Source organism: Lissotriton helveticus, chromosome 9 (assembly GCF_964261635.1).
Source record: "Lissotriton helveticus chromosome 9, aLisHel1.1, whole genome shotgun sequence".
In the NCBI taxonomy this organism is placed as follows: domain Eukaryota; kingdom Metazoa; phylum Chordata; class Amphibia; order Caudata; family Salamandridae; genus Lissotriton; species Lissotriton helveticus.
Window position 1 is genome coordinate 695903357 of NC_136070.1, and position 72089 is coordinate 695975445.

Sequence of the window (72089 nt, forward strand, 5' to 3'; positions counted from 1 at the left end):
TTAGTGGGTGGTGGGAGTTTCCCCTGAATGATGCATCAGGCTGTGCTCTGCCACCACAATGCTGGCTCCGCCCTCCTGGGGAGCGACTGATGACTCAGCCTGCACCTGGTCCAGGAAGGACCGAAGCTTGTCAACAAAGTGCTCAGGCTACTCCTGTCCTCACAATGCCGGCTCCGCCCCCCTGGGGAGCGGCTGATGTGCCTGCCCTCACACTGAATACAGAAGCCAGAAGTACCCACAACAAGTACTCAGAGACTGGAGCAGTTATGCAGAGGCCCCCCTGGCTTGCTAGAACAAAAGAAACTGGGTATAAAAGTAGGAGCCCTGCTCCTTGTAAATTAGATCCTGTTTGTGCTACAGAAGAAACTCTGCCCGAAGAGAAGGACCTGGAAGGACAAGGAGGAGTGCTGTCTCTGGCCTGTGTCTGGTGCCTTGCTGCCAAAGGAGAGGAAAGAAAAGACTACCAAAGACTTTTGCTTATTGGAACTTTGTGCCAAACTCTGCTGAAAGATCTCCAAGGGCTTGCCTGTGAACTTGCCCCCTGACCAGCGCCCCAGGAACAGTGGGCGCTACCCTTCTGAAGAAAAGCTGCTGCTGGCGTGTGCTGTGTGTCTCTACCGCGCCAAGGAAAGGAGAGTTGAGAGCGCTGTGCCTGCCGCCACGCTCTCTGACAATTTGTGCAGCTGTGCCCCTTCCCCGACCACCGTGACTGTGGGCTGTTCGTGTGCCAGCCGCAAAGTAAGGATCAGCCCCGCGCTGGTTCGAGCGCCGTGACTGTCCGCGCTGAGCCGCCCTTGCAACGGAAAGGGAGGACCTGCCCGGTCCAAGCATCGCCGCCTGTGTGACCCCCGAGGTACAGGCTGCTCCGCAAAGACCGGCACTGCCAAGATTGTGCCCCTCGTGACTTGGGCGCTGAGACCCCCTGGCCCCCGCAGCTGGAAGTGACTCGCTGCTGAGCCGTGCCTGAATTGTGCCCCGCGCTCCGTGGAGTGCACCCCCCTCAGCCCCGCCTGCCTGCAGCTTCCCCCTTCAGTGCGAGTGAACCGGACTCCGGAGAATCCTGCCCCGCATCTGCACCGTCAGCCCGGGTGCCCTGTGACCTGCGCTGAGACTCGCAGGCCGCCGCACCCTCCAGGAAGACAACGCGACGTGGGACAGATCCACGGACAGCCGTCCGCTCCCAGACCTACAAGAAAACCAAGGTACTGTGTTCTTTGTCCTTGCGGTGCGAGCGTCCTACGTCCTGAGCTCGCACCGCGCTACCTGCTTCCCAGCGTGAGCCGCCCCTGAAACCGAGGCTCGCACTGTGCCGGGTCCGCGAGGCCCACGCGGGAAGCGTGAGCTTTAGCCGGCCGGGCCCGTTCTCCTCTCTGAAGCGAGCGGAGACAGCGGAACGCGCATTGAGGCGCTACAAGACACTGAACCTTGCTGGAACCTGGGCAGAAGGCCCAAAAGATTGCTTATTGCTAAGAAAGAACTGTGGCAACTTGAAACTAAGTAAACTGGAACCGCTATTGAAAGTTTGACAACTGTATTTACAAGCCTGCTTGAGATTTATATAAAGAACATATATTTTTACAAATACAGTTTGGTGTCATTGTGTGGTGGGTTGGTGGTGATGGTGTAATATTGCAAATGTTTAACCCTACATGCCCCAGAGATTAGCCAAAGACTGCTTAAGCCACACTACCTAGAGGGTAAGCAGAGGTTGTCTTGAAGGTAACCCTCAGCCCTGACGAGGAAGAGAGAGGCCCTGATTGTCGCCAGTGTTGCACTGCGCCAACCAGAGACTCCCCCTTCCTACAGGGTCATTAGACGTGGGCAAGTCCCAAGTGACCCTTACATGCATCGGAACGCCCCTACTGCATACATTATACCTGGCACGGGTATAATGTGACGCATCGGTGGCGCTAAAGTGACGCAAGGGCTCATAAATAAGCCCCTGAGGAATCACGTCCTACACCTCCAGTGTCACAGTGAGTGCCTGGAATACTATTATCTGCTCCTCGTACCCTTTCTTGCCCCCTCACCCCCACCTCCCCCGACCAGCGAACATGGCAATTGTGAATGGACTTGTTCCTAAAACTAAGAATCTGCATACTGAAAAGACCCAGTAATTCCCGGTCTGCACTCTTATAACTACTAATTGTACTGGGAGGGGATGCTACTACAAGCCGGGGGCCTCATTTATGAGGCTGTGCGTCACTTTTACGCCGCCGATGCGTCACTTTTTGTGACGCACCAGTGGCGTAAAAAATGCGCCTTGTTGCGCCATATTTACAAAGTGACGCATCTAGGTAGATGCGTCACTTTGTAAACCCTTGCGCCACAATATACCTGTGCCAGGTATAATGTATGCAAGGGGGGGTATTGACGCAAAAAAGGGTCATAGAAGTGATGCAGTGAAATCTATGAGATTTCACCGCGCCACTTCTAGGACTCAAATGCGTCAAAATCTTACGTCTGCCTCACAGCAGGCGTAAGACTGACGCAGGCCCTTTCACATGGGGCTTGCCCCATGTGAAAGGACACATTGCTGGAGTTGTGTCACTTTTGTGACACACTCCAGCAATGCGTCACTTTTGCGCCTACAGATACGTCAGAAATACTGACGTATCTGTAACTCCTTGCGACACGATGCGTCAAACTGTAAATATGACGCATCATTGGTGTCGCAAGGAGGGCGCAATGAAAAGTGACGCATCGCTGTTTTCACGCAGCGATGCGTCACTTTTCATAAATGAGGCCCCGGATTTGTAATTTGTGACGCAGTAATTCCCCTGCACCGTGACACTCGTAATATGGCCCTTGGTCGCTATGGACATAGGGAGACCACCTCACTACAGGCCAATTTGGACACGAACAGGCTGCACGGCTATTGAGGCTTCGACAAGCATCAGCACGGTAAGACCATAACAATGTCTGCTTATACCTACAAAGTACTTAGCGTTCGCTCTCGCGCCTCATAAACACCTATAACCATCTCGCGAGACCAAAGAAACCATCTTCGCACACGACTTTTTATCCCCCCAACACATTTGATGCCGAAATGCATTTCATAAGTACTTTTGTAACGAGGCATCCCACTCACTCTGAACGAGTTCGGATTTTAAAATAGTGCTGACTCTGCTGCCACCTGCTGGTTCAATGGAATAGTACCATTGACTGTGGAAGAGACGTCTTTCTCCAACAGTGTCTAGGATACAGGAGTCTCCAACTTTTTGTGTAACGAGAGCTACTTATGTTCATCGAAAATCATTGTGAGCAAAATAAAATATATTTTTAAAAAAAAGAAAATCATTGTGAGCTACCAATATTGTTAGTGTTGTAATAGTGACCACATCAGACAGGGTTTAATTAGTAACCACCATGGTCAAGATTACCATCAGTGATTACCTCAGTGCATCAGGAGGGTTGCGATCAGTATTATAAAAAAGCCTTTGTAAATTTGGAAATGTGTATAAGTAGGTAATACCTGCGAGTTACAGTTGCAGTGCCTCTTGCACATAAGTAATCATATTAGTTATGTCTCTGCACATGATTTATCACTCAAAAGCACCTCAAAATATATTTAGGAAATTCAGCCATTTATCTCTAAACTTTCTTGTTTCTAATGTTTCTGGCAACTGCCGCTATTTAACTTTCTTGCTAGAAAACGGCCAGCAAAGGTGAGTAAAATACCAGAATCACTTTAGCATTCTCTAGATTCCAGTCCATAGAAATTGTCTTCCACGAGCACCCGTAGACAACAATATTTTTTTTAAATCTTGTATTTTCAGTACATGAGTTATGAGAATGCAAACATATTTATCTTGTAATACACAATTTTTTCATACATATGTAATTTAACAAGGCAAAACGTTCCAGTCTAGAAGGCTGGGATGCATACAGAAGAGCAATTGAGAAGTAGCTGGTCTAGGAAAATAAGCCCTGGTGTATGAACAGGTATTATTTCACGTGGTTAACTAACATGGCAAGCCATCCGACCTAGTGCTTAATTTACAAATAAAATAATAATAAGTACAAGGGCCTACAGTTTGTCTTAGGATGCCTGCATCACCGCTGCCTAGTCTTGTTTTCATATTAGATCTCTTTCTTCCATCAACGCACACCTCTTGCCTCTTTATCGAACAATCGCAGGTTCTCTTCAATCCCTTTTTCAGGTCGAAGCCTACCAGACAGTGCAAGTGTCTGTTTTGTGAACATCTTGAGGACATTTGGAGAGCTTCCTAGGGAATGCCTTCCGCCCAATGTTTACCATTAGCTTTGGAACTCACATTCACTTGCTTTCTATTTGCTGGCTCTATTTGTTTTAGACTGCCCATCTGGAGTTTGCCCCCTTTCCTTGCACAACCTCTATTAATGTATTCGTCCACCAGTGCTCGATTTCTCTAAATAGGCCTTTAAATCGTGTTGGTATCTTGTCACATTTTCTGTGCATTCAAAGACAGAGGTCAAATATATCAGCCTCTGTCTTCCAGGGAGCATGGTGTTTACTTTTCTTCCTCTGACTTCAAAGTGAGAGGGTTTATGTGACATTCATGCTGGCTCCAGGGGAGTACTTTGGAAAGGCTGTCCGATGTTATTTTATTTCTAGTACACAACAAAATTTAAATGTCTGTAAATGAATGGTGAAGATATTTCTTAATTAGAATAGCCAAATGAAGCAGATTTTTGGTAATTCTGAAGGGTGGTGGAAACAAATATTTAAAAACGATCAAAGCAAATCAATTTACTAAGTGATGACATTTCCACACATTATTGTTTGTGCACTGTATACTTATATCATTTGAACAGGCCACTAATGTTAGTGGCCTGTTCAAATGTAAAGGTGATTTCAATTGAAGATGTGTTGTCTGTAATGGAAGTGTACCATGCATATTTCACTCTACGCCACTCCACTCTACTCTCATCACTCCACACTATGCCACTCCACACCAATTCACAATGCATCAATGCACTATACTCTGCACCACTCTGCTCTATGCCACTGCTCTACGCCTCTCTACTCTACAGCACTCTACTCTATTCCAATGCACTCTAACCCACACTATTCGAATATGCCCCACTGCACTGTTTGCGAATGCACGCTACACTCTGCACCACTCCACTCTGCCACTCCACTTTATGCTGCTCTACTCTGCAACACTGAACCCTATTCCACTGCGGTCTATGTCAATGAACTCTACTCTGTGCCACTCCACTCCAGCCATGGCCCTGTGCAGGTAAGAGTGGTGAGGCTGGGTTGGAGGAGGGGATCCGACAGAAGACCAAAAGGGAAAATTAAATAAATAAAAGTTTTCCCTAGTCGTAGTCTGTCGAAATCCCCCACCTATTCCCTCCGCTCTTACCTGCACGTGCTAGAGCTGTTCCACTCTACACCAGTACACTCTACATCAATCCACTCTACACCACTCTAATCCACTCTGCACCCTACGCCACTGTACTATACAATGCACCACCTCACTTTATTCTGAAACAATCTACTCTACACCACTGCACTCTGTGCCACTCCACTCAAAGCCACTGCGCTTCTCCACTTTGTGCCACTCCATTCTACTTTGTGCCACTGCACTCTACCCTGCAACAATGCACTCTGCTCTTCACCACTGCACTCTGCTCTGCCCACTGCACTCTACGCCAAAGCACTCTACATGCCTTTAATCAAGTCAAGTCAAGTATAACTTTATTCAATTTATGCCAGTAAACCATAAAAGCATCACATCAATACAAAGTAAGATTTAAAAGAAAGAAAAAGAATAAATAAATAATCATCCATATTAGCATCCACTTTAATAAAAAAACAATGTACTCTGCGCCACTGCACTCTATGCCAACTACTCTACACCACTGCACTCTGTTCCACTATACTCTGCTCTGAAACTCTCTATGCCACTGTACTCTTCACTGCAACACTTTATGCCACTGCACTATATATCACTGCACTCTACGCCATTGTACTCTAAGCCACTCTTTTCTACTCTGCACCGTTGTACTGTATGCCACTGCTCTTTTCACTATTCTACTCTGCACCACTCTACGCCACTGCACTCCATGTCAATGCACTCTACACCACTTTACTCTGCACCACTCTACACCACTGCACTCCACACCAATGCACTCTGCGCCACTCTACACCACTGCACTCCACACCAATGCACTCTGCGCCACTCTACTATACACCACTGCACTCTACGACAGTCTACTCTGCAACACTGCACTCTCTGTCACTTCATTCTCCACCAATCTACGTCACTGGACTCTACTGTGCACCACTCTACTCTATGCCACTCAATGCCAATGCACTCTAAGCAACTACACTCTATTCTACTGCACTCTACCCTGTACTGCGCCACTCTTCTCTGTACCCCTACTCTGCATCTCTACTCTGCACCACTTCACACTACAACCCTTCACTCTATGCCACTCTTATTTGTGCCATAGCACTCTGTGCCACTGGACTCTACTCTGCACGACTCTATGCCACTCTATTGCACTCTATGCCAATGCACTATGTTCCACTACACTCTATGCCACTCTACTCTGCACCACTGCACTTTACGACACTGCGCTCTACTCTGAAACAATGTGCTCTACACTCCTGCACTCAATGCCGCTTTATTCCACTCTGTCACATTCCTCTATATGCCACTGCAGTTTACCCTGCGCCACTTCACTCTATGATACTCTATTCTGCGACGCTGCACTCTGTGCCACTGCACTCCATGGCAATGCACATTACACCACTTTACTCAAAGTCTATACACTCTACGTCACTGCACTCTCGACCAAACTACTCTGCACCACTGCACTGTGCGCCACCATACTCTACTATGGAACACTATACTTTACGCCACTGCATTTTAAGCAACTCTACACCATTGCCCTCTACGTCACTTTGCTCTGTCACACTCTACCCCAATGCACTCTACACCAAGGCACTCTATGCCATTCTACTCTGCACCACTATACTCTGTGCCATTGCACCACTCTACTCTACACCACTATACGCCAATGCACTCCACGCCATGTACTCTATGCCACTACACTCTACCACAACACTCTACACTACTCTATTGCACTTTCTAATGCTGTGCTCCATGCCACTTCACTCTACGCCTCTCCACTCTGCTCTACACCATTCTGCTTTATGGCAGAGTACTCCACCCCATTCTACTATGCACAACTGCTCTTTGTGCCACTGCACTCTACACCATTCAAGTCTAGGTCACACCACTCTACTCTGCACCACTCTACTCTATGCCACTCTATTCTGCAATACTTCACTCCATGCCACTGCAATGTACCCCAATGGACTCTATGGGGTCCATTAGGATGGAGGGCGGACTTTGTCCGCCCGCCATCCTAACGGAGATCGGGACCACCCGCCTGAAGGGCGGTGGTCCCACCATTGGCATTAGGATGCGCCCGCCACAGTGGCTGGCGCATTCCTCAAGTTAACATTGTGGCGGGCGGTGCTCACTGCACCGCCCGCCACAATGTGAAATACAAACGCACGCATTTGCATAATCGAAGCGGCAGGCACCGCGCGGTGCCTGCCACTGCGATCATGCAAATGCAGGGGGGTACCACAGGTACCCCCCGTGTGCCACCCCCCTTTGGCCGTTACTCTGGGGGCCCACAGGGGGCCCCCACAGCAATCACCGCCTGCCTTTCCGTGGCGGCATTGCCGCCGCGGAAAGGCCCCTAATTTCAGGCATCGTAATATGGCTGGCGGTGTCCATTGGACACCGCCACCATATTATTCCATCACCGCCGCAGTCGCAAGGCGACCGCGGCGGTAAAGTGGCGGACGGTCTTTCCGTCCGCCGCTGTGCCCTCCGCCATCCTAATCTGGCGGAGGGGAAAACGAGAGTGCTTGTCGGGCAGATTGCCTCCGCCAGGGTGGCGGTGGCCACCGCCACCCTGGCGGAAACAATCCGCCCGACTTACTAATGGACCCCTATGCCACTACTCTTTACCACTGCACTCTACCCTGCACAATTCCACTCTACCCTGCATCACTCCACTCTACGCCACTTCACCCTACTGTGAAACAAGTTACTCTACACAGCTGCACTCTATGCCACTGCACTCCACACCACTCTACTCCACTCTGCGTCACTCCGCTCTACACCACTCTAATGTAAACCACTGCGCTCTATGCTAATGCACTCTATGCAAATGCACTCAACGGCATTTTACTCAAAATTAATTAACCCAATGCCACTGTACTCTACTCCAACTACTCTGCACCACTGCACTCTTTGACACTATACTCTACTCTGCAACACCCTATGCCACTGCACGCTACGCCCCTGCACTCTACACTGCGCCACTCCACATCACTCTTGCCTGCACCACTCCACTTAACCTTGTATCATTCCACTGTACCCCACTTCACTATACTCTGAAACAATCTACTGGATACCACTGAACTCTATGTCACTGTAATCTACTCTGTACCACCCTCCTCTACGCCACTGCACTCTAGGCTAACACACTCTACATCACTTTACTCAAAACCAATGCACTCTATGCCACTGAACCCTACTCCAATCTTATCTGCACCACTGTACTTTATGTCACTTCACTCTAGGCCACTCTACTCCACCCTATGACACTCAACTCTACGACACTACAATGTGCAATACTGCACTCTATGACGCTCTACTCCAATTACCTCTGCTCCACTTTATGACACTCTACACCCCTCTATGCCACTCCACTTTACTGCACTCTACTCCATGCCACTCTACAACACTACTCCACTCTACAACACTGTGTGCAACTCCCTCCAAGCCACTTTACTCCGCTCTATTTTACAGCATACCACTCCACTCTATTCTACTCCACTACTCCACTCTATGCCACTCCACTGCATGACACTCCACTCTCCTACACTACTCCACTCTATGGCAATCTACTCTGTTTTACGCTGCCCTACTCTACAACACTCTACTACACTCAAAGCAACACCCTCTACGCCACTCCACTCTGCTTTACAGCACTCCACAACACTCTATGCCACTCCATACTATGACACTCTACCCCACTCTGACACTCTACTCCCTCCACAGCACTCCGCAACATTCTACACCACTCATCGTCACTCCATTACATTTCACTTAATTCCACTCCATGCCACTCAACTTTATGCTACTCTAAGCCACTCCATAACTCCGCTGTACTACACTTTACAACACTCCATTTCACGCCACTCTCCTTTACCCCACTAACTTTAAGCCACCCTGTGTGTTTAACGTGGCTAATATACATTGGTTAAAGCCAATAGCTCTTGCATTGGCGAGACCTATTGGCTTTGCCAGTGCATTTTTTTCTTTTCTTACCATTTTCTCTAGTGCTGTGGGTCACAGTCCGATGATGATAAATAGGTTGTGATTCCCGAAAAGGAGAGTTGGTGCCAGCCTGTACAAATTGGCACAAAGTAAGCACAGTTTATATCATTGCACAAAGCTAATACCACCAACACCGATTAATAAAAACCGGAATGTTTCAGACTGAAGTGAATTCATGGCATTGTACTTTTTTTCAATTTACCCTATATTCCATTGGAATTTTCTACTGCTCAAAATTTTGAAACAAGTTTTTTAAAAATTGGATTTTCCTACTGCTACTGCCTGCCCAGATGTGTGACACACAAGATTCGAATTTCTCCTTTGAGGAGTCGAGTGGCCCCTAACAACCTTTTGCGCCCACCTACTTCCTTTTCCAGTCCTGTTTCTCATCCTCTAAAAGATCGGCCATTGTTCTAGCCATATCCGCAGCACGCTAAATTGGTCGCAATTAGCATCTAAAGCCTTTTCCCCTTCATATGCCTTCATTGACCAGAGCCTGCGCAGGTGCATTAATATGCAAAGAGGATGCAGGCTGGGGAGGTATTTTTCAGAATGGGGGGCTTGGAGTATGTTTTTGAATGGAATACTACACAACAGATTATTTTGATTCATGCGATGCACACTGGAATTAGGCCCTAATGTGCTTACGCATTTCCGGATAGACACAGAATGGATAAAACCCTTTGATACGTCAAGCCCTTAGTTCCTTATTTTTAGATGACCTGGTGCACAATTGAGTCTGTACTCTGCGCTCTCTTTGATGTGAGGGCTTATGCGGTCTGTGGAGATAAAATACACAGTTTCATCTTGAGGGAGACAATGTCTGCAGGGTAGGGGAGCTTTTGCTGGGTTACCCAAGGCCAACCAACCAGACAAGCAAGCCACTGGTGCGTGAGCTCCATGGGTTATTAAGTATGGGCGCCTTTTATTTTTAGAAGCCAGCTAAAGCACTTTACTGGGGTCCAACAACGTTTCAAGGTGTTTGAAGCTGCAGCAGTGCCATGAGGCAATTTAGTTTGGAAAGAAAGAAAGAAAGAAAGAAAGAAAGAAAGAAAGAAAGAAAGAACGAAAGAGAGAAAGAGAGAAAAAAGAAAGAGAGAAAAAAAGAAAGAAAGAAAGAAAGAAAGAAAGATTTAAATGAAGCCCAGCCAATAACCCGCACGAGTCATGAGGCACAAATGCCACAAAAACAGAAAATACTTTAATGCGAATCTAAAGTTTTGCGGCCTTAGTCACTTTTTTTTAGAGGACCAGAACCTATTTTTCAACACCAGACCTTGACCAACAGCAAGACAGAGAAAGTTAGAAATCTGACAAAGAAGGCGGAAGACAAAGATAGACAAAGAATGACAATGTAACAAAGCAGGTATGAAAACAAACCTGCAAGAAGTAGATAAAAAGACAGAGGGCCCTATTTATGAGCCCCAGCGTCACTTTTGCGCCACCGGTGCATCACTTTTTGTGACGCACCAGTGACGTTAAAAATGCGCCATATTTACAAAGTGACGCATCTAGGTAGATGCGTCACTTTGTAAACCCCTGCGCTACAATATACCTGCACCAGGTATAATGTATGCAGGGTGGGTCGTAGGAGTGGTGCAGTGAAATCTATGAGATTTAGCTGCGCAACTTTTAGGACGACAATGCGCCAAAACCTTACTCCTGCCTCATGGCAGGCGCAAGGGTGACGCAGGCCCTTTCACATGGGGCTTGCCCCATGTGAAAGGAACATTGCTGGAGTTGCATCACTTTTGTGACACGCTCCAGCAATGCATCACTTTTGCGCCATACAGATACGTCAGAAATACTGACGTATCTGTAACTCCTTGCGACATGATGTGTCATACAGTAAATATGACGCATCAATCATTTTGCAAGGAGGGGCACTGAGAAGTGATGCATCATTGCTTTCGCGCAGCGATGCGTCACTTCTCATAAATGAGGCCCAGAATGTCTTGGGTGTGGAATAAAGAGACACAAGGTGGAATCAAGACTGGGCAGCGTGGGCGTTGCATGACCTGGGTATTCACCAGTGCCGCTGGCGTGTTTGTAGAAAAAAAAAATTGGTCTCCGCACGTTTTTTTAATGTAACACTGTGCGGGAGTATTGTCAGTCACGGGTAGAATTCCACACAATGCTTCCTGCGCATGAAAAATCATTGACCTGCTCTGGCGCCATTTGGAAAAACATCTTAATGTGAAGATTAAGGGGCATATTTACAAGCCCCTATAGCCACAGGAACGTCACTTTTAATGATGTTCCTATTACGATAGGGGCTTCGCCCTATTTACAAGGCGGCATTAAGCCACTTAACGTGGCTTAACGCCCCTTTGTAAATAAAGCCCCCATTCACTCTACACTTAGCGTGAAAGGGGAGGGCAATGGATGTTGCGGTGGGCGATCCGCTACAACACCCATTTCTCTTTCACGGCCACATATTTACAAGGTATGGGGCAGTGCCAAAGATAAGACCGGGAAATACCTGGTCTTAAACAGGCAATACCAGGAGAAATGTTTAATTTCTCCTCATATTTTGCACGTTCCATGTGTGCTGCATTCTGCAGCATACATAGAAACAGCAAAATGCCTGTAAAGAATGTTTCTGTGCAGGAAGGTGTCCCTTCCTGCACATAAACAATCCCCCCTGCAGCTCAGGCACCCTTGCAACTTGGCACAAGGGTGCCTGCGCTGGCGCTAGGCTGCTTCTTTAGGGCCAGCTCTAGGAGAAATGTCGGGGTGTGCCCCATTTTTGTAAATACGGTGCATTCTTGCATTTCCAAATGGAATGAGCATGGCGTTACCCTTCTTGGCTTAATACCGCGCTTCGCCACTTTGCTTGTACATATGCCCCTCCGTTTTGTTTTTGCCATGAAGAAAATTCCCTCACGCATGTATGGGTGAAATTATTGTGGGGCAGAACCCTCCTGGCATTTGTTAGTTAGACAGAGAACCTTAATTTTAAACCTGGGTTCTGTCGAATACAAGTGGATTCCAGTTCTGGAACATGATCCCTTGTCTCTGCGGCCCCGCAAACAAATATTAGCAAGGCGGTGCTTTTGTAATTTAAATGCTTTTACTTTTGTAGTGTTTCTTAACCGCTCAACCGCGGCGGCAATTCCTCCATGGTGCGGCTGTTTTATTGAGTGGGCAGGGCCACGTCGGCCCACGGACGTGCGCAACACTACGGAGGCAGTGCTCACATCACCCGTTGGCCGACCGGCGCATTGAAGGGGTTAACATAGGTGATGGTCCAAGAGATTACTATAGAATTAACAACAATAGGTCGTAGATTGAACGGGACTATATTTAATATAAGGCGCAATCGCCCCAGATGACCACTACTATTTTTGGACACTGCATCAACTTGGAGGCCCTTGGTAAGAGTTTCACCAAAAATGTCCATTTAGATTTTCACACAGTGCAACCAGTTTCACTTTCTGCTTCAATGTGGTGGGGACTTGAGGCACAGGGTGCCCCTTGTCCGGCAGGTTAGGATGCCTCGGAAGACTGCCTTCTTTATTAGTGCATAGATTAAGTCATCCTTTTCCTTTAACATTCTTCAACACCGCCCATGCCGAGTTGCAAGGTAATATAGCAATCTTGAAGACCTGTGCATGTCATATATGGCTCCCGGTCAACAAAAGGATCACGTAAAAGATCCTCATCCATGCCTACAAAGCCCTCCACAACCACTGGACCCGCATACTTCAACCACCAACTCTCCTTCCATCAGGCCCTGGCCAGCCGGCCACATCCTATGGATCCTCAGGACCTCCGCTGGAGGAAGGTCCTTCTCCTACCTCGCTGCAAGGACCTGAAGCTCCCTTCTTCTATATCTCAGTCAATCACCATCTCTGCCTCAATTCAGGAAGATCCTCAAGACCTGGCTCTTCGACTGAACAGTTGACTCTCCTGCAGCACCTTGAGACCCTTACTGGTGAGTACTTGCACTCTACGAAACAATGATTGATTGATACATGGGATAATATACCATATACTGAGCATTATAACATTATATCATATATGGGATAATGTATTATACATACATATCATATATAATATATGGGATAATATATTATACATTGTACAAGGAAATTGCAAGCAATCACCCACAGGTGTGACCGCCACCGTGTACTCTTGGTTTTCCCCATACTGCAATGTAAACCTCTCCTACCACAACAATGTTCTTCAGGCAAACACTGTCCCTGCTTTCTTGCTTGCCCTCCCTTAAACCATGAGGATGCGTGCAGTGTGTTTGGATGGGACCCAAGTGGAGAGTAAAGGGAGCCTACGCCTTCTGCCATCCCCAGACATTCGCTTGGGTGTTTTCGTCCATTTTCCAAGGTGCAAGGCATAGAGCGCCGGAGGTAGATCTGCAGAGGCATGCGGCACAAAGGCAGAAGATGCAGTAAAGTGTCATTTTGCCACCTAAATTATTTTGCCACCTAAGTACTTTGGAGCCACATGTCGACTAAGATGAGAAACAATTAACCCATTTTCTTCCCAAGGATTGGACTCGTAAGCAAAATCAGCCTTGAGAAAATGTTCATGCTAGCTCCACACTGCACAGAGAAAAATTAACAAGGAAGTCTGAGCTGTTCTACTGGAGTTTGACAGACTCTCCTCATAGGTAATCCTGGAAAAATGGGGCCAAACCGGGCCATTTACCACAAGGGTTTCCAAAGGGTTGGTCCCAAATGCCACAGGCTTTCAGGCACTACTGAAATGGACTTAATTCAGTATTCCAATACACTAGGGTCTGCCCTGACTCTGCTCTGTCCTCTATATAAAACATGATGCACAAGCACATATATGCTAAGTCTGTCCAGTATGGCAGTGTGCCTGGGGTGATCACTGAAAGCTCTAATTGGCCAGACGTGCTTATTGTTCCAGGAGGCTGCTCTCTGTGCCAGGGGCTGATCTCACATCTAGGACTTGTATATGTTATGTATCACCCACAGCAAAGAATTCTATAGACTTAAGCTACAGCCTTGATGCCAATCTCTACATTGTCTCTCTCGATAAAGTACAAATTGCCATGGTGGACCCCACCATGTCTTCCAAAATGCAAACCTTTAATTCTTCCAAGCAACCCTCTTTGACACCAGTGTCTGAATCATCGCTTCTATTTAAGTATCCACATGCACCGCTCTGTAAAGTACCATTGTGTCAGATTTCCAGATGCAAACAAGAAGGGTCCATTACACACAGGGTAAGAAATGCAAGGACACTCACCAAAAAGGGACAGGAGAAGACACAAAATGAAGCAATAATGGAAGGCATGGGAAATGGATTAGGGGAAGTTTCAGGCAAGCATGACCCCAGATTAGGGCGGGTCCTTCCAGGTCAGAATCGCTCTGCCACTCTACAGAAGCAACTCGAGGACCAGCCAGTGCTAGAACTTCCGGGCTATTAGAGACAGGGCCAGTATAACGTTTTCCTAAACAGAAGGCACATATGTATAGAACAGCAATTGCTCAGACACTCTTGCAGATGCTAAGTTTTTCCCCAGCCTTTCCACTCCCACAGGGTTCATCCCTTCCAGTGCATAAGTACTTTTGATGTTTCAATAGGCTCTAGGTGGGATTCTGTGAGTGCCCTTAAGCTTGACATAGTTTATACGCAGTACTCGCTGGGTAATTGGCGCACATATCGGGATGGACACAAGAGGGGTCTAAGTTCATGTTCCTTGTGTAGGAACTGTAGAATCATTGTGTTTACCCATTTGTTTGGACGGACAAAGCAGAAGTTCACTCTTTCAAGAGACGTCAGCGCCACCAGACACATTTCTGCTCTTACATCCCAAGTAAATTATCCTTCTCACCTTCTGCATGAGCTAGTCTCTCTCTCTCTCTCTCTCTCTCTCTCTCTCTCTCTCTCTCTCTCTTTCTCTCATTCCCCAACATCTTTTCCTCGTGAACAGGTCTCCTCACAGCCTTGATTCTGTAAAGTGTGTGTGCAGTCCTCTAAAATGAGGCAGAAGGATTGATTTTATAATCCTGTGCTCGAACGGCAGGTCAAGACAGCCCGCTGCGAGTTTAAACAATGCATCCTGAGCTAATTGCCTGCAGGAAATGGCACAGGCAATTCCCAGTATTAAGAAATACTTCAAAGTTGTGTGACAAGATTTCTTGTTTATTCTTCACTAGATTGATCAGATAGTAGGTGCTGCATCCATTTACCCAAACAGCCATAGTACTCGTCAAGGAGTTGCAGGGCCAACTAGTCTCCTCCAATAGCCGGAGTAACTCAAAACACTAGGGCTAGTCAGGGGGCGGAGCTTGCTTGCTTGGCCCTAAAATGGCTGCAAAATAGAGTCTCTCTGCTAATCTGGCTCATAATCCTTCAAAATCCTACTCTGCAAAGAGCAAACCATACCGTGGCACAGTCGTTATTGCCTCCTGACGACTGTCTGGTGATGCGGTGACACCAATTTTGGAGGCGAAGTGCTTGTGGCACCCAGATCAGAGGAGCCCAGACAGAGCCCCAGGCGAGGCCTACTTGAGGTGTATTCAGAGGCCCTGCGGCTTTGAAGAAGAAGAGTGGCCTGCACAAGTCGTGGAGATTTCAGGAAGCTGCATGAAGACGGGTGGTTGCACCAGAGGTGTCAGCTGCATTCCGGTGCCGGCTGGGGGCCCGGTGGCAGGCACTGCCTGTCCCGGCTATTCCCATCCATCCTGAGAGCTGCGTCATCGCCTACGCTTTGGAGGCCATGGTGACTACTGGGGGTGAGCTGTCATGCCGGGGGCCCCGTCGAGATCACCGCTCCAAAGCAGGCTGTGGTGAACTGGCGAGTGGAAGCGGGAAACAAAGAGGTGATTGTAATGTCCGTGGACTGCGGGTTAGCAGTCCAGTTGATCGCGCACGCAGACGTGCGCATACGCGGGTGTGATACGTCACACCGCGTATCATATAAAAATAAAGGAGGCGTGGCCCGAGGTTAGTTCGGACCACGCGGACAATCAGATCAGTGTCCCGGGTCCTCATGTTAAGCGCAGCGCTAGCGGCCCTGCGCACGTGCGATACAAGGCACGACAATGGCGACGAGGGTCTGAAAGGACCCATGCTCAACCCCGCCTGCCGCTCCTGTTCGCCCTTCGGCTGCGCGCTGATGCGCAAACAATGCTGGAGGCCCTGGGTGCTGTGGGCCTGATCAGGACGGCCTGTCCCGATCGTGAGAGGCTGCGCATGACGGCGCATTTCACCGGCAGCCCCCGCAGCAGTGCCCGGACTCGGCAGAGTGGCGGCGAGTGTAGCCCTCGGAAGACGGGGAGGACAGAGTCTGTGCCCTCAACGAGCTCAACGGGGTAATGGCAAGCGCGGCTGACTGAGTAGCCCCTACGCCCCTAGCCCCTACGCCCCTAGCCCCTACGCCCCGTCCGCCCGTTTCTGTGAGCGCATCACCCTATCTGTGGCCCAGTCCTCACCGGCCTTATCTAGCTCCAGGACATTACGCGACCCATCGGCGAGGAGAGTCAGCAAGGCTCCGCTAACAGCGCCACTGCTCCAGCACCCCCTTCGAGGTGCAGGAAGACCCCACGTGCTGAAAATGGCAGCAATTCCCCCCATCGAGCCATTTCTGGTTGTCGGCGCACCGGCGTCCCTAGCGCCACGATGGAAGGACTGGACGGAGCGGTTGCAATTCTATTTTGAAGGTGCTGGGACGAAGAGAGAAAGACGCAGGGCGCTTCTCCTTCATCTCGGTGGGAAGGACATACATAGAATTTACAAGACCCTGGTAGAGGCCACTCCACACACCTACGTCACGCTCCTCAACGCGCTCAACGCGCACTTCGAACTGATGGCCAGTAAGGATTATGAGCGTTTCATCTTCAGGCAGGCGCGACAAGAAGCTGAGGAATCACTTGACGCATTCCACGGCAGGCTCAAGGAACTCGCCAGCACCTGTGGTTTCTGCGACGAGCAAGAGGAGATAAGTGGCCAGATAATACAAGGATGCTACTCCTCCAACCTGAGAGTAAAGATCCTCCAAGAAGGCGGAAAACCGTTGGCGGACATTTTGAAACTAGGGCGATCCAAAGAACTGTCACAAGCGAGAGCGTCACACATGGAAGCGGCACTCCATAGACCAGTCAAAGCAGAGCAAGTAAACTCAGCCCAACAGATCAACGTTGTCCGACTGAAACAACGCCAATTTGGAGGAAGAAAACCACAAGAGCGCCAAAAAGAGTGCGGATACTGCGGAGGCACGCCCCATCGTGCTCAAGACTGTCCAGCGCGGGGGAGGAAATGCGGCTCGTGTGGGCGAATGAACCATTTTGCATCAGTCTGCAGGTCATCCAAGCAAAAACCTGAAGCAGCCCATGCTGTAGTGTAGTTCCTATAGTCCCAATAGGCTCTGCGCATTGGAATAATATCTTCAGTAGTGTAGACGTAGGACTGAGGTTAACTAGGTCTCTACTGACTATATTAGACTTAAGTGTTTGTCAGCTAGCTCAGAGTTCACTAGAAACTTTCTCGAATAAGCGAGGAGGAGTTTAACCTCCCTGGATAGACAAGAAGGGATTTAGTTTCTGACAACCATAAAACATGACAACTTTGCTCTCCCTGCATAAGAGTATATCTCTAGAGTCGTGTGAAAACAAAAGACAGCTATTTCACTCAGTCAATAAGTGCATACTTAGTTTCACCAGATTGCAGAGAAAAAGAGAGACGGGCGTTTTCAATAAAAGGTGTTATTTATTGAGCAGTCTCTTTCCTCATACAAGAGAAATGGATTGCTACAATTGCAATAATTGTAGTTAAGTAAAGTGCATACAGTAAAAGCAGGATTATGAAATAATACTGTAAAAGCATTGATATGGTTTCTTAGCCATATGATACTTTAAAATGGATAAAATAGATACATACATATATACATTGACTAATCGTACTCAACTGGTGCTTCTAACTACGCCTACCCCGGTGTACCTGACCTAAGCCTAATACTTGGGAAGGAGTAAGTAAGTAGCAGTTTAAGTTAAGTTTGTTTTGCCAAGAATCTGACTCAAGAATTCTCTGTAAGGGTTTAGTCAGTTCAGTACCTGGGTATTAGAAGGCAGGAGGGCTGGTATCTCTCTCTCAGGACTTGGTAACCCAGTCACCCGCAAGGGTAGGCTGGAAATGCCGGAGGCTGGATTTCTCTGCAAGAGAAAAGACAGCGTCTTTCTCAGCGCGTCAAAAGGGAGGGGCAGCGTCCGTGGGCTCTCGCATCAGCTGGGCTCTCGGGCAAGTAGTAGCTGCTCCAGATTCATCACCACTGTGTGTTTGCTTAAGGCAACGTTGGTATATTTATACCTGAAAGGTGCCAGGTTTGACGTAAGGCTGGACATAAGACGTCAATAAAGATGTCACTAAGAACTGGTCGTTCTTACAGTGCTTTACAGGAGTTCTCCGACGAAATCAAAACAAAGCAGCGGGGATTTCCCAGGTTGCTGGAGGCTTGGATTTGTTGAACTCGGTGTGCTTTCTAGGGGGCTGGAGGAATAAGCTTGCTTAATGTGACAGCATGCGCTATGACTGAATTATGAAAAAGGATTTCTATGCCGTTGTAGGGACATTATTGATTTATAACCGGACAAGGGCAAAGAATAGGAATATCGATTCAGGTACCTAGATAAAACACACTACACCCACTCCACGAATTCATGTCCATAATTACTAAACTAAGCAATAGTAAACATATCTCATGGTGCATGTGTACACCGATCCACCCCAAAATACATTATCTTGCATCTGAAATGGCATATGCGAAATACACGAAAATGAGTATAGGTACTGTACGCTTTCAAGCAGTGTAATCATTCATTAAAAGGATGCACATATATATCAGCATGAATGATTTGCTAAAATTACACATGAAATGGCTCTTATTACAGAAAAGAAAAGTGCGAGACCATTCCATCACATATAAATACAGTTATTTGTAAATATGCTAGAGGCTGAGGTAATATATTGTCTCTAGAGTTCCTAAAAATAGAAGCTCTGTTCTCTAAGAATAGTTCTACTTTAAGCAGAGGATGAGTGCCCAAAAAAGTAAATATTTTGGAATCGGGGAAAAATAATTTCGTTTTTCAAGGGAAGAAGTCAAAACAGTTCCAAATTTTTTCAGAAGCTTTTGTTTTTCAAAAGCTGAAGGCCGAATTCAGAGTTCAGGGAACGCTGAGTCCTCGTTTGCTTAAAAGTTTATTCTTTTTGTTCAGGGGAGAACATCATTTCAGACAGACTTTCAAAAAAGCAGTTTACCGCTTCAGGTGAAATTTCGACCAAGTTGGAAACTGCCGCAACTGTGCAGTCGTGAGAATGATTGCTATCATCGATGACAGGATCAGCAGTGCTCACAGAAGGTCGAACCTGGTTGATGCTGCTACCCTTTAATCGCAGTGGTGAAGTCTCAACGAATGCCGTCATCAGGATGGGTAACCGCTGGGGGCAACACGATGCATGAGCCTTTACTGGACTTAGCAAAGTATCTGTATCCAATGGTACTTCTGATTGTAGTGTAAGACAGACGTCTAACATGCATTCTTCTCCGCACAGCATACATCTTAACACAGGTAAGATACAATTCTGCCAGATGGGTCTGAATGAAAGAAACCAGGTCATATTCAGATCTCTTAGCCGGGCTAATCCAAGGACTTTAGTTATGCGGTCCCGATAGCTAGGATCGTTTCTTTCATTGTTGCTGGAGTCTTGTCTGTGACATGGCTTGCCATAACGAAGCAGGAGTATCAAAAATAAAATGCCTGCTACGAGTCCCAACAGGAGTGGAAGGCCGCCAAAGAGTGAATGGACAAAATTAGGAAAGATGCCCAGGACTGCTTTGAAAGGTGTCAACAGTCCCGAAAAAATTGTCTTAAATACACTCGCGATACCATTTGTATCAGAAATGTTTAAGATTTCGTTTAGCATTTCTGCGAAGTGTAGGGGGCAATTTGTTGATAAAAGGTTATGTATCTCTGCCATTGTCCTTGCAACTTGGAGATCATACGTTTCTTTTGATGACGTCAAGTGCACTGGCGTCTGTAGAAGAACAGACTTCATTCTGCTTAAAGTATCAATTCGAATAGAAGAAATTTTCAAACTGGGCCAAATTTTTCCCTCCCTGTCTGGAGTGTCGTTCGGATACAATACTTGCATACAGCAAGTGACCCTGGACGAAACGCTTACCAGATAAGCTTTTCCTGGCACCAGGCCACAACATCTGTGGTCCACTATTAGAATGTAGCTCCCGTTCGAAAGCCGTCTAAAGAATGGCTCTATTCGAGTTGCAGGTGTGCCAAGCTGGTGACATGAAAGGTTATTTGAAGTCCCCTCACAGGCCCCATGTAGATTAATACCCTGACACAGAAGTATACCACTTAGTGATTTTTCACAATTATCACCACTAAGAAATACATTCTGTCCTTTTTCACTATAACATGTGTGAGTGTAAGGTAATTTCCATGATGACTTGATGTATCCTTTACCCAACCTTTCATACTGGCCTGCCTGTATATACTTTTGGCAGTATCGAAATTGGAAAGTTGTTATCGGAATAGTTATGATTCCGTGTATTATCCATTCAATGACAGGTCGTTCTGACATTGTCAATGGTAATCTCTCAAGTTTTTCAATGCTCAGAATTGTATACTCTGCTCCCTTTTGTGCCAAGCTGATTTGTATATCAGTAAGGTTAAAGATAGAGAATAGTGACGTTGTGTTGATTAAACGCCAAGGCACGTAGCCTGAACGCAGATTTTGTAACGTCCAGCCAAGCTGTACAATAGAACGCAATTGGGACTGACCATGTTGTAACATTAGCATGTCCTGCTCTATTATATCGATTGCAGATGATACAATACTGTCCAGTGAATATATTCTGGAGGACAGAGTCATTAACCCATTGTCCACAACAGAAAGTGATTTTTCCAAATTAATACGGTCAATTTCCCGTATTTTCTTTGCTGTTTCAATTTGAGTTTCTTTCCAAACTTCGTTATAAGCTACATATATAGAGGCCGCTATGAAACGTTTTTGACGCTGTTTGCGTGGTCCCATAATGAAATCACGCAAGTCAGCACCTTCATTAAGTAAAGTTAAATGTTGCTTAATTTCTGCCATTGTGGATGTATGTAGCCATTCAAGGCAGAGTTTTCCTACACTGTATGTTGTTACTATCCCTGGATGTTGTCGCTGGGAGTACCTAGGGTCTGGCCTGGTCAATTTGAACCCCTGTATTTTGTTCAGGAATCTATCTTGACAGTTATTTGTGTTTGTGGGCCAGATCAACCATTCTTTCCAATCAGGATGTGTTCTGTTTTGGTTTAAAATATGGGATACGTCTATCTCAACATCTGTAGTGCTATTACTGTCAGGTGTTAGCTTTGGAATAGACGGTTTGTTTAAGTCTTTAATTTTGGCTAGGCCAAGACAGGTCGTTTGTTGAATTGTGTCATTCAAAAATATAATTTGTTCTGGGATCATGCAGGCTCTGAGTAATGATTCTATACCTTGGACTTGCCAATCTTTAGTACCCCAGATCGTTTTTGTCTCAATGTTGTTTTTCCAAAAATCAAAACCAAATGTATTCATTTTTTCAAAAAATGTTTCTGAATAGATTAATTTTGTATTTGTCAGCATGGTTTTCATTCCTGTCTTATTTAACAATTTGAAATAAAATGTTTCTGCTTCACTTGTGTTAAACCCTGAGAAGTATGGGAATTTCTCATAAAATGTTTTTGAACTACCTTTTGATGGAGTTGCACAATGTTCCCATTGATTATAATTTAAAACATTTCTAGGTTGAGCAGATTTATGCAAATAATGGTTACCATAGTGGTTGTAGCAGTACATCTGATCATAATTCGATGAACCTTGTAAATAATCATGTTCTGTAAATTTTGCTGACATAACTAAGTCTGACATCATATCATTAATACTTTCAAAGTCCCAATCATCAGAGAATGTACTCGGTTTTACAAAGTCACTTAATGAAACCTTAAATTGATGAGGATACTTCAAGAGCTCGACCGGGCCAAATATATCGTAATCTGTTTTGTCCCATGCTACCCCACTGGGTATCGGATTGGCTGTGAAGTTTACTGAAGAAAGTTCTCTTTTCTCGATGTGTGAAGACTTGTGTGGCTTTAGGACCAGGTTGATATTCTGGCTTGCTGTGTCCATTGTAACATATTTTCCCTCAATGAAGTGTCCCAAGCATAGTACCATGATGAGCCAAAGCAGGAGGAAAAGTACACCTAGCACCACCCAAAATTCAATCCATGGGGAAATCAGATAGGTTTCTTTTAGTTGATGAAAGAGTTCCTTAGTCTTATCTTTAAAAGTTTTTGTTGTTGTTGGCTGTTCCTCAGGTTCACTCGGATCCTCCGAAAAGTCATCGAAATTGATGAAGTAGCCTGATGCAGTTCTGTCAATTATTGGAATTGCTTCGGGATTTTTCTTTGTTTTATTAGCATAGTCTGTGGCTACATCGTTGTAGACAGGTGTTTCTTGACGAATTGTTGCAATTTGGGTTTCAAGAGGCATAAGGACTTGCTCCATAGCGGTCGCTCCCCCAGCTCACTGCTTGCTTAGAGACGCTTTTCGCCGCGTGCTGACCACTCCGCCTGCCTGACCGAGATCCCGAACACCCCCTACAGCGCCTAGAACTCAGAGCGCTTCGACTTCATAGCGCCTGGTATCGTTGCGATTTAACTTTTTATTTTGTTTGAATCCTGCACGTTGGCCCTGCATTGCGTTATTCACTAAGCACAGGAATTGTGTTAACTTTGGTTTGGTGTGCTAATTGAGCTCCGCTCTCAGCCCGAAGGTGCCCCTGCTCCGATCACGCTACCTCTCTGCCATTTTGTTTGTGTTTACTTGATGCCCATTGTCTCGTCCCCGCTCCCGCCTCCCAGCGGCCCCTTCCACACACGAGTATTGCTTCTGAGCCCCGTCCTCCTTCCCTCTGTGACCGTCTGGACTTGCTCCATAGCGGTCGCTCCCCCAGCTCACTGCTTGCTTAGAGACGCTTTTCCCCGCGTGCTGACCACTCCGCCTGCCTGACCGAGATCCCGAGCACCCCCTACAGCGCCTAGAACTCAGAGCGCTTCGACTTCATAGCGCCTGGTATCGTTGCGATTTAACTTTTTATTTTGTTTGAATCCTGCACGTTGGCCCTGCATTGCGTTATTCACTAAGCACAGGAATTGTGTTAACTTTGGTTTGGTGTGCTAATTGAGCTCCGCTCTCAGCCTGAAGGTGCCCCTGCTCCGATCACGCTACCTCTCTGCCATTTTGTTTGTGTTTACTTGTTGCCCATTGTCTCGTCCCCGCTCCCGCCTCCCAGCGGCCCCTCCCACGCTCCGCCCCCTCCATTATCCATTTATGACAGATGCAATCACGCGCAGCGTTCACGCGCAGCTATCGCGCCGAAGGTGCGCCAAAGGTAAGCCCGTCTACGCCGGTCCGCGCCTGGACCGTGCCCAGCGCCGGTCCCCCTGGTCCCCGCCTCTCCCAACCCACTAGAGTCACATATGATGCCGCAACTCTCCTCGCCCTCAACCCCGGACGCACACCTCATTGCTGCTCTGCCACCCCTGGACGTACCCACGGCCCTTTCACCTGCCTCTCCTGCAAGTTCAATTGCTCCAGGACCATCATCAAATCCACTCCCTCCGTACAAAGCACCGACTCAGACCGCCTGAAATGCATCCTGCTTAACACCCGCTCAGTCCACAGACACGCAACTGAACTCTGGGACCTACTAGACACTGTATCAACGGACATCGCCTTCCTCACAGAAACATGGATGAATACATCTTCAGCACCCGACATCGCCATAGCCATACCGGACGCTTACAAGATTATCCGTAAAGACCGCACCATTCAGACAGGCGGAGGCATCGCCATCATTCACAGGAACACCATCAAAATCACGACTAGCTCCGACGATAATCTCACAACCGCCGAACACCTCCACTTTCAGATCCACACCGACCCTAGGACCACACTTAGAGGCACCCTCATCTATAGGCCTCCAGGTACCCGCACTCAATTCAGCGACTACATCACAGAATTCATCACCCCACATGCCCTCGCCTCCGAGAACTACATTCTTTTAGGAGACCTCAACTACCACCTTGAAAACAAACACGACAGCAACACCACTACCCTTCTGGACAACCTGAACAACCTCGGACTCAAACAACTTGTTGATACCCCCACCCATATAGCCGGACACACGCTCGACCCTATCTTCACCTCCAGCAAACACATCTCCTTCGACCGCACCACAGCTCTCCATTGGACGGACCACAGCTGTGTACACTTCAGCTACAAAACCACCCTGACCCACAACCGCCCACAACCTATCCCTCGGAGAAACTGGAACAAAATCACCTCCGACCAACTCCTCGCCTCACTCAACCAAAACCCTCCCACCCTCTCACTGGACCCTAACCAAGCGGCCACCATTCTCAAGCAATGGATCACCCACAGTGCGGACGAACTAGCACCCGTGAAAAAGCACCAGATCAAATCAGCCAGCAAAAAGGCCCCCTGGTTCAATGATGACCTAAAAAAATCCAAGAAGCTTCGCCGCACCCTGGAGAAAACATGGAGAAAAAACCCTACCAATGACAACTTGGCCACCCTCAAGGCTGCCACCCGCAAACACCACCAACTGATTCGCTCAACCAAGAAATCCGCATTCAAGGAGCTTCTCGACAACAACTCTCACAATAGCAAGGAACTTTTCAACATCGTCAAAGAATTCACCAACCCCACCGCAGCATCTAACGACATCACTCCCTCCCAAGACCTCTGCGACGCGTTATCCTCCTTCTTCTATAACAAAATTGCAGACATCCACAACAGCTTCGAGAATACTTCCAGAGATCAACACTCCCCACCCCCCTCAGATCCTACTCCACCAACTAACATCCTTAACGCCTAAAACGCAATCACCACTGAAGACATCATCCGCCTAATGAACTCAATCCACTCTGGCTCGCCAACTGACCCCTGCCCCCACCACATCTTCAACAAAGCCGACTCCATCATCGCACCCCATCTCCGTGATGTCATCAACTGCTCGCTCAACTCTGCCACCTTCCCAGAAAGCTGGAAACATGCCGAACTCAGCGCCCTTTTGAAGAAACCCACAGCAGACCCCTCTGAACTTAAAAACTACCGACCCATATCCCTCCTCCCATTCCCGGCCAAAGTCATTGAGAAAGCCGTCAACAGCCAGCTCGCCGCCTTCCTTGAATCCAACAACTCCCTCGACCCCTCTCAGTCCGGATTCCGGGCCAAACACAGCACCGAAACCGCCCTCATCGCAGCAACTGACGACATCAGAACCCTACTGGACAACAGAGAAACAGTGGCCCTCATTCTTCTCGACCTCTCAGCCGCTTTCGACACAGTCTGCCACAGCACCCTCATACAACGTCTCAGCAACATCGGCATTCAAGGCAAAGCCCTGGACTGGATCATCTCATTCCTCGCTGGGAGAACTCAGAGAGTCCGACTTCCCCCATTCAACTCAGAGGCCACCGAAGTCATCTGCGGAGTCCCACAAGAATCCTCACTCAGTCCCACCCTCTTCAACGTCTACATGAGCCCACTCGCATCCATCGCGCGCCAACACAACCTCAACATCATCTCCTACGCCGACGACACCCGGCTGATCCTTTCCCTCACCAAAGACCCCAACACCGCCAAAACCAATCTGCACGAAGGCATGAAAGAAGTAGCCGAATGGATGAAACACAGCCGCCTAAAACTCAACTCAGACAAAACGGAGGTGCTCATACTGGGATCTTCCCCCTCTGCCTGGGACGAATCTTGGTGGCCTTCCGCTCTGGGCACAGCACCCACACCCACAGACCATGCACGTAACCTTGGCTTCATCCTAGACTCCTCTCTCTCGATGTCCAGACAAGTCAACGCAGTCTCTTCCTCCTGCTTCAACGTACTTCGCATTCTCAAAAAGATCTTCCGCTGGATCCCCTTCAAGACAAGAAAGACCGTCACCCACGCACTGGTCACAAGTCTACTGGACTATGGTAATACATTATACGCCGGAATCACAGCAAAATTACAGAAAAAACTTGTTCCGTTAACAGCTAAGACAGGTACTGTTTTTCTGTAAGAAGGCCCAAATTCCTTCTTCACCGCGATTTTCTCTCTGACCAGATCCCCAATCTTTGGAATCCAGACAGGCCTTGCTGGGACAGGTGGTTTCTCTTCAGTGGCTGTTGGCTGTTGTTTCAACTTTATGTTGCTCAGGTCTTTTCTTGTTTCATTTAAGTCCTGTAAAATAGCCAAACGATCTTTGATATCAAAGCATTTTCCTTCTACCACTGAAGTTTGACTATCGAGATCCTGGATATGCATTCTAGTCCCGAACAATAGTTTGTACGGACTGAAACCTTTTAGAGAATTTCTTGGCAGATTGTTAAGACTATGTTGGACACTTATTAAATGTTTGACCCACCCAACCCCCGAACCTAATACCCTCGCCGTTATAGATTGCTTTATGTCTCGTTTTTTTCTTTCCACAAGCCCGTTTCCCTCAGGATGGAAGGGACAAGAATACCGCAATGCAATGCCCATGCTGGTCATGGCCTCCTTATAAGCTCGAGAGCTAAAAGCAGGACCCTGGTCAGAATGTAGCATGCCAATTGCGTATGTGCTGATAAAGACTCGCAAATCTTTTATAATAGTTCTGGCGTCAGCCGAGCGCTGGGGCCACATCCAAATGAATCTCGTGCAGGAGTCCACTGCGACCATGATGTATTTATAGTTGCCATCCCTTTGTAAGGGACCACAGTGGTCCAAGTACACACACGCTAATGGTTTGTCTGAGATCAGAAGGGGCGTCTGTGCTGGTCTTTTTACCGTTGAAACTTTCATTTTTTGGCATATTTCACAATCTAGAACATAGTTCCTAGTTTGTCTTCTCATTTGTGGCCACCAGTATCTCTGTTTTAATAATGATACTGTGGCCGAAACACCAGCATGTGCAGAGGCGAGCCCTTCGTGTGCCGCTATAATTAGTCCTAACCTGTGTTCCATGTTTGGAATTGCCCTATCCCCCACTCCAGGGATTTGAGCAAATGGAACTTTATTCGCATCAGTTATGTATGAGTACTTTACTGGAAAGCCTTTCTGGAGTGTTTTTATCACATTATTTACTGTAGCGCTGACAGCTTGTAATATCTCGCTGTCTATTTTTGTTTTTGACCGGGTGATAGCAGCTACGGAAGCCGTTTGCACAGCTGCCTTCGCGGCCTCATCAGCCAATGAATTCCCCGCAACGTGAACGCCATCACGTTGATGACTCAGTGTATGTATCATGTGATACATACATGTGATACATAGCGTCTTATGCTTGATTGTGCTACCCTTCGCATCTTTGAAACCATTTAGAACCCAATTCTGCAAGTATTCATTATAAGACTGAACGCAATAATATGAATCGCACACTATGAGTGTGGGGAATTCGCAATCGGTATTTTCAAGTGCCATCTTAAAAGCCAGTAGTTCAGCTCGCTGAGCTGTACAATCTCCTAGAGATTGTGTTTTAGTGACCAGTGGTCTAAATTTTCCCTCGTGCCAGCAACCTTTAACAATCGCGCACGCAGCACTGTAAGCTTGTTTACCCCCAACTGCGGGCTGTGCTGATCCGTCTGTATATATTATACAGCCGTAGTGTTCAAGAGGCAGGATTTCGGTCGGCAGAGGACATTCAAATTCATATTGGAGAAATTCTTGTGTTTTTAAATTAGGATCAAATTCGTAGACCACGTCTGTTGCAGCAAGAGAATTAACCCATTGGATCCATCTGGGAAGTAGTGCTTTAGCATTTGGAATGCTCGCCTTTGTTACCGCTTCTAGAGCTGGTACTGGTGTAACGATGAATATTCGTTTACCCTGTGCTAGGGCTCTTTCTTTTGCTACCGCAGTCTGAACCGCAGTTAGAATTTTCTCAGTTGAGCTAAATTTCATTTCAGCTTTTGTGTACAAATGTGATTTGTATGCTATTGGTACCTTTTCTCCCTCATTAGAGGTTAGGTATGTGAATCCGCATCTTCCTGGGATGACTCGGATTACAAGGTTGCGAGTGTTATCGCGTGTTTGCAGTTTTGTTTTAGCTAACATGTCTATTTGCAATGATCTCAAAATTTCTGTGTGTTTTTGAGTCCAATTGATTGTTTTAAAATCTGGTTTTATTAGCTCATAGAGAGGTTTAACCCTCTCTGCATAATTTAGAATGTAAGTTCTTCCGAAATTCAGGAAACCTTGAATTGATTGTAAGTTTTTCAGCGTTCTTGGTGCTTGGATTACAGCGCATTTCTCTAAGAAATTGTCTGCCAGGCTTTTGCCTTCACTTGATAATTCATATCCTAAAAACAGGACAGTTAGATGGGCAATTCGTGACTTTTTAAAGTTGAATTTGTAACCCTCTGCTGCGAACCCAAGTATTATGGTGCTCACTCTTTTCAAGTGAGTATCCAAGTCATCATCTGTTAGATAGATGTCATCGACATAAGATAATGCCTCATCATCATACATTTGTAGTAACTCTGTTACTCTTGCTGAGAATAATCCTGGGCTGTTCTAGAACCCCTGTGGGAGTCGACAGAATTTTTTCGCGAGCCCATTATTGAGAAAGCGGTCAAATACCTGCTTTCAGGTGCTATATTTTGACAAAAGAATCCATTAGAGATGTCTAATGTTGTTTTGTATTTTTTGCGCACGATGTTATTCATTAGTGCTGCACTGTGTGAGTTTTGTACTGCAAAGGTTTTGCAACATGAGTTAAGGTGTCTGTAGTCCAAAACTAGACGATATGAATCGTCTGGCTTGGAGACAGGAAACAAAGGATTGTTCATTTGCGAGGTGCATGTTTCAATCACCCCTTGGTATTCAAGTTGATCTAAGATCTCCCTGACCTGTTTTTTTAGCTTCTTGCTTAATTGGGTACTGCCTCTGTGCAGTTGGTTGACATTTTAACTGGATTTTGTGAGGAGGAGAGTCCTCATCCCATCCAACATGGTTTTTATATAAGGCAGGAGCCTGGGCTACTGCCCACTTTCTTGCAAGTGTATATTTTTTATGAATTGAAATGTGATTTGAGAAGGCAGGCATAATCATTTCTTCGCCATGAGGGCACTCCCTGACAAACTCCGGTGGCCAGTCTTTTTCAGCTAAAAGGATGTCATAGCCTTTTGGAAGGTTATCCCAAATTAGACCCCTTATTTTCCTAGTCTTATCTCCCTCTATACGTAATGTTATTTCGTATATTTTATGAGGTTTGCTAACTCTGGTATCTGCAGTTTTTTTCACCTGAATGTATTCATTCGTGTCCACTGTCTCCAGATGATTCATCAGGATCTTGCGCGCTATGCTCACTTCTGCTGCGCTGTCTAGCATTGTCTGAGCCCACTCTCCGTTTTTCAGCTGTGTCCTCAGGATCTTCGGCATGTTTGATTATTTTAATACTGGCTACCTTCTTTTTTGGAAATTGTAGTTTTTTACTTTGATGAGCAGGTCCTTTGTCTTTGGACTTGACGTGCTCTTCCCTGTGTTCTGACCGTCCTCTTCTTTCCGATTTCTGCGAGGAAGTCTGAAAAGATCGAGAGGGACGTGTATCAATATCTTGATATCTATCAGGTTTCTTCAAATTATCCCTATTTCTAAGGTTGTATCTTTTCTCAGAGGGCTCCCTCTGGGGAGACTTGTGTCCTTGGTCCGGAGATCTTTCTCTCCACCGAGGAGACTTTCCTCTGGACTGGAATCTTTTTTCTTTGGGAGTGGATTGTTTATTTCCATCCAAGCTCTTTTTTGGAGTGTTTAGATTATTTTTAATAAATATTTTTTCAGGATTTTCAGTTAGTTGGGGTTTTACTGGTTTCCCACCCAAACTATCTCTTCCTAGCTCTTCATAGGATTTTTCTATGATTCTGGCAAGTTCAAATGGTTGTTCTGCTATATCTGTTTCTTTCAATTTCTGGCGGATCACCACAGATGCTGCTTCTCCTTTTATGTTAGATAATAATAAAGCTGAGACCTGCTTGAAGTCTTTCAGTAATTTCATACCCAGAGTTAAAGCAGGTTCTGGACCGTATTCATTTTGAATCTGTCTTAGCACATCCGGTATTACCGCCATGGACGGAACACCATGTGTTTTTGTGTAAATGGAAGCAAAGCCTGTGCCCCAAGTGTCACAGTCCTCCACATGTGGTGCGATCCCCATTGGAAGAGAGATAGTCAGAATTCTGTGTTTCTCAGTAGGGGTAGTATCCGGAAATACTGCCTCTATTTGAGTGATTTTTTGTGCTAACCAGAATGGAATTTGTTCCCGTTTTACGGGTACTTTACCCAGACATGATTGTATGTTCTGTGGTGTAATTTTGTTTGTGTTCCCCTGATGAGGGGTCAGCTGTGGAATGTTAATAGCTGGTTGGACGTTTGAAGTCCGCATTACATATTGGACTAATTGTCTATGTATTTTAATCAGTTGTTTTAACTGTACTAAAAGTTCTGGTATTGACATTTTTTCGATGTCGGGATGTGGTGTGTAGCTGGCTAGAACCGGCCATGTTGCTCCTGGTCTACCTAGTGGACCGAGCCTGGTGATGTGATTATTATGTTTTAGGGCGCCTTTAAACCAGAGCAGGTGCTCTTGGTATTTTAATGGGATTTCTACCTCCTCGAAAGGAGTGTAGATATCCGGTGGTTCCTCTATTTTGTAATAGTGGAATTCATGTGTGACAGTGTTTGCTGCTGGAAAGTTTATCCATGAATAGAATACCTCTGTCTGCCGATATTCATGTGCCTCAATTACGAATATGACTGTACCACCTCTCGATGTCAGTCCATTTTCTATTAGTTTAATAGTTATAGTTTTTCTTATGCTGACCGGGATGAGTATTGCATCCGGGTCTGTCTGCAGGAGACTATTGTCTTCCTCTAGGAGACGAGCTGCTATTCTAGCTGCCTCCCTTTCTTCTTCACAGTCTGACATTTTACTGACAGGAAGTTTTTTGTTTGCAGATCAAGTTTTCAAGGAAACAAAGATTAGGTGCACAATATTTTGGAACACTGTATCCTTCAACGTTGAATAAACCAAAAACTATACATAGAAATCTCTTCCTACTAAGTTCCGGCGGATTTTTAACCTTTGACCCACTCCAGACGTCTTTGGAGTATTTACGGGAGAAAGGGTCTGTGTGAAAAAGCACGACTGAGTTACTCTAACGTCTTGCGTTAGATTTATCGCCTTACCAAACGTTGGGCGCCATGTAGTGTAGTTCCTATAGTCCCAATAGGCTCTGCGCATTGGAATAATATCTTCAGTAGTGTAGACGTAGGACTGAGGTTAACTAGGTCTCTACTGACTATATTAGACTTAAGTGTTTGCCAGCTAGCTCAGAGTTCACTAGAAAATTTCTCGAATAAGCGAGGAGGAGTTTAACCTCCCTGGATAGACAAGAAGGGATTTAGTTTCTGACAACCATAAAACATGACAACTTTGCTCTCCCTGAATAAGAGTATATCTCTAGAGTCGTGTGAAAACAAAAGACAGCTATTTCACTCAGTCAATAAGTGCGTACTTAGTTTCACCAGATTGCAGAGAAAAAGAGAGACGGGCGTTTTCAATAAAAGGTGTTATTTATTGAGCAGTCTCTTTCCTCATACAAGAGAAATGAATTGCTAACATTGCAATACTTGTAGTTAAGTAAAGTGCATACAGTAAAAGCAGGATTATGAAATAATACTGTAAAAGCATTGATATGGTTTCTTAGCCATATGATACTTTAAAATGGATAAAATAGATGTATACATATATACATTGACTAATCGTACTCAACTGGTGCTTCTAACTACGCCTACCCCGGTGTACCTGACCTAAGCCTAATACTTGGGAAGGAGTAAGTAAGTAGCAGTTTAAGTTAAGTTTGTTTTGCCAAGAATCTGACTCAAGAATTCTCTGTAAGGGTTTAGTCAGTTCAGTACCTGGGTATTAGAAGGCAGGAGGGCTGGTATCTCTCTCTCAGGACTCGGTATCCCAGTCACCCGCAAGGGTAGGCTGGAAACGCCGGAGGCTGGATTTCTCGGCAAGAAAAAAGACAGCGTCTTTCTGAGCGCATCAAAAGGGAGGGGCAGCGTCCGTGGGCTCTCGCATCAGCTGGGCTCTCGGGCAAGTAGTAGCTGCTCCAGATTCATCACCACCGTGTGTTTGCTTAAGGCAACGTTGGTATATTTATACCTGAAAGGTGCCGGGTTTGACGTAAGGCTGGACATAAGACGTCAATAAAGATGTCACTAAGAACTGGTCGTTCTTACAGTGCTTTACAGGAGTTCTCGGACAAAATCAAAACAAAGCAGCGGGGATTTCCCAGGTTGCTGGAGGCTTGATTTGTTTAAGAACTCGGTGTGCTTTCTAGGGGGCTGGAGGAATAGGCTTGCTTAATGTGACAGCATGCGCTATGACTGAATTATGAAAAAGGGTTTCTATGCCGTTGTAGGGACATTATTGATTTATAACCGGACAAGGGCAAAGAATAGGAATATCGATTCAGGTACCTAGATAAAACACACTACAATGCCATCAGAGAAAGCCCAGACAGTGAGGACATGGACGATGACTCCAATGACTACCCAGTCCACTACGTATTCGCCATCGACCAGCCACTGAGAAAAAAGAGGCCTCTCCCAAAGTACCGCATAAGAATACACAACCAAGAGGTGAGGGCCACGATCGACACAGGAGCCTCGATTGAGCTCATGGCGGCAAACGTCTACAACCAACTGCGAGAAAAGCCGGCTCTGAAGACAGCCAAGATCCGAGTTTTCGCATACAGACAGAAGACCCCAATTCCTCTAATCCGATGCTTCCAAACTGAACTACAGCACCAGGACCGGAAGGTCCCCACAACCATCCACGTAACCAAAGAGGGCAGCGGCATGCTCCTTAGTGGACAGGCTGCGGAAGATCTACAACTTATATCATTTGCGATGGCCGTGCTGGAAGAGGAATTGGACACCATCCTCGAAGAATTCGAAGACACGTTCCAAGGTATTGGGTGTCTAAAAGGCAAAGAGGTGGCTCTCCATATTGACCCATCCATCCAACCGGTAGCCCTCAGGCACCGGAGAATAACGTTCCACCTGAGGAAGAAAGTGGAACAAGAACTCGAAGCTCTTGAACGACAGGGCATCATCGAGAAGGTCAGCGGGCCCACCCCGTGGGTATCGCCAATAGTGGTGGCACGAAAACCCAAACAGCCGGGACAGGTCCGCGTCTGTGTCGACATGCACCTGCCCAATGCAGCAGTGAAAAGGGAACGACATTTGACGCCCACCATCGACGACATTCTGGGAGAGTTGAACAGAGCGAAGTGGTTCTCCAAAATGGACCTCCGGTCAGGCTATCATCAGCTGCCCCTGCACCCGGACTCCCGATACATCACCACCTTCTCCACCCATGTGGGTCTTCGACGATACAGACGACTCAACTTCGGGATCTCGAGCGCCGCTGAAGTCTTCCAAAACACCATTAGGGAAGTTCTGAGCGGGCTCCCCGGAGTCCTAAACGTCAGCGATGACCTGCTCATCTACGCGAACACAGACGAGGAACATCACCAAAGACTGAGAGGCGTGCTGCAGAGAATCAAGGAATCAGGCCTAACGTTACACCGCGAGAAGTGCCAATTCCTCCAAAATAAAATCAGCTTCTTTGGATACACCTTCTCAGACCAAGGAATCGCTCTGGACCCGGACAAAGTGAGGGATGTGCAAGCGACCCCAGCGCCGACAAACATATCGGAGGTATGGAGTTTCCTCGGTATGGTAAACTTCTGCGGGAGATTCATCCCAGACTTGTCCAACCTCACCAGGTCCCTCCGGGAACTCACCAAGTCCACCACCCCCTGGCAGTGGGGAGAAGAGCAAAACGTTGCATTCCAGAACACCAAAGCAGCACTGTCGGCGGATAAGACCCTGTCGTACTTCGACCCGGCTAAACCGACCAACATAGCCGTGGATGCCAGCCCGTACGGCCTGGGAGCAGTACTGACACAGCGCCAAGGAGATGAAGACTGGGCACCCATTGCCTACGCCAGCCGGTCACTGACAGAGACTGAACAACGGTACTCCCAGATCGAGAGAGAGGCAATTGCAATACATTGGGCCTGCAGGCACTTTCATGTATACGTGTATGGACATCCGTTCACCGTCTCCACAGATCACAAGCCTCTAATCCCTCTATTCCGAGGGTCTGTCTCCAAACCTCCACCCAGAATAGAGAAATGGATCTTGCAACTCCAGGAGTACGACTACCAGCTGGAATTCAAACCGGGAGCTACAAATCTGGCAGACTACCTCTCGAGGCATCCCAGAGCAGCAACTAGCAAAGAAAAGGAAGACGCTGAAGAGATGGAGGAATACGTACAGGTGGTACTGGAAAGGTCAAGACCCCTACCCATGAGCATAGACATGATCATCGAAGCAACTCGCAGCGATGAAGTCCTCCAACTAGTGGTACACGCAGTACAGGCCAACGAGTGGAAAGCTCTCCAAGCATCGTTAAGTAAGAGAACACCCCAGGCGTGAAAGCGGTCTCCGTAGGGCTAGAGAACTGCAGGAGCTCCATTATGAAGGTATGGCTATCTCCTTCTATCCGGACTTCACGCAACAAATGCAGGACGCTCGACGACTCTTTGCGCCAGTTAAGAGGAAGCTTCATGAGCTGCAATTGGACTATAGCATGATGTACCCTTCCAAGGTGCAAGCCCATGCTGATGGGAAAACATATGTGTTCATGACCCTATACAAGCACTGCAACTTCTTAAGTGGAGAGATGGCATACACGCCAAAAAAGGCTCTACTAGTCCCCAAGCAGGTGGAAGGGATGATGCCCAGCTCTGGGGTGAATGAGGATCCACTTATACCCACATTTTCCTCGGAAGCACTAAGTCAAAGATCGATGTTGATGTTAATTGGACTCAACTCCAGGACCGGGGATTTCTGCTCAAAGTTATGGTAACAAAAACTGATGACAATCAATAGGATGCTATATTGGTACAATTTAGGATTGTAGACTGATTATTCTGGTGTACAAAATGTTACAGTGTACCATACAGTAAATTAGACACCTCTAGGAAGTGAACATAAAACTAGCCTGTTACTGTCCACCATTATAGCAAGGACTCAATTGGAGAAGCATGTGTCGGGTGGTGGTTTGTTTGGGAGGCATAATTATTATGACCAGATATAGGTCATGGAAATATGTTTTATTTTTTACACACTGTTAAGCATGCCGAAGTGCAGAGAGTTTCGAGTTGGGCAACATCTGTCGTGAAGTGTGAACCACGAGAGGTGTGTAAAAGTTTTTGCTGTCTAACTTTTTATTAGATTTTTTGTTTTCATTCTTCGTAAGAGGGTACTTAAGTAGGAGGGGTTGGGTTGACTTTGACTATGCACAGCTGGGGACAGAATAGCGTGGGTGGGGATGGGAGACTGTTGTGAGACATGTACATTCAAAGGTTGTCCTTTAATTTTGTGGTGTGTCTGGACATGTTTAATCTACACAGAACTTCATACATAGACCATAGATGGCATGTCATGGTCTGCATCAGATCAAAGAATGGGTAGTGTAGTGGGATTTATAACAGAAAGGTCTGGAAAATTGTAGCGTACCTAAAGAGGTACTGTATAGAAGTTGCTCTACCACAGGAGACACACCTGCCCCGCTATAGCAGTATGCTCACGCATAAGCACCATCAAGGCAGGTATTGTGCAGCAAGGTTTACTTCACATGCCAGAGGCGTCTTGTTATGGGCAAACCCAAATTCAGGGATTTCACTGCAAGAAATTGAGGCAGACCCAAATGGGAGATATATTATAGCTAGATGTCTAAAAGATGGATTTATGGTCAAATTGGTTAATAACACTAGTATGGGGTGGGGATTTCAATTGTATCTTAGACCCAGAGAAGGACCGCTCCAGAGGCCCCACTCACCACCACTATGCAGCGGCTGGTGCTATCATTGACCTAATGGAAGAATTGGGCCTATTGGAAGTTTGGAGGCAACGGTCTCCCGGTGCTATACGGTTCACTCACTATTCAGCGCACAATGACACTCACACCCAAATTGATTACTGACTGATCTCTAGAAGCTTACTTACCTGTGTTGCTGCTTGTGAACCCCTCCCGCGCACATATTCAGACCACGCACCTGTGCAACTCGATATAAAGTTACCCACTAGACAGGCTGCGCCATTTCTCTGAAGATTTCCCCCTTACTCATTAATGGATCCAGAGTTAACTGCAGAAATCACTTAGTCAATAGATGTATTTTAAAAAATAATATAGATTCAGTAGATAGCTATGGGAGGCTTTTAAAGTCTACATAGAGGTATGGTTATTTCCAAGCATGTGGGGGTGCTCCGGTCACTGAGGGATAGATTGTTGAAATGTGAAAAATAAATTTCAGCCCTAGAATAGACCTTCCAGAGAACAGGGGAAAAAACATTCTTGGCGATATAAAGGTGGCACTCAAGGACTTTCATGATACTGCTTTTATTCACTGTTAGCGAAGTGAAAAATCTTGGTAAATATGCTACGGCAAGGGTCTATGGTGAGAGGGAAGTCAACATAATAATAGAAATACAAGCCAACAACGGCCTACCCTTACACAATCATAATGACATTTTAGGAAGGTTCAGCTGATACTTATCTAAATTATACAAAACGCATATACCTCCGAATGATGATGCTATCCAAGACTATCTGCGGCACATACAAATGACATGGCATACTAACGCACATAGAGAACACCTTATGGCCCCTTTCACTCCAAGTGAAATCAAAGCAGGACTTAAAACTATGCACATTAGAAGCACCCTGGGAATAGATGGCCTTACTGTCACCTTTTATAAGACTTTCCAAGACCAATTTGTGCCTCACCTGGAAAACTATATGAAGACATGGTTATGGCCGAAGTAATGCCCCCTTCCATGAGAGAGGCCTTGATAATTATGCTCTTGAAGCCGGGGAAGCCCCCAGAAGCCTGCTCTTCTTATAGACAGCTTTCATTACTGAAAGTCAACAACAAGATGTTTGCCAAAATATTAACCAAAGGTAAGCTCCGTTGAGACCTCTGGTCATCTATCCGGAGGAAGCCGATTTTGTTCAAGGTCGCAATTTGACTTTCAATCTAAGAACAATGTTTGGCACCATCCAAAGACCTAATCCGGAAGTTAGAACGGCTGCGGTCTTTTTAGACGCCAAAAAGGCGTTTGATTCTATTGAGTGGGCATTCATGAAGGGGGTACTGAGGCGAATCGGTGTGGGTGAGGTTTTTCTAAGATTAGTTACAGTATGTGACACTATTCCTATAGCCAGGACAAGTTTGGGTAGAGTGGTTACAGCCCCTATCGCTATCTCTAGAGCTACCCGTCAGGGCTGACCAATGTCCCCCCTCCTATATGCTCTAGTAGCTGAACCCTTAGCTTGTGCACTAAGGGAGTATCACAGCCACAGAGGATTACAGTTTCCGGGATATCACTTTATAGTCTCGGCAAATGCTGATGATACACTGCTTTATGTCTGTGAACCTCAGACATATCTTAATCCTATACTTTCTGAAGTAGTACAGTTTGAACAGTTATCGGGGCTTAGAAACAATTGGACAAAATCTGTGATTTTCTCCTATCTCCTGCTACAGCACCAACTTGGCTAGATTTTCCTATGCAAGCATCTATGGAGCTCGCCCGTTACCTCGGTATACAAATTCATACCGACCCTGATATAGTACTAGCGGAAAACTAAGGGAAAGATATTTCTAAATATGAAGAGGATATCACCAGATGGATAAGATTGCCCCTTTCATTGATAGGACGCATCTCTATTATGAAAATGGTGGTTTTACCCAGATTTTTATTTCAATTTTTAAATATCCCCATGATGCTACTACAATATGTATTCGATACTTTGCGAACACTGTTGATGAAACTAGCTTGGGCTGGGAAGCAGCCGAGGGTTAAATGGGAAACACTGACCTTGCCGTACTCAGTGGGGGACCTAGGAGCACCCGACCTTGAGCTATATTATTGCATGGCGCAAGCCTCACATGCATATAGCTGGATACACTATAATCCCCCAGTTAGGAAACATGGTGTCTTAGACTCCTTAAACTCCACTACACATGCGTGGCTGTAATAACTAGAGACACAGACTGGTGCCGTCATGTATTACGTAAAGGGGTGGAGAGGAGACGACCACAAATAAAGAAGAAAGGAAGCAGTGACACAGTTGTGTATTTTGAAAAACTGCCCTCACTCAATCACAAATGTGTGTGACATGCTTCATCATCGGGTCTGCTTACAAAACGCCCTGGCGTAGCCACGCACAGGGCGGAGCATAGGGGAGGGGGAACTTAAAACACAAAGACTAAGACAAAAACAGAAGTGACAAACAGTGTTCACAACATAAAGTGTTAGCCCAAGACTGAGTACAGGGATAGAACAAAGTGCAGTCAGATCAGTGAAGTTAAAACTGGCTCATGGATACCTGTTATACCTTTATTCATAGGTTCCAAGGTCAGGATTAAAAATTGAATGAAGGATGGTGGTGTTCAGGGGGGAAATCAGGATCCTATAACACTCCTCCTAAACTGCTAGAGTCAACATGTTTCGACCTGATGGTGCCCCCATTCAATAGGTCACGACGGTCTTCTTCAGGACGTCTATCCGTCCCAGTCCCTCAACACGCACCCCCTTACCTAAGTCAGTTGCTAAGGAGGTGGTATATGATCTAATCGATCTTGTCCATGTGGAGGGAGTTCTGCCAACACGGAATCTACATACGAGTTTATTGAGAGATTAAACTCGAAATGGCGTCAGGCGGGAGGAGCTCCAAGGAACACAACTGCTCCGGTGGAGATCTCCGGCACCTCTCGTGCCCATGCCTCTGACGCCGTCATGTATTCACAACAAATGCCGCTATAATGGTGCTCTTGGTTCCCAACAGGAAAGGAAAAGGATGTGCTCCGAACAATAAAGTTGTTGGGTATACTAAAGGTAGGCAATTTTTTTCGGGATGGGTTCATAAGCAGGTGTGAACACTTGATTGCAGAGAGGCCTGCGCTCTTGCCACTGGACCAATTCCAGTATCTCAGAGTTAGGCATGCATGGCGAGAATTACTGGGTAACGAAAAGCAGGTGCAGGTAGCACTGCCTACGCTTACACATATTATGCGTGCTGATTCCCCCATGAAGTTAATAACTATACTCTATTCCCTCTCACAAGAACCCAGAAAAACACTATTCCTTAACGCCTGTTGAGACTGGCAGAGAGATTTGGATTTGATTATCGATGAGAAGTGCTGGAAGCATTGCTGTGAAGTTAAAAATCATATAACCTGGAATGGTAGACACCATCTAATACACTTTAAATATATCAATAGAATGTATTATACCCCTAACAGACTGTTTCCCTGTGGGCTGCATGAAACTTCTCAGTGTGATCGTTGTGCAGAGCAGGAAGCAGGGTTCTTACATGTGGCATGGCATTGTCCCGATATTCTGAAATATTGGGGGAAGATTTTCTCTGTCTTGAGTCGAATCACGGGCCGCATTCTGGATTCAAGTCCACTACTCGCTCTTCTTGGTTATGACAAGGAGGTAGACAAAAGCTGTAGGAAGCTGACGCCGATGGGTCTGTTACTCAATATACGCAGAGGTGCCGTGCGCTGGGCTAAGGGGTCAATACAGCTTATAGCTGACTGGGAAGTGGACATGCTTTACTGTAATACTCAGTCTGACGCATACAACGAGTTGCTACCTCAACAGAACCGCCCCAAGAGTGTTTGGGGACTATATCAGCAATACTTAATTGGGAAAGAGACGGGGACCCGGAAGGTGGGAATAACTGATCTAGACCATTAAGGAGAAACATACCTAATATGCAGTTTTGGCTGCACTGCTTGGATGTGGTGCACAACTTGTGCCTAATGAGACTACCCCTGTCCCTCTTGCACCCTAATCGATTCCAGACCAATACCGAGATTAATGTGTTCATAATGCATGCTATAATCAATACATAAATAGAAAATATTGAAATGTATCCAGACAATGAAATGATGTATGTCTTGCCTTTTTTGTTTTCAATACTTTTATGTCATTTATCTTTGAATATTTTTTGTATCATTACGGAATATACTTTGTAAAATCCAAGAAATAAATAAAAAATAAAAAACGCTAGGGCTAGTCAAAGATGTTTTATGGCATGGGCAAAGTGAGCTCTGGACCAGTGCCTCAGCCTTTGAGGGGGCCCCTGATAGAGCCAGCTCTATACATTTTTCCTTTATTTATTTGTAATGTGGGGGTGTGTGAGAGTCTATTACAGACATTTTGCAGATAGATGTGTGTGTTATGTGTTTCAAAAAAGTTACTTTCACATACAAACAGGACCTCACATATGAGAAATGGGAGGGTGTCACAGATATTATTTGCAGTAATATGAGTGAGCTGCTGCTCTGTTACACCATTGAAAACAAATGTCACTATCTCATAATATTTCATGTAAACACATTTAGAATCTGGACGCGTGTGCCCGTCCACTGTTATTGAGCTGGCCAAAGAGGGCACTTCAGATCAAGCAAAAGATGCATTTGCATAAAGCCATCTCAGTAAAGATTCTTCACACCACTGATCCCGAATCAGAGACCTTAGTTCACCAATTATAATTTATTTATTCATCAATTTGCCCTTATCTTTGAAAGCAGGTAGATGAAATCTGGTTTACTAACCTTACACCAGGGTTTGCAAAATCTAAATAATTACATGAGTCAATAGCAACATTTCAATTTTGAGGCAGCCTGGACCAATGAGGCAGCTACTGCCACCTTCTGTCAAGGTCGATGGAAAGAATTAAAGGAGACGCTTTCCTTAGTTGTCTTGACACCCATATTGTCCATTTACTGCTTTAATCAATCTTGCCTTACAGCTGAAAACACCTAGCAGAAGCAGTGTAGATAGGAAAAGTGCTGGCAACCAAATAAAGCTTTGGTGGTGGTTTTTAAACTGGCTGATACCACATTGGGAACAGAAGAGGAATCAGTTTAAATGGGAAACGTCAGAAAGTCACAAACTTCTGGAGAAAGAAGTAGAGAACCGCGTTATGCATCTTTTTGTGGCAAGGCCAGCGACTTTCTACAGACTTACCCTTCTTTAGCACGAAATGCCACAAGCTGACAACAACTGTTGAACCGCTGGACAAGTACCCCACAAGAGAAAAGGTTTGTGGAAAGAAAGACAATTAAGAAGACATTTTCATACAACGGTTCAAGTGACCATAGAGCACAGACCAATAAGAGCGTTGGCTGGTTATGAATATAGTGTGACTGCATGCTGTCTATGATTATAGTGTCTCTGGGTGTTCTGTGGATAAACTTTTCAAGATAAAAACAAAGAGTGCCCTTGGTTAGTGTTTCAAAAAAAAGAAGAAGGGAAAGTCTCTGTGTCCATAATCAGTCCTCCCAGATTGCCGGACAAGAGCCATTGGTGAATGAATGAATGAATGAGCCATTTGTATAGTGCACAGGTGTCAAAAATACGTCCCGGCGCTAAAAAATAGCTACAAGGGGGCAGTTAATTAGAACAGCTAAATGGAATACAATAACCGAGTTTTCATTTGTTTTTATAAAAGTCTGTTCATTAAGGGAGGCTTGGATATTAAATGAAAGAGCATTCCACACTTTAGGGGCCAGATAAGAGAAGGACCAACCACCCACATGGGTACGACATACTATGGGGACCTGCAGCAGCAACTGATTCAAGGACAGCAGAGATCTAGAGGGATTATATTCACAAACTCTATCCTTTGAATATATTTTACCTCTAATATGATACGTCCTGAATGTTACCAATAAGCATTTAAACTGAATGCGATGACACACTGGAAGCAACTGCAGATATCTGGAGACACTGTGCATGAAGATGCCCTTGTAAAATGGCTATTTGGAATCAGTAACATGTGATCTCATTGAAGCTCATAGATGTTTCTGCCTTTGTGGCGGTTTTAGGCACTCTATGGCTTCACTAACATGACCCCTTGTGTATCAACACATTTTGCCATAGACACAGAATGAGTAAAACTCTTTGATAAGTCAGGCCCATTATCCTCTAATTGATTGTATTCAAGAATTAGCACATATTCATCCACACAGTGCACTTAGAATGTCCTCACCTTTCAACATTCATTTCACCTGTTAGGCTGTAGAAGAAGAGAATGAAACAAATGTTTGAAACATATCTCAAGTTTCTGGATTTCTTTAGTAAGAAGAGTGCTGAATAACTGCCCCCTCCATCCACCCACATGATTGCACAATCTTATTCCAGGCGCTAAATACTACATGGGCTGATCTGCCTCTGAGCATTTAAAAAGATACCGTAATTTGGACCTCAACAAAAAGAGCTTCTCTGTCATTTAGCATCTTCAGCTGGAGCTCTAATAATCTTTATACTGAAACTTGAAGGGGGAGTTCAGGCCATGTCTTGATTATCAAGAACTGAAAACCATCACAGTATGCAGTAGATATTCCCTGCCTTTAATATTGTTTTTTATTTGATTCGATCAAATTTGCCACTGTGTGCTCAAAGTTAGATCTACCAGGATTGTAAAACTTGATTAGAAATTGTAAGGGAGATGAGTGGAAAACATCATCTAATACCCAATACTTTCATGTTGAATACAATATCATACCCTTTGGGTTAGGGCATTGCACCTTCCAACCTTTGTGAATGTCATCTTCTGAGACATTTTGGACACCTATGTGATCATTTATCAGATGATAACCTGATCTTTTCTGAAACACTGGAAGAACATCGGGATCATATGAAAGAGGTATTGAGGAAATTGCAAAGCCATTCCATCTTGCCAAACTTACACATGTGTCTTTCACATACCAGGGGTTGTCTTACTGGAATCGTAATTTTCAAGAAAGCAATCACAAATGGAGCAATAAAAGGTGAAAGCAGTAAAAGTGTCGTCTACAACTAGAACATTGTAGGACATTTAAAATGTACTTTGATTTTCAAATTTGTGTTGCCACTTTATTCAAGACTTTTCAATGGTGTGCTGCCCATTACTTATTTTGATCAAAAAGCTTCACCTTTCTGCTAGGGAGTAGCACAAGAGACTGCCTCCATGGGGTTAATGGACTCTTTCACTACAGCACCTATTTTGCTACATCCAGAGTGTGCTCCTTAATTTGTTGTGTAAACAGATGTTTCTTTAGGTAAACAACCTTTACAACGCAACTTTTACCACGCAGTGCCTTTACAATGCAACTTTTACAACGCAAACCATTACAACGCATTGCGCTGGGGGGCGCTCTAGGATAGGGAGTGTGTTTAATATACTATCCAACACCTTCCCTACTATCCACGGGGACTGGAGTTGGAATAGTAAATTAAACAATTGACTATCCAGCGCCTAAAAGCATTATGCGGTGTAAAGGTATTCGTTGTAAATACCGCGTTGTAAAGGCATGCGATGTAAAAGCATGCGTTGTATGTCATACATCCGTTTCTTTATTTTCAATAGGAACTATTCTCTAAAAGAGATCTGCTAAGCAAAGCAGTATATCCAGTCGCATAATATTCAAGGATGCTCAATCCTGCGGAGGTCAAATACACCATATACAACAGAGAACTTTGGTGATAAAATAAAGTTTGGAGCATTTTAAAGTGCTACTAGGAAGGGGCTGCAAATTAAATCACCACCTTGAAAGATCACACAAATCTTGGACATCTGAAATCTATTAAATATATGAATCCATGATATGTAAAATGCATTTCTTTCTTGTTTCCACTATCATATCTCCTGTTAGCAGAAAACGGACATGGCAAAGCTGATGCCACGTCTCGCCAAAGGTAAAATAGAGATCTAATTACATTCTAGCAGTACAAAGCCAACCTTTGGTGACTAAGAAATTTTGTGAAGAAACACAAGGACAGTTACTAATCTGTAAATCTCTGACAAATTGATGATGGAAACTCTGGGCAAGGTAGGCAAGCCACCAGTCTTGTCTACCATAAGACAAGGTATTCTTCACTAATTATTCATTACAACTAATGTAATGGTATGATTCTTTAGATTTAAGAAAGATTTAGCACAAGCAAACAGGGAATGTAAGATATTTGAAATAGACTGTACAATAGATTTTAATGAAATAAAGAAAAGAGTTTACAGACTTTCGTTCTACGCTTGTAATAGGTAAATTAAAACAGTGAGAGCAATGTCGTTAGAAAAGACAACCAGCACATCCTCTAACTCAACCAAAGAGGTTTTTAGAATTGTGGACTCCTGTGAATCCAGTATGTAGCAGGGTGCCGCTCGTCAAGAGGTTCGTTTGCCCTGTGAGCCAGTCTCCGCTACAGGAGTAGCCCTGCTGACCTGTTTTCCTCGTCTTGGAGCCGCTGAGGAGAAGACCAACTGCGTGGCCGCAGAGGAGGTGAGAGGCGCGGCCCCGGGACTGCGAGGACCAGCATTCACCACCAGCAGCTGGGTCCTCTTCCCGCGTGAGCCGCGCCCCCTCCCAGTGCCCGCCTCCAGCTGACTCTGCCCTTTATCACCTCTCGCGGCCCCCGCTACGCGGGAGCCGCTCGTCAAGAGGTTCGTTTGCCCTGTGAGCCAGTCTCCGCTACAGGAGTAGCCCTGCTGACCTGTTTTCCTCGTCTTGGAGCCGCTGAGGAGAAGACCAACTGCGTGGCCGCAGAGGAGGTGAGAGGCGCGGCCCCGGGACTGCGAGGACCAGCATTCACCACCAGCAGCTGGGTCCTCTTCCCGCGTGAGCCGCGCCCCCTCCCAGTGCCCGCCTCCAGCTGACTCTGCCCTTTATCACCTCTCGCGGCCCCCGCTACGCGGGAGCCGCTCGTCAAGAGGTTCGTTTGCCCTGTGAGCCAGTCTCCGCTACAGGAGCAGCCCTGCTGACCTGTTTTCCTCGTTTTGGAGCCGCTGAGGAGAAGACCAACTGCGTGGCCGCAGAGGAGGTGAGAGGCGCGGCCCCGGGACTGCGAGGACCAGCATTCACCACCAGCAGCTGGGTCCTCTTCCCGCGTGAGCCGCGCCCCCTCCCAGTGCCCGCCTCCACCCTCCTAAGCTGAATATAAAACAGGCCCTACAACGCGCACCGCGGGACGCGCGCGGGTCGCAGCCCGGGGCGAAGACCGGGCAAAGAGCGGGCCGTTTGAGGCCCTTCGAGGACCTGAGAGACTGGACTGGGCCAACTCTCGTTCATCTGTAAGTGACCCTATCATTCTCCTAACTAGTAATATCATCCTCATAGCCCAAGAAAAATGGTCGTCACTAGAGGAACCAAAACAAAAGCCCCGGGTAGCGTTGGCAAATTGCTTGGTCCTATGGACGACTTCATTACGAAGGCGAACACGTTCATAGACCAAAGTATATCACTAATGGAACAAAGGGTCTCCTTGGACCTGGCCTTCGCCAAGAGGTCCTCATTGGGTAATTTGGCGGATGCCAGATCACCAGCCACAGGAGGAGCCACAATTGCCGAGGTGAACCCAACACGTGAGAGACGTAGTTTACCCAACACAGTTGACCTATCAGTGTCCCAACTAGCTGAATCACAGCTTAGTTTTGACCTCGAAAAAACACCGGACCTAGTCCCGCAAAAGCCCCCACCCATTTCCTCTATAGAAAAAATTATAGAAAGGGGAAGGAGGGAGGGAGCGATAAGTAAGAAAAGGGTGGCCCCTAATCCCCCCATACCAAACAACCCGACCCATTTACTAAGCGCACAAGAAGAAAGACCGGTTAGAGCAGAACAACTAGAAGTCTCAATTCTAGTACACCATTCAGAGTCTGAAATATTTACTTCGGTAGCTCTGGATCCCCCAATTGTCATACAATCCCCTAGGGGCCCGAGTGATCTTGAGGTTCCCGATTCATTATTGACCAAGATGGCTAATATATTTAAACAATCATTGCAACCCTTAGAACAAAGATTAGCGAATTTGGAGTCACAGATCCTACAACTTGTAAAAACTCAACAACATGATCATCCCGTAGGCTCTCTCAAAGGTGGGGGAAACAACATTAAAAAACCATTCCCCACAAAAACAATAAATGGAAATTCAAATTTGACTAATCCTCAACAGAAGAAGACACTTCAAATCACAATTCCCAGTGCCCCTACTAATATTAATAACTCGAAGCCAATAACCACTCCGACCATCTCTAATAGTTCAACAAATATCACCCTATTGACTTCCCCAGGAACTCCAATTACACCGGCACTGAATATAGAGGCATCTAACAAAACCACTAATAAAATCCCTAATAAAACTTTAAACAAACCATCTATCAAAACGCCAGTCCTTCAGCATCCAGCTTCAAACACCCCATCTGTGAGGCCCAGGGGAAACACCGCCAAAAACTTTGGTAATTCAAGACCTCCAGCAGTTTTTCCACCTGAAGCCTCACCGTATGTGGCAATCATGACCGGTGTCCCTGAGCTAACCGACTTTAACTCGGAACCTGGCTGGTCTTTAAAAAATAAAGCTCAGCACTGGTTGCAGACTAATCGTCCGATCCCGTCAGCTTGGACGGGCAGGATTAGATCTGTTGCAAGGGTACCATGGGTGGGTAACACTCGAAAAACAATCCCTGGGGACTGTATAGTGATTACCTTTGAGGACCCACGAATAGCAGACTACATCTGTTTGTGGGAAGACATCACCTCAAATGGAAGTATTAAGATCAAATCACTTTCTTTTTTCTACCCTTTCAGGCAAATAAATGGACTACAGGAACAAGAGCCCCCTTGGGCAGTTCCACCCCCCAGACAGAATGACTCAGCTAATATCAGATATCACGGTCCTCCAAGATTTTATGATACAGATTATTCCTGGAACACAGTAGGTCCACGTTATCAGGGGGGAGGCTGGGAAGATAGGAGACCTTATATACAAAGGTCGTTAATCAGAGATCATCCCCGATGGGATCCATGGCATAACATCCCTTTGCAAAACAGGTACAGTGGACTTGAAATGGTCGATTGACCATCAAGTGAAAGTATATCTAACAACCTGCACGTACCCCCCAGCCCGGCGAACATGAACATCTCCTCGGGATTTACGAACCTGGAAGTCGTACTCCCAGTAGAACAATCAAATGATGCCACTCCTCTGACTTCCATACTCTATTGGAACATAGCAGGTCTTCGTTCCAAAATTGAGGATGGGAGCGCACAAAACTTCTTAAATCCCCATCAAATAATCTGCCTCCAGGAGACCTGGTCAATAGAAGATTTACACCTACAAGGTTATAAAACCTACTCTATCCCAGCCTTAGGCAGTACAATGGGAAGACCCAGAGGTGGGCTAGTAACTTATATAGCCAACACCCTAACCCTCACAAAAGTGGCCATAGTCTCCCAGGATTCCAATTTTCAAATTCTTTCTTTATCCCTTGTCAATAAGGAGACTATCTTCCTGACCAATATATATAATAATCTCCCTGAAGATCAATTCATAAACCTCCTTGGTCATGTACATGAGAGTCTGAAACAATCTTATCAATGGAGAACTGGTAACAGGGCAACCCACTTAATTTGTGGAGGAGATTTCAACCTCCATCCATGTTTAAAGACTAACCCACTCTGCTGTGGGATGGTGGACGAATTCGATGCCCCTTTAGCTCATTTTACACACAGTAAAGCAGGGAACATATTAAATGCTGTCCTCTCGGACTTGGACCTGCAAATTGCTAATCATCAAAATGCAGAATCCAATTTACTTAGTCCGACCTACGTGGGTAGAGGCTATCGCACAACAGTTGACTATATATTTTTATCCTCTGGTCTGCTGGGCATAGCCAAGGACTTTGGGGTCATCGGCAATCCACTCAGTGACCATTTAGCCCTAAGGATTAACCTGTATTTGTCTGTACCCAATACTCTAAATTCGGAGATCGCAAGTATGCTCGGACAAAATAAATTAGAGATTGGTAAACAGAATGGCTATTCAATCAGATGGGCTAAAATTAACCCTACTGAAATCACAAAAAAACTCATAGACCAGGCATATCCAAATATTCTAAAAAGTCTCGATCTATCCTCTAATCATGAGGAAGTCCTAGCGAACTTTAAACAAATTTTGGACTCCATCAAGGACTTACTCCTGTCAAAACCCAAAGTTAACCATTCAATAAAGAAAAGGTGGTTCAACCAAAATTGTACAACTGCCCTAACAAAATTAAAATTAGCACTTCATAACAAACCGAGAGATGCAGCCCAAATTCAACTCTTAAGGCGCCAATATATAGGAGAAAGAAAACTGAGAATCGCCCAACTAAAGCAGAAACTTTGGGACGACCTCCATGAGAGTGCGGTATTAAAAAATAGTGAGCAATTCTGGCGTACAGTCAGAACCCCATATCTCTCGGACACAGGCACCCCCAGAATAGAAGTTGCCATAGACGAGAAGACATGGGTCACACATTTCTCTAACATCTTCAAAAATACCTCACCAAAAGATTTATCGCCCCCAGGAGCACAGTACCCTATTCCGCTTCTCTTCGATATTCCTGATTTATTGGAAGCATTGCAGAAAAGCAAATTGGTTAAAGCGACAGGCCCAGACGGAGTCCCAGTGGACTTTTTTAAAAATAATTTAGATCTCTGGGCCCCAATTTTAACAAGAGTGTGCATTGCTGCCGTGAATGAGGGAGTGATAAGCTCTTGGACCAAATCAATAATGGTCCCCATTTTTAAAAAAGGGGACAGACAAGATGTGAAGTGTTATCGGCCTATATCACTGCTGGACTCGCTCGGGAAAGTAGTGGGGAGAGTAATCCTAGAGCGTCTCCAGCAGTGGAGTGAGGACCGATGTATTATCTCCGACATCCAATTCGGCTTCCGAGAGGGTTTCGGAACAGTCGAACAGGCCCTCAATCTCACCCTAATAATGGGAAAATACATACAGGCCAAGGCTAATAAAATCTATATGGTTTTTGTCGACCTGTCCGCAGCCTTTGACTGCGTTTCGCATGCAAAGCTGTGGACGGTCCTCACCCAAATGGGAGTAGAACCCCCTCTTCTGGATTTCTTACGAGAACTCTATTCTGGTGCCACGGCTAGAGTACGATTCGGCGTAAATGGCGAGTTGACAGCCCCGTTTAGCGTAGGGCGTGGAGTCAGGCAGGGTTGTGTCCTGGCCCCCTTCCTCTTCTCACTCTATACAAATGGTCTGGAGGGGGAGATGTTGAGGGGGGCTCAGGACCTTCCACGCATAAACCACCGCCTGATTCCCGCTCTGCTCTACGCGGATGATGCCGTCATTCTCGCGCGCACCCCTCGCGAGCTTCAATCTTCACTGAATAGGTACACGACCTTCATGAGTAACCTGGATCTAAGGGTGAACGTGAAGAAAACTTTTGTTATGACAGCAGGCAGGGGCCAAAAAAGAACAAAAGCTATTTACCTGGAAGACCAAAAACTTGATGTTACTCCCCAATATCCTTACCTGGGCATCATGATCGATGATCAGTTAACATGGAAGCCAGCCGTAGTCACAAGGGGCAATCTATTTAAAAGATCAATAGTCGCTCTAACGAGCTTTTCCCAGAGATTAGGAAGAAGGCCCCCGGTGGAGCTATTAAAAATTTACAATGCCAAGTGCCTGGCTACCGCCATATATGGTGCGGGAGTCTGGGGGTACGCCGACACCAGCTCTATCCAGAAGGCGGAAAATGTTTTTCTTAGATTCCTCCTGGCAATGCCGAAAGGCACTTCAACATACGCCATGCACCTGGAAGTGGGAACACCTTACATAGAGGATCTAATTAAAACAGAACCTGTGATGCTGTGGAGGCGCATCTGGTCATCTGAAAATAATAAACTGACCCAGTCTATCATCGCTGACTCGATGGCTCTTGACAAATCCTCTAGTATAAAGTGGCTGTCCTACGTAAGAAATTTCCTTAAAGACCTAGGACTTGAGAACTGCTATTTTAATCCAGAATCCATAACGGACATTCCAAAAAGAGATCTCAAACAACTAGCGCTAAGACATTTGGAAACGCTAAGACTAGCATCAAACTCACTGAAAACAGCGGTTGTTCACGCGAACATGGTCCAAATAGCCTACGGCATTCACCCGTATTTGACACTGCAATTATCGACTTACGAGAGAATGTTACTAACAAGATTTAGGCTAAACACTTTTTTTAGACTGGTCACGTTCCCATTGAAAAACTGTTGGAAAGCAATTCTCCCACCCTGTCCGTGCGATGGAGTATCAGCACAATCAAATTTACATTTGATTATGCTTTGTAAATTTCATCGATCACATAGAAAAATCTGGTTATTACCAATATTAAGGAATTGGGGTCTGAGACAATGCAGACATGCCCTTCTTAGACTCCAAATGTTGGAAACTGAAAATGTCTGTTATTTTGTGAGCAATTTTTTAAAATGTATCACGAAACATAGGAAAAACTTATAAACGCCTTATTGATGATGCTCCGTGCAGATCCATGCAGAGAACTCTGTAACTGATTCTTTTGTAACTTTCTGTTTTTTTGTATGAAAGGCTATGAAATATGCTTCTTTTAACTATACTGTAATGAATGTTATTTACTGTCTCTTTTATGGTTTTTCCTTTGTGAATAAGCCGAATAAAGAATTTTATTATTATTATTCTTCACTAATTATTCATTACAACTAATGTAATGGTATGATTCTTTAGATTTAAGAAAGATTTAGCACAAGCAAACAGGGAATGTAAGATATTTGAAATAGACTGTACAATAGATTTTAATGAAATAAAGAAAAGAGTTTACAGACTTTCGTTCTACGCTTGTAATAGGTAAATTAAAACAGTGAGAGCAATGTCGTTAGAAAAGAGAACCAGCACATCCTCTAACTCAACCAAAGAGGTTTTTAGAATTGTGGACTCCTGTGAATCCAGTATGTAGCAACAGTTCAGTATAATGCCTGCAGGAATTATGCAAATATTTAACAAGTACTTTACTGGAAAAAATATAATTATTTTTCCACTTTTACAATAAATATGACGTTTGACTCATACTTAAACAACTTTTGCTGCACTTTTAAAGTCAGTAACAGATGGTTATCCAGTTTTGATTCACTGATGCTTGACATGACAAAAGATGTAGCAAAGTCAGTGACAGCTGGTTCTCCATTAGCAGGCTGCCAGGTTAGTATCCTCTACTTAGGAGTGACTCAGATCATTCCAGTTCCCACAATCCAATATAATGCATCTTTGAGGTCATCAGAGGTAACCATTTGTGGAAACAACCAGTAATTATGCACTTTAAAAAATAGGCACGTCAGATCCAGCTGGTATGAGCAAAAGAGTTGAGTCTCACATTTACCAGTTCCAATAAAATCCTGGAAAAACATATAAACTAACAGATTATGAATTATCTGGAACAAAAAGCTGTGTTAGACACCGCACAATCAATTTTCCATCCACTGCATAGCACCTAGTCAGTCTTAGTTTTAGTAGTGGATGAGTTATTGTGGCTGGTTGATGCGGGGATCGAAATGGCCCTCATTCTTTTAGACCTTTCCAACATTTTATACCATGTCACATAACATCTTGCACACAAGGCTAGATGAGACTACTATTAGAGATTCTGTTTTGGAATGGTTCACATCATTTTTGCGTGACAGAAGCCAAGGAATAAAACTTGCATCACAATTTTCTAGAATTTTAAGCCTGGGTGGCAAGATTTTCCTCAAAACTCATGCTTTAGTCTAGCCCTTTTTAATATTGTTGATGCTCCGATTGCGAGCCATATCCAGTTCTTTGTTTTCTCCTTCACCACATATGCGGATAACACACAAATACTCATTCACATGGATGTACCTAATGGGAGGCCAGGGATACTTTCAAGAACTCCTTCACAGTGGCTACCTCTTGGATAAGTAATGATGCACGAAAGTTCAATACTGAAAAGTATAGGACTAGCACAGTGCCATCTATGCCGAACATAAAGAATTTGCTGTAAAAAATCGCAAAAGGCTTTGACACTTTATAGCTTGGGGTGGATGACACTGTGCTAATCCTATGCTTAAAAACGTTGCTAGAAAAACAGACATTGGAGATGAGTAGATTCAGAGTGTCAGTGATGTTGTACGGTGCTCCATACAAAGGAGTAGCTCTCCACCTAAACTTGGGAACTGCCCAGAGGAGTTCCCTGTTTCTTTTTTTGCAGTGTGTGTGTGTGTGTGTGTGTGTGTGTGTGTGTGTGTGTGTGTGTGTGTGTGTGTGTGTGTGTGTGTGTGTGCGTGCGTGTGCGCGTGTGTGTGTGTGTATATATATCTACGAAAATACCATTCCTATGTGATTTTAGAGTTTATCTGTGTGTATCTCTTCCTAGAGGGGCTTTACAGCCTGCACATTTGCAATGTTTCCCTCCTTTCACTCCACTTACATATATAACTCCAACCACTAGTATATATAGTAGACCTTTGTACTTACTACCATTCTATGTGATTTTAGAGTTTATCTGTTTACAACTTGTACATTTGCAATTTTATCCCTCCTTTCGCTCCACTTGTACATTTGCAATTCTTTTCCTGTTTATATCTCTTATGTATCTCAGGTAATTCAAAGTCCTTATGTAACACAACTTGTTCTTTAGTAAAGCACTCTGACACCTTCGGGTAATGTTCGTGCTATATAAAATCGCATTAAATTAAAAAAAAAAATACATTGTTGCCTGATAAACCCTGCCACAATCAGAATTATATCCTCTAAAGCCATGTTGTGGGTGATTCTGGCACAAGTAAAGAGAAGAGATTAATCACTCGTGAAAATGAGGGATTGTGGACTCTATACATGGACAATTATAAAGCATTATGGGTGTTGGGGTCTCAGTGATACCAGCATAGAGATGCGAAATAATTAAAACAATGTAGAAAGACTGTTGACTGTTGATTGTGACATTGTTTTTGCATGAGGAGACTCACAATAAGTTATTTTTTTACTAACTGACCCACTATCACTTTAATATCAACAGCAAATGCTGAGTCATCGCAGTCCTACCTCATTGTTGATGGAATTCTGTTTAAAAAGAGCAAAACAGGTGTACTTTGTCAGTGGTTGCATACGACTAAGACTTGTTGAGTTGAAACGCGTTATGCCAGAAACCTGCCAAAACAAAGAAATAATATCTTTACACGTGCGGAAGAGTTGTTCTTTTGGAATATAAAGGTGTGATGTGCCTGACATGCCCGAGCCGGGAGGCTTGGCATCGCTTAGGTCGGTTTTCTTGTGGATATATATATATTATATATCACCTCCCAATGGACTTCGATGGCTGTGCCTGTCACGGAATCCTACTCCAACCACATCACCCCACAGCACTTTCCAATTCCCATGAAGCACAACATTGAGGCATTGTGGGAAGTGTAGTTCCACTACATGGGACTACACAGGATTGCCGAATTACATCTAGGGGGCGGAGCTTGACAACCGTTTACAACAGCGTGACAGGACAATGCTTCACAGCACAAGGAGCAGCTGGAGAGGGGCGCTGAGGAAGGCAGAAGGTGCCGAAATGCATTCGCCCAAGACTTTTGTCCAATAAAGTGCTCCTGTGTTTCTCCCTTCTGGGTTACGGCTCTTTTCTTGTGAGAAGAGGTGGTTACTCAGACATTGTGCGCTAAGCCAGGGCGCATTCACGTGTACCCCCGCCGCTGAAGTGGTCTGGACTTGTTGGCTAGCTCGGTGGAGACACCTTCTTTGTTTGCGTTAGCAATACTGTCCAGTACCCACCAGGATGCTTGGCTGACAAACGCGGTTAGAGGATATTCATATCTTCTTCTTGGGTGACCGGGTTCCCTGCGCCAACCCCCGCGAAGGATACCAGGCGGAGAGGTTGCAGCGGTCATGGAAGGGGGACTCGAGGGGGCACCAAACTGAACACTTGCCTCACCTCCCAATGGACTTCGATGGCTGTGCCTCTCACGGAATCCTACTCCAACCACATCACGCCACAGCACTTTCCAATTCCCATGAAGCACAACATTGAGGCATTGTGGGAAGTGTAGTTCCACTACATGGGACTACACAGGATTGCCGAATTACATCTAGGGGGCGGAGCTTGACAACCGTTTACAACAGCGTGACAGGACAATGCTTCACAGCACAAGGAGCAGCTGGAGAGGGGCGCTGAGGAAGGCAGGAAGTGCCGAAATGCATTCGCCCGAGACTTTTGTCCAATAAAGTGCTCCTGTGTTTCTCCCTTCTGGGTCACGGCTCTTTTCTTGTGGAAGAGGTGGTTACTCATATAAATATATATATATATATATATATATGAATGCTCCCTGTTGCCCAACGTGTCGGGAAGCACTCAAGGACCAGTTATGCCATGTGGATCCAGCAGCTCTTGTGAAGCGGCCTGACGCGTTTCGCTAATTGCTTTTTCAAAGGCCGATCTCTTCGGTACCCCGGTGGCTTGCGCAGGCATTAAATTCACTATTGCCGCATGCTGATTGGTTCGGCAATACCCCACTGCATAGTGGGACTTGTAGTGTCTATGCTGCACTCTTAAACCTTGTATAGGTGCCAGGAGTCCGTCGATCACTGATGCATACCCAGATGGGCCCCAAGGGCTGCACGATCATGATACCGGCACCAGTCCATCTGCCGTGAACCGGGCAGCTTCCCGACTCCGCAGCCCGCTTCCCTTAATGCGGAGGTGCTTCCCTCGCGGCCAGGCTGCCGCGAAAAAATGAATGCTCCCTGTTGCCCAACGTGTCGGGAAGCACTCAAGGACCAGTTATGCCATGTGGATCCAGCAGCTCTTGTGAAGCGGCCTGACGCGTTTCGCTAATTGCTTTTTCAAAGGCCGATCTCTTCGGTACCCCGGTGGCTTGCGCAGGCATTAAATTCACTATTGCCGCATGCTGATTGGTTCGGCAATACCCCACTGCATAGTGGGACTTGTAGTGTCTATGCTGCACTCTTAAACCTTGTATAGGTGCCAGGAGTCCGTCGATCACTGATGCATACCCAGATGGGCCCCAAGGGCTGCACGATCATGATACCGGCACCAGTCCATCTGCCGTGAACCGGGCAGCTTCCCGACTCCGCAGCCCGCTTCCCTTAATGCGGAGGTGCTTCCCTCGCGGCCAGGCTGCCGCGAAAAAATGAATGCTCCCTGTTGCCCAACGTGTCGGGAAGCACTCAAGGACCAGTTATGCCATGTGGATCCAGCAGCTCTTGTGAAGCGGCCTGACGCGTTTCGCTAATTGCTTTTTCAAAGGCCGATCTCTTCGGTACCCCGGTGGCTTGCGCAGGCATTAAATTCACTATTGCCGCATGCTGATTGGTTCGGCAATACCCCACTGCATAGTGGGACTTGTAGTGTCTATGCTGCACTCTTAAACCTTGTATAGGTGCCAGGAGTCCGTCGATCACTGATGCATACCCAGATGGGCCCCAAGGGCTGCACGATCATGATACCGGCACCAGTCCATCTGCGTGAACCGGGCAGCTTCCCGACTCCGCAGCCCGCTTCCCTTAATGCGGAGGTGCTTCCCTCGCGGCCAGGCTGCCGCGAAAAAATGAATGCTCCCTGTTGCCCAACGTGTCGGGAAGCACTCAAGGACCAGTTATGCCATGTGGATCCAGCAGCTCTTGTGAAGCGGCCTGACGCGTTTCGCTAATTGCTTTTTCAAAGGCCGATCTCTTCGGTACCCCGGTGGCTTGCGCAGGCATTAAATTCACTATTGCCGCATGCTGATTGGTTCGGCAATACCCCACTGCATAGTGGGACTTGTAGTGTCTATGCTGCACTCTTAAACCTTGTATAGGTGCCAGGAGTCCGTCGATCACTGATGCATACCCAGATGGGCCCCAAGGGCTGCACGATCATGATACCGGCACCAGTCCATCTGCCGTGAACCGGGCAGCTTCCCGACTCCGCAGCCCGCTTCCCTTAATGCGGAGGTGCTTCCCTCGCGGCCAGGCTGCCGCGAAAAAATGAATGCTCCCTGTTGCCCAACGTGTCGGGAAGCACTCAAGGACCAGTTATGCCATGTGGATCCAGCAGCTCTTGTGAAGCGGCCTGACGCGTTTCGCTAATTGCTTTTTCAAAGGCCGATCTCTTCGGTACCCCGGTGGCTTGCGCAGGCATTAAATTCACTATTGCCGCATGCTGATTGGTTCGGCAATACCCCACTGCATAGTGGGACTTGTAGTGTCTATGCTGCACTCTTAAACCTTGTATAGGTGCCAGGAGTCCGTCGATCACTGATGCATACCCAGATGGGCCCCAAGGGCTGCACGATCATGATACCGGCACCAGTCCATCTGCCGTGAACCGGGCAGCTTCCCGACTCCGCAGCCCGCTTCCCTTAATGCGGAGGTGCTTCCCTCGCGGCCAGGCTGCCGCGAAAAAATGAATGCTCCCTGTTGCCCAACGTGTCGGGAAGCACTCAAGGACCAGTTATGCCATGTGGATCCAGCAGCTCTTGTGAAGCGGCCTGACGCGTTTCGCTAATTGCTTTTTCAAAGGCCGATCTCTTCGGTACCCCGGTGGCTTGCGCAGGCATTAAATTCACTATTGCCGCATGCTGATTGGTTCGGCAATACCCCACTGCATAGTGGGACTTGTAGTGTCTATGCTGCACTCTTAAACCTTGTATAGGTGCCAGGAGTCCGTCGATCACTGATGCATACCCAGATGGGCCCCAAGGGCTGCACGATCATGATACCGGCACCAGTCCATTTGCCGTGAACCGGGCAGCTTCCCGACTCCGCAGCCCGCTTCCCTTAATGCGGAGGTGCTTCCCTCGCGGCCAGGCTGCCGCGAAAAAATGAATGCTCCCTGTTGCCCAACGTGTCGGGAAGCACTCAAGGACCAGTTATGCCATGTGGATCCAGCAGCTCTTGTGAAGCGGCCTGACGCGTTTCGCTAATTGCTTTTTCAAAGGCCGATCTCTTCGGTACCCCGGTGGCTTGCGCAGGCATTAAATTCACTATTGCCGCATGCTGATTGGTTCGGCAATACCCCACTGCATAGTGGGACTTGTAGTGTCTATGCTGCACTCTTAAACCTTGTATAGGTGCCAGGAGTCCGTCGATCACTGATGCATACCCAGATGGGCCCCAAGGGCTGCACGATCATGATACCGGCACCAGTCCATCTGCCGTGAACCGGGCAGCTTCCCGACTCCGCAGCCCGCTTCCCTTAATGCGGAGGTGCTTCCCTCGCGGCCAGGCTGCCGCGAAAAAATGAATGCTCCCTGTTGCCCAACGTGTCGGGAAGCACTCAAGGACCAGTTATGCCATGTGGATCCAGCAGCTCTTGTGAAGCGGCCTGACGCGTTTCGCTAATTGCTTTTTCAAAGGCCGATCTCTTCGGTACCCCGGTGGCTTGCGCAGGCATTAAATTCACTATTGCCGCATGCTGATTGGTTCGGCAATACCCCACTGCATAGTGGGACTTGTAGTGTCTATGCTGCACTCTTAAACCTTGTATAGGTGCCAGGAGTCCGTCGATCACTGATGCATACCCAGATGGGCCCCAAGGGCTGCACGATCATGATACCGGCACCAGTCCATCTGCCGTGAACCGGGCAGCTTCCCGACTCCGCAGCCCGCTTCCCTTAATGCGGAGGTGCTTCCCTCGCGGCCAGGCTGCCGCGAAAAAATGAATGCTCCCTGTTGCCCAACGTGTTGGGAAGCACTCAAGGACCAGTTATGCCATGTGGATCCAGCAGCTCTTGTGAAGCGGCCTGACGCGTTTCGCTAATTGCTTTTTCAAAGGCCGATCTCTTCGGTACCCCGGTGGCTTGCGCAGGCATTAAATTCACTATTGCCGCATGCTGATTGGTTCGGCAATACCCCACTGCATAGTGGGACTTGTAGTGTCTATGCTGCACTCTTAAACCTTGTATAGGTGCCAGGAGTCCGTCGATCACTGATGCATACCCAGATGGGCCCCAAGGGCTGCACGATCATGATACCGGCACCAGTCCATCTGCCGTGAACCGGGCAGCTTCCCGACTCCGCAGCCCGCTTCCCTTAATGCGGAGGTGCTTCCCTCGCGGCCAGGCTGCCGCGAAAAAATGAATGCTCCCTGTTGCCCAACGTGTCGGGAAGCACTCAAGGACCAGTTATGCCATGTGGATCCAGCAGCTCTTGTGAAGCGGCCTGACGCGTTTCGCTAATTGCTTTTTCAAAGGCCGATCTCTTCGGTACCCCGGTGGCTTGCGCAGGCATTAAATTCACTATTGCCGCATGCTGATTGGTTCGGCAATACCCCACTGCATAGTGGGACTTGTAGTGTCTATGCTGCACTCTTAAACCTTGTATAGGTGCCAGGAGTCCGTCGATCACTGATGCATACCCAGATGGGCCCCAAGGGCTGCACGATCATGATACCGGCACCAGTCCATCTGCCGTGAACCGGGCAGCTTCCCGACTCCGCAGCCCGCTTCCCTTAATGCGGAGGTGCTTCCCTCGCGGCCAGGCTGCCGCGAAAAAATGAATGCTCCCTGTTGCCCAACGTGTCGGGAAGCACTCAAGGACCAGTTATGCCATGTGGATCCAGCAGCTCTTGTGAAGCGGCCTGACGCGTTTCGCTAATTGCTTTTTCAAAGGCCGATCTCTTCGGTACCCCGGTGGCTTGCGCAGGCATTAAATTCACTATTGCCGCATGCTGATTGGTTCGGCAATACCCCACTGCATAGTGGGACTTGTAGTGTCTATGCTGCGCTCTTAAACCTTGTATAGGTGCCAGGAGTCCGTCGATCACTGATGCATACCCAGATGGGCCCCAAGGGCTGCACGATCATGATACCGGCACCAGTCCATCTGCCGTGAACCGGGCAGCTTCCCGACTCCGCAGCCCGCTTCCCTTAATGCGGAGGTGCTTCCCTCGCGGCCAGGCTGCCGCGAAAAAATGAATGCTCCCTGTTGCCCAACGTGTCGGGAAGCACTCAAGGACCAGTTATGCCATGTGGATCCAGCAGCTCTTGTGAAGCGGCCTGACGCGTTTCGCTAATTGCTTTTTCAAAGGCCGATCTCTTCGGTACCCCGGTGGCTTGCGCAGGCATTAAATTCACTATTGCCGCATGCTGATTGGTTCGGCAATACCCCACTGCATAGTGGGACTTGTAGTGTCTATGCTGCACTCTTAAACCTTGTATAGGTGCCAGGAGTCCGTCGATCACTGATGCATACCCAGATGGGCCCCAAGGGCTGCACGATCATGATACCGGCACCAGTCCATCTGCCGTGAACCGGGCAGCTTCCCGACTCCGCAGCCCGCTTCCCTTAATGCGGAGGTGCTTCCCTCGCGGCCAGGCTGCCGCGAAAAAATGAATGCTCCCTGTTGCCCAACGTGTCGGGAAGCACTCAAGGACCAGTTATGCCATGTGGATCCAGCAGCTCTTGTGAAGCGGCCTGACGCGTTTCGCTAATTGCTTTTTCAAAGGCCGATCTCTTCGGTACCCCGGTGGCTTGCGCAGGCATTAAATTCACTATTGCCGCATGCTGATTGGTTCGGCAATACCCCACTGCATAGTGGGACTTGTAGTGTCTATGCTGCACTCTTAAACCTTGTATAGGTGCCAGTAGTCCGTCGATCACTGATGCATACCCAGATGGGCCCCAAGGGCTGCACGATCATGATACCGGCACCAGTCCATCTGCCGTGAACCGGGCAGCTTCCCGACTCCGCAGCCCGCTTCCCTTAATGCGGAGGTGCTTCCCTCGCGGCCAGGCTGCCGCGAAAAAATGAATGCTCCCTGTTGCCCAACGTGTCGGGAAGCACTCAAGGACCAGTTATGCCATGTGGATCCAGCAGCTCTTGTGAAGCGGCCTGACGCGTTTCGCTAATTGCTTTTTCAAAGGCCGATCTCTTCGGTACCCCGGTGGCTTGCGCAGGCATTAAATTCACTATTGCCGCATGCTGATTGGTTCGGCAATACCCCACTGCATAGTGGGACTTGTAGTGTCTATGCTGCACTCTTAAACCTTGTATAGGTGCCAGGAGTCCGTCGATCACTGATGCATACCCAGATGGGCCCCAAGGGCTGCACGATCATGATACCGGCACCAGTCCATCTGCCGTGAACCGGGCAGCTTCCCGACTCCGCAGCCCGCTTCCCTTAATGCGGAGGTGCTTCCCTCGCGGCCAGGCTGCCGCGAAAAAATGAATGCTCCCTGTTGCCCAACGTGTCGGGAAGCACTCAAGGACCAGTTATGCCATGTGGATCCAGCAGCTCTTGTGAAGCGGCCTGACGCGTTTCGCTAATTGCTTTTTCAAAGGCCGATCTCTTCGGTACCCCGGTGGCTTGCGCAGGCATTAAATTCACTATTGCCGCATGCTGATTGGTTCGGCAATACCCCACTGCATAGTGGGACTTGTAGTGTCTATGCTGCACTCTTAAACCTTGTATAGGTGCCAGGAGTCCGTCGATCACTGATGCATACCCAGATGGGCCCCAAGGGCTGCACGATCATGATACCGGCACCAGTCCATCTGCCGTGAACCGGGCAGCTTCCCGACTCCGCAGCCCGCTTCCCTTAATGCGGAGGTGCTTCCCTCGCGGCCAGGCTGCCGCGAAAAAATGAATGCTCCCTGTTGCCCAACGTGTCGGGAAGCACTCAAGGACCAGTTATGCCATGTGGATCCAGCAGCTCTTGTGAAGCGGCCTGACGCGTTTCGCTAATTGCTTTTTCAAAGGCCGATCTCTTCGGTACCCCGGTGGCTTGCGCAGGCATTAAATTCACTATTGCCGCATGCTGATTGGTTCGGCAATACCCCACTGCATAGTGGGACTTGTAGTGTCTATGCTGCACTCTTAAACCTTGTATAGGTGCCAGGAGTCCGTCGATCACTGATGCATACCCAGATGGGCCCCAAGGGCTGCACGATCATGATACCGGCACCAGTCCATCTGCCGTGAACCGGGCAGCTTCCCGACTCCGCAGCCCGCTTCCCTTAATGCGGAGGTGCTTCCCTCGCGGCCAGGCTGCCGCGAAAAAATGAATGCTCCCTGTTGCCCAACGTGTCGGGAAGCACTCAAGGACCAGTTATGCCATGTGGATCCAGCAGCTCTTGTGAAGCGGCCTGACGCGTTTCGCTAATTGCTTTTTCAAAGGCCGATCTCTTCGGTACCCCGGTGGCTTGCGCAGGCATTAAATTCACTATTGCCGCATGCTGATTGGTTCGGCAATACCCCACTGCATAGTGGGACTTGTAGTGTCTATGCTGCACTCTTAAACCTTGTATAGGTATATATATATATATTACATAGGAAATTCCTTTTTTGTTTGGTAATAACTTTGGCGCCGCTTGGCCAAGCCCCAGGACATTTTTCAAATAGTTACTCTTTTTTGTCTAGTTTGTACAAGCAAAGTTTTGGGGTGATCTGTAAAGCGGGAGCCGAGAAAAAAAGGGTGTTTCAAAACGCAAAATAACTATGCATTTTCCATATACTTCTTTAAGAATCACTACTGCCAAAACCGCTGAACAGAATGACACTAAATTTGGCAGGAAGCTACATCTTGGTCTGCAGATTGTAGCTTTTGTAATTTGCTGTAAATCTGTTCAGTAGTTTTTGAGAAATTAAGGTACAAAAATAATTGTATATCTGGACAGATAAGTCTCCCTCGAACCCAATTGAAAAAAGATACAGTGTTCTGATTGGCACAGGGAGCATTTATCCGTGGGCTAATTTGCTCCCAAATGAGTCAGGGACTTGCAGGGTGAACGGTCTGATTGGCTGCCAGCAGCAAAAGAAAAATGTTGCTGCCAGCCATTACAGGACTTGGGGACTTAGTACCATGTCATGAAGTGAATAAAAAATATATATATATTATGGGGCAGGGTAGAGATATCCTGTCCCCTAGGGTTTGTGGTGGGGACCCATAGGGAGACCCGGGTCAAAACTTTGTAAAAATCTGGCATTTTTGCTGCACTCCCACAGGACTCCCACGGGATTGTGGCAAAAAAATAAAATGGTGGCCTGCCATTTATATAATATTTTGGGGAGTGTGGTGTGTGTGGGCCCCATCACTGAGCCCATTTTGGGCCCTAGGAACACCATTCCCTGAGGCCAAAATGTAGTAAAATGGTGTGGGGTCCACACAGCCCCTCTCCTGAGCCTATCTATACCCCCAGAAACCCCCTCCTGAAAGGCTGATTTTTTTTAATAGAAAAGGAGGGAGCATGCAGCCCCCTCCTGAGCATTTAAAGACCCTGAGGACTCCATCCTCAGTACTGATTGGTTAAAAAAACAGGCAGGGGGCTGCAGAGTGCCTTCTCCAAAGCATTGTTGGTCCCAGGGACCACATCCCTGGGACAATATATTTTTTTTTAAATGGAGCGGCAAAACTAATTTTAAATGGAGGGGCCCGGCGCCCCGATCCTTAAAAGGCCATGGGGACCGCATTCCCCCGGGGAGAACACCTTCAGGATACAGTAGTTTCCCTGCCCACAATTAACATGTGTTTGTTTCCACCTAGTGGGTGATGTTTTAAATCTCCTACCAAATGAAAGCAAACATGCCTTCCCTAATTGCAGTAGTACGGGCAGGGAAGGCATGTCTGCTCACAGCCGGTGGGAGATTTAAACATGCTCCCACCGGATGGGAGCAGACTTGTGTTCTGTTTCCCTGCCCACACTCCTGCAGGCATGGAAACCCAACAGATATTGCTCCCTCCTGATGGGAGTATGCATAATTAGCTGCAACCTCTAGGCTGGAGCAATTCTGGCTCCTGCACTATGAGGGGAGCCGGCTGTGGCTGCGGGGCCCTGGGGCTCCCGGCGGCCACCAACTTGAGCTTTGTGGATGGCATGGGTGGGCACCAGGTCACACACTCTCCCACTACTAAGCCTCCTACTTTCACACACCCTTTCTATGCTGAGAGCTGGAGCATCAACGTCTTCGCCCCAAGGACACCTAAAGAGAAACTCTAGGAATAACAAAACAGATGAATGAAAAGCTGTTCAGTGACTTCAGTAACCAGCCAAACATATGAGTAGAAACAGTGCATGCTCTACAGGCTCAATTACATTTAAGACACTATCAAGCTAAAACGCGTAATGCAAAAAACTTACCATTCTGGACACACCTGACCCTGAAGTGAAGAAATACTCGCATCATAGCTCAGAAACACACTACCTTGTTCAAAAAGCAAAACAACCTTTCGCCAACCCTGATGACTCTCCACCTGAGAATTTCACTACTAAAGTAATCAACATGCACATTAACTTATACTCCACACTTACAGGATTTTTGGGATGATTTCATTGACATGGATCATCAAAACCAACAAAAAAGCTACCACATTAATCCATCACAACTTCCACTTGACATCTTTCTGTTTGCCAATGACCTTGAACTCCACATGCTAGTATCCGCCACCAGTAAATTTGTCCATACTGTGGTTTACTGTTCCCAACCCTCTTCAAGAAGTTTTACATATTATCATCAGTGGAACCACATCAACACACAACCATGAAATTGAACGATTCCTGTTAGATTCAAAACCATGTGCTTAAAAAATTGCGGAAACTTGATCGTAAACACCTAAACTACTAAAGGCCAATCTCTAACAATCCTCCTAACCAAACTCCTTAAGAGTAAGGTTCATCACCCACCGCAAGAATTCTTTCAGACTTACAATCTATTAGACTATGTGGAGGAAGATTTCTGATGCCCCACACAGCAGCAATCTCCTAATGATTCATCTTGTCTTGTTATGTTATGTTCAAATGATTCTTAGGCGCTCGAACACCCATGAGTGTCTTAGTGCTGGTTGGGAGTAGCAGTACAGGTGAGAGCAGAGGGAGACCCTAATTTGTCACTATCCTCTAGGTGGCCCTGAGATATAGGCTTGTACTCCTCTCAATCATCAGTTTCTTCTGCTGCACCACAATCTGCTTCATTCATGACTTTGACCATCAACTTTGATACTATCCTTGACAACAAAACAGGCCAACATTCATTCCTGTTCCAGGAATATGGATACACCATCCTCCTGGAGCCATCCATGATCCACCACTAAAATAGATATTTGACCATAACGCTGATAATTGGCTTATTTCTGTATTCTCTTCTTCGTGGGTGAAAGGTTCATGGAAGGAAACAGAATCCCACGTTTCCACTACAGCCAGCTTTGAGCTTTACAAAATAATATGCAGAAAAATTGTAATGTCATTGTCCACCGAGCAACAAATATGGGCAGGCTACCAAGTATGTGCTAATCATGCTCCACTGAGAACAATCAAAACTGTAAACATCAAGACAAATACCATTGTTCTAGGCATTGCTCCAGCTATTGTTCTGCATTAATCAACTATATCTATAGCATGAAAGACTCTTGGGGCTTGATATATCAAAGGGGATTATCCAAACTGTGTCACTAGAGAAATACGTTGATACATTAGAAACCCAGTAATGGTAACACCACAGTAGCACTGATGTTAAAGGTTTTTGAATGGGTTTAAACCAAGTGTTTAGAGAGCTTGTATTGTTACTCTGGATAATGCCACAATTACTGTCTACACACCAGTTAATTTTGACAACCTCCCTGTGTCCTGTTGTGATCAAACTTTTTCTTTGTTATCTTCATAAAGGGGTGACAGAATTGTCTAGTCAGTATGAGGGTCTCCTGGAGAGGTGTGGTGCAGCTGCCAGGGCGGCTGACTCCAGAACACACAGGCTCACGGTTCGATCCCTGGCAGGATAGCCCAGCACCTTGTGACTCTGGGTAATAGCTCGCTTAATCTTCCCGACTGCCCCCTGTGCCAGGACACCTTTCCGGAGGTAGCTGTGCACTTTACTAATGCTGGTATTTCATTTCTGGGGAGAGTGTATGTTTTGGTTGGATGTACAACTGCCACCCGCACAGCTACAGTCTCTCTCAAAAGTCATTCTGCAACTCCAATCCCATCCTTAACATTAGTGTAATAGGGAAGATGATGTAGGAGAGTAGGGTCTGCTTCCTATGGTTACCCCCACTTTTTGCTGTGTTTCACTGGTTTTCCCAACTGTAGTATGGTTGTGGCCCTACCTAATCAGGCCCACAGCCTAGCTGTACTGTCTCTAAATTGATACCATGTACTTTAGGTACATACCTGATTGGTTACTGGGTCACCCTTGTGAGCCCCTGTATATTGTACCCTAGGTACCCAGGGTATAGGTGCACCCTAGGCCTACCGGGGGCTCCAGCATGTATTATGCCACCCCTGGCTGGCCTTCCAAACTGACACCACAGGTCTGTATTCACAGCCTGGGTAAGGTGGTGCAATCACCCCTTACTTAGATATAATATATATATATATATATATATATACACACATATATATATATATATATATATATATAGGCACATAGTAACCTATAAGCCACTCCTATGGCAGGTCTCGACAATCCTGCAGGCAGAGTGCTTTTTTATGTGAGATTGTGCTCTAGCATGAGCTGAGCCTGTCTGCAGAGTTCGGAACCATTCCCTTACTGCTGTTCCAGGGTATTGCCATACCATATACTCTTAAGTGCATTATAATCCTTGCGGTTAATGCTAACTTTGGTTTGGCTTTATCAAAACATGTCATGTAAGGTGTCAAACACTTTGGAATACTACCCCGCCACCAGTTCTGGCGGCAGAACTGGCGGGGGTAGCTTTCCACCCTTCTAGAGGGAGAAGACATGTAGTTACTGTTAAACCCGGTTAAAGTTAAACAGAGGCCCAGCATCACAAAATGGATGCTGCTGCCACAGACACGAGTCTGCCCTCCTGCTGCTGGACGAAACTCCAGCAGGGGAGGCCTGGACAATAAGTTTCCTGTCCAGGGAGGTGCTAGCACCTTCCCAGACAGGCTTTAGTGTATTGGGGCAGGGAGGGTTGCATTAGGCGAATGCTTTTCAGACACTGCCTGGGGCACACAAGGTGCTCCATGCATTTCCCAGTTCAAACCGATTGCTAGGGCACTCAGCCCCAGCTCTGGCGTGAAACTGGACAAAGGGGAAGGGGTGTAACCACCCATTGCCCAGGTCCACCCATAGGGGGGACCTTACGGTTAGTCCAACCCCTGAATTTACTATAAGAATAGAACCCCAGTCCCTAGGACTTTAGATTACCCTGGATGAAAATCTGGATGAAAATCTGCAACATATATCTTGGACCTTCGACATTCCATATCGACTGAAAGACAGAAGAAATCTTCCTTGTGGTCAAGGAGTGCCCACCCTGTTCAAACAGGCACCAACTGCATCTTTGCTGGTCTGCATTTTCGAGGCTCCTGCTGGATTCCAAAGAATATGTGACACAGGTCCCAGACTTCCAGACATCTCTGAGGTTGACCTGCGCTCCCAGGAAAGCTGACACCTGTAGCAGACACGAGAGACGTGGGACTGGAACTCCTGGACATCCTGCATTTTGCAAACTGCACCTACTTCCCGAGGTATCCCGAAGTTGTGTATTGGAGTGCTTGAAGCCCCAGCCCGAGCACCTTTTGCACTGAAGCTCAGAGGTACACACTCGCTTTGTGCATTTCAGCTTGACGCATCTTTGCGGTTCCTAGTCCGTTGGCTAGCGAGCCCCCACGAAGACCAATCTTCACTTTCTTCAGCTTTCCTGGGTGCTTCAGGTTTGCTCCAACTCCTCTCCAAAGGGGGAGTTCCTCAGACCTTGCTGGTCTGCACCGAAGCCCATCTAGACATCCTGCATGGATTGCGTCTGCCAAGGCTTGGTGGGTCCAATCCGGATACCGACACTGCAGTCAACTAGATCCTTTGTGGGACAGCTCAAAACCAGCTCCTTGTCATCGTCGACACCTCCTGGTCCTTGTGGCTTAAGAGACAAGCTTCACCTCCTCACCTGAAATCACCCGACATCGGCTGGCATCTTCCTATCACCATCCTGGTCAGTGGCTAGTGACTCAGACTCTGTCTCCTCTGCTTTCAGGTCCTTTACATCTCTGATCCACCCTTGGATCCACCTAGACACTTTTCCTCTGGTCACCTGCAGCACTTCTTCGCTGCTCTCCATTGGAATCGACGACGAAACCCGACACCAAAAGGCACCTATGCACCCGACTTCCCTGGGTGAGGTACCTTGAGTACTCCGGTGCTCCCGTGGTCTTGACTCTCAAAGTGTCCTAGTCTACAGGGTTCCATCATAGATCATCTAAAAGTATCCTTAAACTGTAACTTTGTAACTTGTTCGTTCTCCATAGAAAGTTAATGGTAACCCGCGGATGTGTTTAGACACTGCACGCGTCTCCCGTGGGCCTCCTACATCCTAACCTTTGGTGGCGCCAGGCACCCCCAGCGATTCCACAGGCCTTAGGCCTGCTTTTTAACTCTCACGTGGTTCTTATACCACTATTTTAGTATATGGTTTGTGAGGCCCCTAGGGCATAACGTATACTGTACAACTTATCGTATGCTAATTACGTTTCTTGTATTGTACTTTTACCTCTGAGCTCATAAAGAGTGCAGAGGGGTTGAGTTTAGAATAAATACATATATATTTGATATATACCTTGTATGGTGTGCTTTCATTTTATCATTCAAGAGATTATAACTGGTAAAACTTGCTTGACACGTCTCCTAGTCTTAGCCTGAAGGCTGCTCTCCACAGCTACCACTAGGATAGCTTTCTATAAGGTTGACTTTATAACTTATCATCAATAAGGGTTGTTTGGACTGGTGCAAGGTGCCCACTAGAATAGTGGACATCATATACCTGGCCAACTTCTCACATTGGTGTGTAGTGGATGGGATAAGAGCTTGCATTGTTTTACCAAATAATCTTGAGAATAACATTTGAAAATTCACATCAGGGTACCAGTAGGTACATATAAATCAAGCTTATAGTACATTTATTCTATTGAACTTAGAAGCTGTAGGTGGTAAGGGCCTAGCACAGCAAAACACACAAGATGATGGACGGAATGTTGCACAATGGCAAAACATTCACCCCCAGTCCCAGATCTGGGTTTAATCCATCGTTATTTTGCTCACCAAGCAACCCCAGTTCACACATGGCCATATGCAAATCAGTCTTGGCCCTGTGCCTCATGGGAACAGTCCAGCCCGAACTGCCAAGCCATGTCTTCCCTGGACCAGAATCAAGCATCCTAGGACCGGTTTCTGGCTATCAGCCGTCTTCAGCCAGGATAGCTTGACTCCAGTGGCTTAGTGAGCAGGGGACCCACGTCTGGGCATACCCTTCCCACATAGGGTGAACAGCAAAACACACAAGATGATGGACGGAATGTTGCACAATGGCAAAACATTCACCCCCAGTCCAGGATCTGGGTTTAATCCATCGTTATTTTGCTCACCAAGCCACCCCAGTTCAGACATGGCCATATGCAAATCAGTCTTGACACTGTGCCTCATGGGAACAGTCCAGACCGAACTGCCAAGCCATGTCTTTCCTGGACCGGAATCAAGCATCCTAGGACCGGTTTCTGGCTATCAGCCGTCTTCAGCCAGGATAGCTTGACTCCAGTGGCTTAGTGAGCACGGGACCCACGTCTGGGCATACCCTTCCCACATAGGGTGAACAGCAAAACACACAAGATGATGGATGGAATGTTGCACAATGGCAAAACATTCACCCCCAGTCCAGGATCTGGGTTTAATCCATCGTTATTTTGCTCACCAAGCCACCCCAGTTCAGACATGGCCATATGCAAATCAGTCTTGACACTGTGCCTCATGGGAACAGTCCAGACCGAACTGCCAAGCCATGTCTTTCCTGGACCGGAATCAAGCATCCTAGGACCGGTTTCTGGCTATCAGCCGTCTTCAGCCAGGATAGCTTGACTCCAGTGGCTTAGTGAGCACGGGACCCGCGTCTGGGCATACCCTTCCCACATAGGGTGAACAGCAAAACACACAAGATGATGGACGAAATGTTGCACAATGGGTCCCGTGCTCACTAAGCCACTGGAGTCAAGCTATCCTGGCTGAAGACGGCTGATAGCCAGAAACCGGTCCTAGGATGCTCGATTCCGGTCCAGGAAAGACATGGCTTGGCAGTTCGGTCTGGTCTGTTCCCATGAGGCACAGGGTCAAGACTGATTTGCATATGGCCATGTCTGAACAGGGGTGGCTTGGTGAGCAAAATAACAATGGATTAAACCCAGATCCGGGACTGGGGGTGAATGTTTTGCCATTGTGCAACATTCTGTCCATCATCTTGTGTGTTTTGCTGTTCACCCTATGTGGGAAGGGTATGCCCAGACGTGGGTCCCGTGCTCACTAAGCCACTGGAGTCAAGCTATCCTGGCTGAAGACGGCTGATAGCCAGAAACCGGTCCTAGGATGCTTGATTCCGGTCCAGGAAAGACATGGCTTGGCAGTTCGGTCTGGACTGTTCCCATGAGGCACAGTGTCAAGACTGATTTGCATATGGCCATGTCTGAACTGGGGTGGCTTGGTGAGCAAAATAACGATGGATTAAACCCAGATCCTGGACTGGGGGTGAATGTTTTGCCATTGTGCAACATTCCATCCATCATCTTGTGTGTTTTGCTGTTCACCCTATGTGGGAAGGGTATGCCCAGACGTGGGTCCCATGCTCACTAAGCCACTGGAGTCAAGCTATCCTGGCTGAAGATGGCTGATAGCCAGAAACCGGTCCTAGGGTGCTTGATTCCGGTCCAGGACAGACATGGCTTGGCAGTTCGGTCTGGACTGTTCCCATGAGGCACAGGGTCAAGACTGATTTGCATATGGCCATGTCTCAACTGGGGTGGCTTGGTGAGCAAAATAACGATGGATTAAACCGAGATCCTGGACTGGGGGTGAATGTTTTGCCATTGTGCAACATTCCGTCCATCATCTTGTGTGTTTTGCTGTACACCCTATGTGGGAAGGGTATGCCCAGACGTGGGTCCTGTGCTCACTAAGCCACTGGAGTCAAGCTATCCTGGCTGAAGATGGCTGATAGCCAGAAACCGGTCCTAGGATGCTTGATTCTGGTCCAGGAAAGACATGGCTTGGCAGTTCGGTCTGGACTGTTCCCATGAGGCACAGGGTCAAGACTGATTTGCATAAGGCCATGTCTGAACTGGGGTGGCTTGGTGAGCAAAATAACGATGGATTAAACCCAGATCCTGGACTGGGGGTGAATGTTTTGCCATTGTGCAACATTCCGTCCATCATCTTGTGTGTTTTGCTGTTCACCCTATGTGGGAAGGGTATGCCCAGACGTGGGTCCTGTGCTCACTAAGCCACTGGAGTCAAGCTATCCTGGCTGAAGACGGCTGATAACCAGAAACCGGTCCTAGGATGCTTGATTCCGGTCCAGGAAAGACATGGCTTGGCAGTTCGGTCTGCACTGCTCCCAAGAGGCACAGGGTCAAGACTGATTTGCATATGGCCACAGTCTGAACTTTGGTGAGCAAAATAACGATGGATTAAACCCAGATCCTGGACTGGGGGTGAATGTTTTGCCATTGTGCAACATTCCGTCCATCATCTTGTGTGTTTTAAGGGCCTAGCACACCCTGACTACAACTCCTAGAGAGGTTCTAGTGGGAAACCAAGTAGTGTAGGTAGGCACACACACCACATCTCACTAGTCATGGCTTTAAAGGCAGGGTCTAGTGTGCCTCTGCAAGAAGACAGCCCAATGCTGCCTTCTAAGTATGACACATTCTCTTTCCAAGAGTTAAGAGGTTTGTGTGCCATAAGGAAATTAAAGCAATGACAGAGTCCCACCACCCAACGCTTAAAAGATATCTTAGTGGCAGATGACTTAGCCAAAGAATCAGAGCCAGATACCCAAGGTAGTAGGGAGGGGGGCATCCATCATCAGAAGAAGATCCTAGTGGGGTGCCCCACCAGGACTCTGAAGAAGATGAGGATGCAGACCAGGAAGTGGTTAATGAACCCAACCTGGCAGACACAGAGCTATCTGGAGATGGAGAGGGCCAGCCAAGGCCTCCCTTTATTCCCCCACATAGGCCTACTGTTGGACCTAGAAGGGTACGGTCACCTTCAGTGGAATCTAACCATTCTGGTTCATCAATAGGGTCCTCTGCCTCATCTCATAGGAGAAGAAATTCTCCTGAGAGGAGGGAACTTGAAGCTAGGATGAAGGAAGTCCAGCTTAAGATCAAGAGGCAAGACGTTGCCCTTGAGAAGGAGACCCTGGCTCTTGAAAGAGAGAGACAAAAGAGGAGACTAGAGTCCCCTGGTGGCAGCAATATCCCTAGTGGTAGGGATAGGTCTTATGACCATAGAAACCTAAACAAGATTGTCCGTCCCTATCAGACTGGGGATGACATCCACAAATGGATTACTGCACTGGAAAGGGCCTGCAAAGTACAGAAGATACCCCATGAGCAGTGGGCAGAAATCTTTTGGCTCTCCGTTGCAGACAAAGGTAGAGATAAGCTCCTCACTGTAAGAGAAGAGGATGCTGATGATTACAAAGTTCTGAAGAGTGCTCTAATAGATGGGTTTGGCCTAACCACTGAACAGTATAGGTTGCAGTTCAGAGATACCCAGAGGCACAGACTCAGGACTGGACTGACTTTATAGATTGTGCTACTAAGGCTCTGGAAGGCTGGTTACTGGGCAGTAAAGTGTGTGACTATACAGGATTGCATAATCTAATCATGAAAGAACAAATTCTTAATAATTGTCAGAACCAGTTGTTGCATCAGCCCTTGGTTGACTCTGA